This window comes from Zalophus californianus, chromosome 2 (assembly GCF_009762305.2).
Source record: "Zalophus californianus isolate mZalCal1 chromosome 2, mZalCal1.pri.v2, whole genome shotgun sequence".
NCBI classification, from domain to species: domain Eukaryota; kingdom Metazoa; phylum Chordata; class Mammalia; order Carnivora; family Otariidae; genus Zalophus; species Zalophus californianus.
The window spans coordinates 127,987,647-128,045,873 of record NC_045596.1 but is presented as its reverse complement, the minus strand read 5'-3'; the positions used below and the strand labels follow the sequence as shown (position 1 = coordinate 128,045,873).

Genomic DNA, 58,227 nt, shown 5'->3' with positions numbered 1-58,227 from the left:
TTTAAAACTGAAGAAACCAAGGCTGACACCCCGCCCTGGCCAAATGAGTGCCTGCAGCCCGGCGTCCAACACTAGTCCTACTAGGGTGTGAACGGCCGAATGGAGGAAACACCCACCCCTGGGCGTCCCCTCCAGCTCGTGGGTGTTACAGCGAGGGATGTGCGTGCTGGGACGGGGCACCGGCAGCCAGACTCAGCGCCAGACCTGGCGCCCGCACGTCCGAGCCCGTGGTCTGCGCACGTGCTCGGCGAGAGTTCTCGCCGTTTTTAAATCCATCATCCAGTGTTGAACTTGCCTGTTTTCTCCAGCTGTGTGCTCTGCATCGTCACCTACGCTGCAGAGCATCTTGTATCAGTTGACTTAAGCCAGTTTAAAACAGTGAAATGCATCCTGTGGATCCATGAACAAACTGAACATTTCATGAATCACCAACACGTTTCTTGTGACTAAGAACGGAGATAAACAGTGACTAATGTCGCTGAAAAGCAACTATGCACTAAATCCCAAAACGGATGGCTGTGTCAGGGGCTGAGGAATTCCAGTTGCCTGGAGTGTTCACAGCAACCGGAGCACCAGAGATAAACTGACTGGAAGGGGGTGACTCATGGTACCTGCAGGCAGGGGGGTTAGAGACCAGATGGGTTTCTGATGCCTCTTTTTCTCTCTCGGCCCTTCTTGGCACTACCGCAAACCTGATTATGAAATTTCATTCTGTGCTGCCTAGGCCCTAAACCTAAACAGAGGGAAGGACTTCAATTAGAACACAAAAACCTAACACACTCTAATCTCCCCTGCTTGCCGGTCTAAACAGACACCTCCTTCCTGCATTGTTTCCACTGGGCAGGATTTCCACCCCCATTCTAATCCAACTCGGTCCTATTTTGTTTGCTAACCACCTCTGAGAAATTTATTGTTATGTAAGAAGGAAGAAAAGTGAAATGAAGATTTTTTTTTTTCCCCTGAGAACATATTCTGCTTCAGAAATGGGCCCTTTAAAAGATCATTTCTCTTTACCATAGATCCAGCAATCAAGCCCTTTGGTATTTCCCCAAAGGAGTTGAACACTTATATCTGCACAAATGCACCCAGATGTTTCTGGCAGCTTTATTTATAATTGCCAAAACTTGGAAGCAACGAAGATGTCCTCAGTAGGTGAATGAATTAATAACTGTGGTACATTCAGACAATGGACTGTTATTTAGCGCCAATAAGAAATAAGCTATCATGCCATGAAAAGACATGGAGGAAAATTTTCTTAAAGATTTTATTTATTTAGTTATTTATTTGAGAGAGAGAGAGGGATGAGGAGCATGAGGAGAGGGAGAAGCAGACTTCCCACCCACCGAGCAGGGAGCCTGATGCGGGACTCAATCCCACGACCCTGAGATCATGACCCGAGCCAAAGGCAGATGCTTAACTGAGTGAGCCACCCAGGCGCCATGTAATGGAGGAAACTGAAATACACATTACTAAGTGAAGGAAACCAATCTGAAAGCCTACATGTCGCATGATTCCAACCATACTCCATTTGGGAAAAGGCAAAACTATGGAGGCAGTAAAAAGATCAGCGGGTGCCTGGGGTTAGGGTGGAAGGAGGGATGAATGGGTGGAGCATGGAGGATTTTTAGGGCAGAGAAACTATTCTGGAGGATACTATCATGGTGGATTTGTGTCATTATACATTTGCCAAGCCCATAGAATGTGCGACACGTGAGAGAACCCTAATGTCAACTGTGAACTTTGGGTGATTATGATGTATCAGTGTGCGTTCATCCACTGTAACAATTATACCACTTTTGGAAGGTGTTGATAATGGGACGCTGTGTGTGTGGGGGGGGGCAGTTAGGGAGTGTATGGGACATCTCTGCACCCTCCTCTGAATTATGCTGTGAACCTAAAACTGCTCTAAAAACACAAAGGCTTTATAAAGAAAAAAATAAATAAAAATAATAGAAATCATTTCTCTCCGGGGAAGCAGAGCACATTTGGGCATGTGTATAGCATTGTCCTTTACCTCCCTATGAGGGAGGTGGCATTCAGGGCCCAGGGATGGTGATGTGCCTGGCTGGAGAGAAGTGTCCTGGCCATTTTCTGTTGGTACACATGCCCCTGCTTGCTAGGCCTAAGCTGTCCAACACAGCAGCTGCTAGCCATGTGGAGTTCTTTTAATTTAAATTAATAAAAATAAAACTACAAATTCATTTTGCACTGGTCTCATCTGAAGTGCCCTATAGCCTATGTAGCTAATGGCTACTGCATTGGACAGATTTGGGACCTTTCCATCATCTCAGAAAGTTCTACTGGATAGCACTGCTCTAGACTCTGCGCAGCCCCAGAGACTCCCCTGGGGGGGAGTAAAATCACCAATGGAGAATGCTTGTGGTCCAGGATCCTCAGTCCCAGATCCCAAAGGACAGCTGAGCTATGGACACTGTTTCTGAGAGACAGTTTCAAAAGATGGGGGCTGGCAACAGGGCCAGGACTGAAAAAGGCTCAGGAGACCTTGTTAACTGAATCAGTGCTTGTAGAACAACTTCTCTTTTGCAATCCTTGCTGGTCTGACAGGCTCCTGCAGAATTACATCACTTCCTAAAAAACAGGCAAACACCTCTCCTTCGAGTTAGCACCGACCCAAATGAGCAGGAAACAGGAAATGTTCAGGTTTCAGGGAGGCTGAAGCCCAGCGCAGCATCATGCCCGGGCGGCGAGCTGACAGGAAGGCTCCCCGGGCTGCCCTCGCCTTTGCCCTGGTGATCACGCTCCTTCCCACCAGCCAGGCTCGGGGTAAGCTACCTCCCCGTTCTCCACCCCAGGGAAGGATAGCCAGGCTTGTTCAGTGCCCGAGGCTACAGAACTCTGCGGGGGTGGGGGGGGGTGACACTCAGAAAACCTAGTCCTTTCTGCGAAAGAAGGAGACGAAATTAGAATTGTAGTTTTGTGGGGGGGGGGTCGGGGGGGGCTGGGCAGGCTTTCCCTGCAGCTGGCCAATCCCGCTCCAGCTCCCTCACTCCATTTAACTTTCCCGCAATTTCTGTCTTCTAACAAGTGCAGGGTCCCTGTAATGTACCGGCTTTGACAGGCATATTAAGGAAACCATAAACTTTTTTGGCAGTTTGTGTAAAAGAATGTTTCAATCAGAAGTCATGAACTTACTTTTATAAAAATGTGGGCTGGGAAATCTGCTAGTACCAAAATCTCCTAGAAAAACTAGGGTATGGAAATGTACTACTGGAAAGTATACTAAAGAAAACCAGTAAGTTAAAAAAAGAAAAGTAAACAGGAAATTATCGGAGGAGTTACCAGGCATCCATTCTAACTTTTCAAGAGAAGTCTTTCATCTGTTTTTCTTTGATCTTTTTACTTTGGGGGGATATTTTCTTTGCATTGATTGTTACTAATGAACTTTTATTTTAGAAAGTAATGTGATTGTAGCAAATCAAAGGTATTGGAAAGACAAAATATTAAATCTCCTTATTTGGAGCTAAGAGCCGCCAATTGATTTATACCCTTGACAGTTGCTACAAGCACAGTCACCCTCGATTGCCTCATATTGTTTTGTTGACTTGCCCTTGGGTAAATAAACTCATTGCCCATGATTTCTGTCAACAGATACTACCTGTTTCTAGTAGTGTAGATCAGTATTTCAAGCAAAAGGAAAGTTCTCAAGTTTAAATAGGATAGGGGGCAGGGGGCAGGCACAAGGCACTGACCTAGCATGTGGCAATTTCCTGGAGATTCACAGTCAGCACCCAACCACACTGCCCCTCCAATTTCTCTTGCCCTGGGTGCTCTCCATGTGGTCTTGCCAGGCATCTGAGGTGGAAAATGAAAAGTGAAAGGCAAACCATTCTGACTGGAAAGATGTCTGGTTGAGATGGGAGGTAGTGTTTCAGATGCGCCGAGGGGGACAATGTGCTGTCTTAGGCACAGTTTGGGGGCTGGGAACAAGCATAAAGATGACGAGGTTCAAGCTGCATGGGTGGCACAGAGGAAGGCGCTAAGGCAGCGGAAGATCAGATGTCCAAGCCCCTTGGCTGCTCAGCTCTTCTGACTGGGACTCCGGGGGTCCCTCCTCTGCCCCAGTGGAGAGCCCTGTGGGCCAGACCCCTTTCCCTGCAGGTTGTCCTCAGCAGCCCAGGAAGCAGAACTCAGCCATCCCACTTCCACTTCTTGTGCATCTCAGTGCTACCACAGAGGCCTCAAACATGCCCTGAGAGTAATATTTAAGTTTGCCTGAGTATTTTCTTGAGCTTCTGAGTATTTTCTTGACATTTCTGAGTCGAAGCTTATGCCATCTGGGAGATGCAGAAGGATCACCTGAAGCCTCAGCACAAGTTTTCTTTCTAAGGCTGATATCTGATCAGTGGCTTTTCCACATAAAGACCTTTGGTGGCTCCTTATTTACGCCACTTCGACTCTCGCTTCAACCTCCTTCCCATGGCATCTCCCCCCATGTGCCCTCCCCCAGTCCAGTCATACCGAACGGAGTGTGTGCTCCAGGCCTCTGGGGCTCTTGCCAAAAGTGAATGACAAGTCCTCTTTTTTCTACTTAGTGAACTCCTATATAATCCTAAAGACCCAGACTGGAAGTTGCGTCCTCCTTGATGTCTCCCCTCACTGCACCTTCCCTGGTGACTTTACCTGTGTCACGCCCACATAAAACTTAACTTCCATACACACAGCTAATTGTGTTGAATCGTAAGTGTGTATGTGCCCATATCTCCCACCAGGCTATGAGCGCCACCAGGGAAAATGCTCCGTAGCTCATCTCTTACTTCCCAAAACCTTGTTGGGATCCGCATAAATCAAGAACTGCATCATTGTTGATAAATGCTACAATCATTCTAGAATGGATTTGAGGCTGAGCATTAAAAGCCGATGAGCTCCTGAAAACAGGCAGTGTGAGAATGTCAGGGAAGTCAGGAGAAAAACTACATTTCAGCCGAGAGCAGAGTTTACCTAGATAGTCCAACACACTTACTGGGCCCTGTCTGGATTTCCAATGTCAGAAAATGCAAAAATGCCCACTCACAAAAAGCTAGATAATCAAAGCCAAGGGGAAGTCTCTTATAAATTAAAGACTGATTATCTATTTTTTTAATTAATCAATGTCTACCCTTTTGAGCTAATGGTGCCTAAGACCATTAGTTAGTGTATAGGTGTCACACTCTTATTTCCCTGAATTCTTCAGAAAGTATCTTGGAGATGTTTGGTAGTAGGGGCCAGTCTACTGAACAGCCTGACACCCCTCCTTGCAAGCATATTCCAGTATATAGCTCAAGTCAAGCCAACCACAAACAGGTAACATAATCTAATATCAGCAGTTTCCTGGCCCAGTATCAATACCTCAGAGTCAGTGTCCTTTCTCTTTACATGGAGAGCCTGCTGCCGTCTTGATTACTATCCCAAGTGAAATAATCTACTTAGGAGTCACCAGGAGAGAAATGAGAAAACAGCTTTTCTGGGATTTTGACCAAACAGATGAGCCCAGTTAAAGAAAGCCTGTGGCTTTGGGTATCTTGGCCAGTGTTGGACGCTAAGGAAATTCAGACTCAATGTCAGGGCGACATTCTGTCCAGGGAGTGAGGGAGTCATTTTCACCTGGCTTCTTGCCCTGTGCCCTATCAATGTTAGCCTAACACTATCAGAGAACTAAAAGCAACTTCCCAGACACCGAAATCATGGGATTTATTAGCTGAGATGGGCAGGATGGTTTGTAAAAGAAGAGCTAAGGGCATGAGGCAGAAACAAGGAGGCTGTAACTGTTTTGGTGGCCAGGACTAAACACCAGGTTTGACCGGAAAGACTGGGAGATTTTCTGCACCGTTTCAGAAGAGTAAGAACCATGTAAGTAGTAGATACACCTTGAGAAGAAAAGAAAGAATTAAAGAAAACACTAATTGCATACATGGAGCTGCGCTTTCTGACACTGATCTCATTTCACTGAATGTGACTGGTATCTGCTATTGCCTCGGACAGTTCCAATTTCAAATAGTAATAATGATGAGAGCAAACACATATAGTCCTCATGGTATGCCAGGTGCCCTTCTAAATAATTTACATACGCTCACTCATTTAGTTCTCCTAACGACCTTATATAGTGGGTTCTAGTACTAGCAGGGGTTTTACATATGAGAAAATGGAAGCACAGAGAGGCTAGGTGACTTGCCTCAGGTCACACAGCTAAATAGTGGCTCTAAGTAAGATTCAGTCTCAGGAATCCGAGCTCTAACATATGCCATAACACCTCTGGGTGTTTTAGGCTCTGCCAGGATATGTGTCTAGCTTCAGGTTTAGAAAAATATGTCTATGGTATCCTTCCAACTGTCGATGTATCACATACCTCTTAGACCCCCTCAGTTAGGGTCTAAGGTTATTGCATATTGATAAAGGAGCTCTATTTGTTTGGTTGGGTCAGAGACTGGCCTATAGGAAAAGGGATGGAGAGAGTTGGTTTAACTTTGGCCTGTAGAGGGGGAAGGGAAGGGCTGCAAGGTGCAGAGTGAGCAATAGAGCATCTGGGGATTAGCAAAGTGAAGACCAGAAGCAGGAAAAGTGGAATGATGAAGTCACTGGTAAGAGGTGTCAGGGTGTGGGAACCAGGGAGAAAAAGCACAGCTTTGTGGGAGAGCCCTGTGGAAGAGCCCTGCTGAGCGCTGACCCCAGGGACCGAATCAGGGACCCCCCCAAAAAAAAAAAACAGGCAGAAAGGGATTTACTGGGGTTTCAAGTCCCTCTGTGTCTAAAAGCCTGATCCAAGGATCCAGAAGAGGGCTGGATCTTGGCTGGGATGGGCCCAATTCTGCAAAGAAACAATACAACCTGCAATCTGCCTACCTGTGTCGAGTTTGCACCACCCTCAAATGTTGGCAAAGATCTAGAGAAACAGGAACTCCGCACCACTGGTGGGAGGGTTTGTGCAATCCCCTAGCCTATCCTGCTGCTTAACCCATTCATTGGGCTTTTCATTTCAGTAATATTTTTCACTCTAGAAAATTTTGTTCATTTCCAGAAAAAAAGTATACTGTCTTGCTTTTATTTTTTTCTTGTGTTAGTTATTTCTTCTTTTATGTCTTTTTTTTAAAAACATAGTATTTTCTGATAACTTTTATCTGCCGTGTACGTAGACCTAATGTTGTTGCTCATTGTATCTGTCAATTCCCATTCATGATAGAAATCTTGGGGGCACTGAGGACGCACTCTGGCACACAGGAGATGACTTCACCCCATTTGACAGAAACCCAGATTTTCTGATTCCAGCACCAGGTTACTGTAAATACTTTCCCAAAACAACCTAGTCCTGTCACCACAGAATAGTGTTTGGAAGATATGGAGGCAGGGATGCGCCAGGCTTGAGCAGAGCCGGTGGTGCTTGGACCTCAGGCTTAAAGCCCAGCCTCGGGATGGAGAGGGGACCGGCTGAGCCAGCCTCAGGGGTCAGACTCCAGGAGTTGTATGAGGAGGAGCCAAAACCCCATGAAACGTACAAGCCAACAAAGCAGAGTCTGCTGTGGGGGCCGGTCAATTCCAGAAGCAGGTAGACAAGGATGCCAAAGTTATTGCCAAGGAGAAAGAAGTAGACAAAATCAAATTGAAAATCAGAAGGGGGCCAGGGTCCACAGAGTCAGGATAATGGTGAGATCAGCCTGGGCGTGACACACCTGACTCTGATTAGAACTTGGCCAAGATCATTGCTCCTTCCTTTCCTCCCTCCCTCCCTCCCTCCCTCCCTCCCTCCCTCCCTCCCTCCCTCCCTCCCTCCCTCCTTTCTTTCTTTCTTTCTTTCTTTCTTTCTTTCTTTCTTTCTTTCTTTCTTTCTTTCTTTCTTTCTTTCTTTCTTTCTTTCTTTCTTTCTTTCTTTCTTTCTTTCTTTCTTCTTTCTTTCCTTCTTTTTTCTTTTTCTTTCTTTCTTTCTTTCCATGGCCTGATGTTTTAGCTTTAACTTTTAACCCAAGAGATGGACAAGAGCCCCTGAAAGCATTATATAGCCTCTTATGTTCCTATGGGCCCAAACCTTTGTTCTAGGAAATCCCCATAGGTAAATTTGTCTCTGAATTTAAATTTCCTGTATCATCTTTTTCTTTTCTTCTTCTTCTTTTTAAAACATTTTCTGGGGCCTGGGGATTTCCTTGCTTTTTTGAGACTTCTTTATACAAGTAAAAAGTTGCCTCATATTTCATTCAGGATCTCTAGATGTTGCATATTGGGAGAATTTTTCAGGTTACCAACTATATCAGATTACTGAAAAAGGAAATTTTTCTATAGAGTCAGCCTGGAGAACAATTTGGAAATATTTAGTCAGCTGAATATGTTCATACCCTACAACCCCAACAATTCAATCTTAGGTATATACCCCAGATCAAAAACAAATGTGCAGCAAAGAGTCATGGCCAAGAATGTTGACTGTAGCATTGTTTGTAAAGATGGAAAAAATAGAAACAACTTAAATGTGCATGTACAGAAGAAGAATACATGAAACTTAATATAGTCACAAAATGAGATAGCATACAACAGATAAAATTAACGAACTAGTCCAAATGTAGGAAGATGACTTAATCGCAAATGTAGTGTTGGCCAAAAGAGCCAACTGAAGACTATTATGCACAGAATGATTACATTTATTTAAAGTTTTTAAAAACACCCCAAATTATGCTTATATTGCTTAGGGATATAGGCATATCTGAAAAGTTGGGACTGATAACGTGAACTTTAGGAGAGCGGTTACCTTTGGAGAGGTGGGGGGGGGAATGAGATTGGGAAGAGTACAAGGAGGGCTTCACCTGCATTTCTGATGTGTTTCAGAAAAAAACATGACAGTTCTGAAGACAGCAAATGAAGACCCATTGGCCAATCCCTGTGAGTGTCCTGTTTTTTTTTTTTTTTCAGATCCATGAGCTAGGAATAGTTTCTATATATTTAAATGGTTAAATGAAAACTGCATTTTGCTTTCTGGACCAAAAGATCTAAAATATTTATTCTCTGCTCTTTAAGAACCACCCTTTGGTCAATATGGAAAAGTGTAAGAAAATTTGTGGTGGGTACTCGGTTATCTGTTACATTGTTCTCTAAAAAAAATGTTAAAAAAAGTATAACCTCAATACAATTATTGCTTTAAAAATTAATATCATCATATATCCAATCAATGTCTAATTAGCTCTGATAATTACCTTGTAAATGTTTTTTAATAGTTGTTCTGTTCAAATTAGGATCTAAACAATATCAACACCTTTTAAAAAAAAGGTAGGTATACATTCATAATAAAAAATAACTAGAGCACCTCTGAGTTCTTCTCGAGCTTTCCTCTATCTTTCCTTTCCATAATTCCCAATCTCTTTGAAAGACAGTCAACATGTCTTTATCTCAACCCACTGCAAGCTGGCTACTGTATCAAGCACAGCCACTCAAATTGCTCTCTCTGGATCACCAGTGCTTTCTTTCTTTTTTTTTTTTTTAAGATATTTGTTTGTTTGTTTGTTTATTTATTTATTTATTTATTTATTTATTTATTTATTTATTTATTTATCAGAGAGAGAGAGCACAAGCAGGGGGAGCAGTAGAGGGAGAGGGAGAAGCAGGCTCCCCGCTGAGGAAGGAGCCCGATGTGGAACTCGATCCCAGGACCCCGGGATCATGACCCGAGCCGAAGGCAGACGCTTAACGACTGAGCCACCCAGGCGTCTCCACCAGTGCTTTCTAATCGCTAAACCAAAGGGACCCATTTCTGTCCATATTACACGTCTTCCTCTGTATCACTTAACATAATTAATCAATTATAGAAATGCTCCTCTTCCTTGGGTCTTATGATGCCATTTTCTCCTTGATCTCCTATGACCTTGATGGCTCCCTTCCAGTTTGGGGTTAGGAGTCTTTCTTTTCCACCTGGTCCTTTCATCGTAATGTCTATCTTTTGTTTCTTATTCCTTATATCCTTCCTGGGCCACGGCATCCATGTTCATGGCTTTCATCTCACTCCTCGGCTGATGATTCCCAAACACACCGCCTCCCACCAGGCCTCGCTGCCCAGCTCTAGACCTGCATTCTCGCCCTCAGTTCTCCTTGGACACGTCATAGGGGCCTTAGGTTCAGCATGTCCAGAGCAGAACTCTTCAGCTCCCTGCTAGTTTAGGCCCTTGTTAGCGCTCACCTCGTCTGCTTCATTAACTTCTTTTTTTTTTTTTTAAAGATTTTATTTATTTATTTGAGAGAGAGAGAATGAGAGACAGAGAGCATGAGAGGGAGGAGGGTCAGAGGGAGAAGCAGACTCCCCGCTGAGCAGGGAGCCTGATGCGGGACTCGATCCCGGGACTCCAGGATCATGACCTGAGCCAAAGGCAGTGGCTTAACCAACTGAGCCACCCAGGCGCCCTGCTTCATTAACTTCTTAACCTATCTCCTTGCCTTTAGTCTCATCTCCGAAACCAATTTCACGTAATGTCCAGAATAGCTCTGTGACAAAAAGTAATCATTTCCTCCTGCACTTACCCTTCAGTGGGATTTCCTTTCCTTAGCTTCCAGACCCCTTGACATCATTTCAAGCCCCTTTGAGTTGTCCTGAGTTCCTTTCCTGCTTAACCCTGACACTCCCCACCGCACGCCTGAGGGTACAACTGCTTGAATGTGCCAAACTCTGAGCCTTTCTATGTGCTTCAACTGTAATGCCTTTCCCTGACATCTTGGCTTGATGAACTCCTGAGATTCATTTTAAGGATCTCCTCCTCTGTGAAGATTTCCTGAATCTTCCACCCCCAGATGAATGAAGACCTTCCTTTCCCATGTCCTCATGGGACTCCATACACAAACAATCATACACAATTGCTTTTATTAAACTGTATTTTAGTTATTGATTAATGTGCTACTGTCCCTACTTACCCGTGTCTGCCCTGGGAGGCTTGGACCTGGTCTCATTCACCTTTATCCCAGGACCTAGAACAGTGTCTGGTACATTATAGGCACATGACTGCCTGAGGAATGACATGAAATTTATCCAAGATTTATACATGTATTCATGACAAAATCATAACCATTTAAGTAATAAAATGAAACTGTGGTAATACCTGGATAAATATGATTTTTTAGTTAACCACATTTTTTTTATTCCAAAATGTTAATGATCCCAAATCTTTTTATGTAGGGTTTACTTCTGTCTTCTCACACCCAAACAGGCAACAGTTACTGCTTCCCTTCCTGTATATTATGTAGCCACATCTACGAGTAGTACTGAGAAAGTATTCTTTTTTTTTTTAAGATTTTTATTTATTTATCTGTCAGAGAGAGAGACAGAGAGAGAGTATGAGCAGCGGGGAGAGGGAGAAGCAGAGCCCGATGTGGGGCTCGATCCCAGGACCCCGGGATCATGACCTGAGCCAAAGACAGACGCTCAACTGACTGAGGACCCAGGTGCCCCCTGAGAAAGTATTCTTATCCGTCTTCCTCTCAAACTAGGGATGGAGTTCAGACCCAGAAAATATACATTGAGCAGCATGACAATTTGCAGAAAGGCCAGGTAGTCACAAACATTTTGGGGAGATTTTGAAAGGAATATAAAAGGAATACAAATTCCATAGATGATAAATTTCAAGCCAGTAGGAGCTGATTTGAAAACTCGAAAAAGAAATAAAATTTCTGTATCAGGAAAAGTGAATAGAAAAATCTGCCTGGGGGTGGAGATGACAGCACAGAAGCATTTCCTGATTAATTGAAGAAGGTGGTTTGAAAGGGAAGTTATCTACCAGAGCAGGGTCCAGTTGGTGGTGGTGTTTTGGTTTCTTTTCCTCGAAACAAAACCACCAAATCTAGTTTGTTTTGGAAATTTGAATTTTTCTTCTGTGTGTCTTTGTTATATATGAATTACAATGTCTTTATTATTTCCCGCTTCCCCGCCCCATTGTAGTTTTCAGAAACACGAGCTCAGTGGTTACGAGGGTTTGCTGACATGTGCTTTTATCTTACATTGACAATATTAATTTAAAAGTTAATGTATTCTTTTTTAAACATAATGCTTGTTTTTTATGGTCAAGATTACTAGATTTAGCAAATAAAACTAGAGGACACCCAGTTAAATGTAAATTTCAAATAGACACTTTTTTTTTTAGTGTAAGTACATCTCGTGCAGTTCAGTGTTAGAGGCCACACAAATATTGCATGGGACATGTTTAGACTAAAACATTATTTGTTGTTTATCTGATATTCAAGTTTAACTGGGCAGCCTGTACTTTAGTAGCTCTCTGACTATGATTATCTTTTGTCAAGCAAAGACCATCCTTACGTTGGTGCATCACTAAGACCACAGGCATATTGGCTGTGTAGCCAGTTAGCAAATATTAGAAGAAAATTTAGGCTGAGTCCTAGATCAATCATTCAACTCATAAGTAGAGGACCTGTGCTGGAAAACGCAAAACAAAACAAAAAACACCCCAGTGATTGCATAGGCTAAAACCAGGAATCCAGGAGTGGATCAACTTTAGAGAATCTACTAATGTAATTCATCCCATTAAAAACTAGAAGAGAAAAAAAATTGCAGGATCATAATAATAAAGGCCGAAAAGGGGTTGACAAGAGAGTGGGGCTGCCCAGCATCAGTAGCTCAAGCGGCAACACTCAATTCTCAGCGCTCAAGTCCTGCTAGATTGCCCCGGGGTGGAGGGGCAGGGCTGAGTCTCAAGGTGAAATAGGATCAGAGGGAAGCAGGGCTTAGAGACCCGGTAGGGGCCTTTGCTGACCCCAGAAAATCCCACCCACAATCTGCTCCCCTCAGACACTGCTCCAGAGACCTCAGGAGATGGCCTCCTTCCTCAGCCTCCCAAACTCTTGCTCTCTGCTCCTCCTTAGGCTGATGATGTGAACTTCTGATTGCACCCTGTCCCCCTTCCTCCTGCAGCTTGTGGTGAAGGTACATTAGCCCCTGAGATACTAGCCCACATCTCCTTTCCCTACCCTCCCGTCCTCTGATGTATCACAAACATACATCTACCACTGAGCTTTTTGGCTTGTCTCTGTCTTTCGGTTGCTTTCTCTGGCAACTCTGAGCCTGTACTGATCTGAGCAAGGAGTGCCATGCCTGGACAGAGGGCGCAAGAGCCCACCTGTCTCCCTCCCCTACTCAGGGGGGCGCTGATCGCAGGCCAGGGGGAGGACAAGGGCATGGCCAAGGACATTTGTTTCCAACTTCCTCTCTAGAATTGTATCCTTGAAACTGGCTATTCAAAAGAAAGACAGAGGGAGGCCTGGGTGGCTCAGTTGGTTAAGTGGCTGTCTAGCAAAGACAGCAGAATAAAGAATCCTAACTGCTTGAGACTATTTGCTGTCTCTATGAGACCCATACTGTTCAGACAAAGTCTAAATAAATTCAGTTTAAAGAGCATGCATCAAATACTATGAGTAGAGCATTGTGATACATGCTAAAAGGGAAACAAATGATATATACGGTCCCTTAGGAAGTTCAAACTCTAGAGCTAAAATCTTAAAACTTAAAAATTGGGGCATCTGAGTGGCTCAGATGGTTAAGTGTCTGCCTTCGGCTCAGGTCATGATCCCAGGGTCCTGGGATCGAGCCCCACATCAGGCTCCCTGCTCAGCGGGGAGCCTGCTTCTCCCTCTCCTTCTGCTGCTCCCTCTGCTTGTACTCTCTTGCTTGCACTCTCTGTCTCTTAAATAAATAAATAAATAAATAAATAAATAAATAAATAAATAAATAAATAAAATCTTTTAAAAAAGAGAGAAATATAATAAAAGTGGAAAATTATTCAGATTAGTAATGATAATAACCATATTTTAATAAAATCCTCTTTTTTCCCCATTTTAAAGCACTTGTGTGTCTATTATCCCACTGATGGTAGAAAGAGTTTTAAATGTGAAAAGTGTGTATGTGGACTCTGTCCCATAAAAATACATGTATTCCTTTTAAACTGCCAGGTACCATAGGCCAGTATAAGTCTCCAGTGTGCAAAAAAGATAGTCAGAAGGTCAAAAATGCAACTTTCCCAGGTGAGTAACTTTAAACCGAGATAGCCTGAGGGTCTGGGCAAGTCTGACTAAATATGAGTAAGTTTTCTCTTAAAAAGACATCAAAATAAACAGTTTAAAACAAAAAAGACATCGGAGCATTGTGGTCCCCCTTCGTGGGGCATGTTTTCATCTGATAATGAATTGCAATTGCAGGTGTGTTTCTCAAGGCAAGGTGGTAAAAATATAACCAAACTTCACAAGTAAATTCCCAGAGCAGACTACCACAGGAAAGCATTTTACCAGATGACCCTCCTCAAAATAAGCAAAGGAAACATTTGTCAACCTTCTTTCAACGTAAGGCATCGTCACCTTCAGTCATCCGGTGGCTGGAGAGAAAGGGTGTGCAAAACACAGGCACAGCTTTCCCTGAACTACCCTGTGAGAGTTAGAACCTGCCCTTACCCCTCTGTGCTTTTGCCTCACATCTGTTCAACCATACTTAGTCTGACCATATCTTCTTCAGGTACATATGTCAGGAAAAATATATTAAGTGAATATTTCCAATTAACCAAAATTATCAAATATGTCGTACAACAGAGCTTACAGTGAAAACAACAATGCTTCCGATGCCCTAGCCCTGTCCCCAGAGAATTAGGTCACCTGAGGGAAACCATGTGGAACACCGGATTCCCCCCACCCCACCAAACAAAAACTAGAGACATGAAAATTTTCATCACTCAGGATTCTTCACTTGGCATTAAATGGTTCCTCCCATTTTCCAGCGTTTTCTTTAAAATTCAGATAACATTTTGAGGAAACCACCTGAGATCCCTAGTTCTCTTTGTGACTAAGAATGCACTGTGTGTATTCTTGGAAGAGGGTGGACAGAGGGAAGGGGACACGATATTCTTGATAAAAAGGTGAGAGATGTCTTAACAGTGTCTCTCCGACTAACCTGGCCTATTTACGTTTCCTGAGCAACTTGTACCCGACGGCTACCTCACAGCAGACAGGGTTCCAGGTGCCGCCAAGCCGCGGTGGCCTCGGGCAATAAACGAGTACCTGAATGAACTACTCTTGGATCATAAACAGTTAGCACTCTTTTTGAAACCAAGCAAACCAGAGAAAGGCCAGAACACTTCAGAAGCCATGCAGGATGGTGTCCCAGGGGCCCAACGTCAAGGAGCCATGGTCCATCCACTTGGTGTGGGCAACTTCCTGCTTCAAACGCGATCACCCTCCCACAGACAGGCTGGGGCCTGATTTTAAGGTGTTTGTTCCCATTTTTCCCTGGCCCATCACAGCCAGATTCCACAGATGCTGAGTAACTGATTTGTAGAGAGATACCAGAACCGGAGAGCTAGACCATTTATTTGATGGCTGCATATATCCGTTCACTTTGCTTTCAGGGGCTTCTTTCTGGGTAGGGTTCTCCAATCATCTTTAAAGCTGGTAAGGACTATCTTCACGAATAACAACAAATTAAAATAAAGTCAATTGAATTACAGTTTAACTCAGTAACTCTCAACCCAGCATACTTACTGTGTACTCACTGCTGAAATCATGGGGGGAGCTCTGAGAACAGATCGTTGCCCACGTGCAGCTGCAGATACCCTCACATAACGGATCTGGGTGGAGCTTAAAATCCACCAGGCGATGCTGGTGCACAGTAAGTGTTGAGAACAAGAGGTGTTACCAATAATTAAGCACAACTAAATGAGGTTGTTTGGGCAACTTAAACCAGTGGCTGTCAAAGTATGGCCTCCAGACCAGCAGCATTTTGTTAGAAATGAAAATTCTTGGGGTGCCTGGCTGGCTCAGTCAGCAGAGTGTGTGATTCTTGATTTGGGGGTTGTGGGTTCAAATCCCACCTTAGGTGGGGAGATTACTTAAAAATAAAGTCTTTAAAAAAAAAAAACCCTTAAAATTCTTGGCCTCATCCCAGACCTACTAAAGCAGAGACTCTGGGAGCAGGGGCCAGCACTCTGTGTTTGAGAAGCCCTCCAGGTGATTCTGATGCTAAAGTTTGAGGACCACTGGTGTAAACCTCCAAGCTGATGTGTCGGCAGTGACCATTAGTGGAAATGAGGGTTTTACACTCCAGCGCATTCTCTCCTGTTCAGACTTACTCGGGAAGGCATGGTCATGACAGTGTTCTCTCAGTCTAGCCTGGCCAGAGTCTCTCAGGAGCTCCAGGCTTCAGTGATGATTCTTAAGCTACTGCATTCTGGTGATTGAGTTGGCAGCTTCTAGGCAAGCCTTGGGCATCCAGCTCCCTGACCTCTGATTCTTCTCCACTTTACCAAGGAGGAGCACAGAGAACAGGAGGGGAGGGTGTTGGGGTGGCCCAGGGGAAGACGGGAAATGGGTAGGGTGGGCAGCAGTGGTTCTCAACCTTGGAGTCACCTGGAGAACTGTAAAAAATACTGAGGCTTGTGTTCACTGCAGATACCATGAGGTAAAGGTTTGGGCATCAAGAGTGTTAAAGGTCCCCAGGCGATTCTTTCGTGCAGCCAAGGCTGAGAACCACTGGAGAGCTTCTTGGTTTGGTTTTGTCTCATCCTTCTCTCACTGACTGGCTCTTTGCTGTGCCCAGACGTACGGGGGTGATAAGAAGTAGGCAGACTTCTTGAGTTTGGTGTCTTGAAAGCTTGAAATTCATATCCTCCAGTTACTCCTCAGAGCAGGGCTGAGTTTGAATGCCTGACACTCAGCTTGTGTTTCCCTTTGTTTCATTATCTGAATTATAAAATTGTTAAAAATCGTAAAAAAAAATGGGCTCTTGGGTGGCTCAGTCGATTAAGCGTCTGCCTTCAGCTCAGGTCATGATCCCGGGGGTCCTGGGCTCCCTGCTTAGCGGGGAGTCTGCTCCTCCCTCTGCCCCTCCCCTCCCCAGCTTGTGCCCTCTCTATTTCTCTTCCAAAAATAAATAAATAAAATCTTAAAAAAAATAAAATGAGATAAAATAGTTGACACAATTTGTGCACGGAGTCTACATAACAGATGAAAGAATGGGTCCTCTGATTGAGGTCCAACATACTTGATGATATCCTGAGTTTATGCCATTCTCTCAGCCTTGTTCTGTTTTCTGCTATAACAGCGTTCTTTCAGTTCCTACGTAATACTTGCTTTTTGTGTTTTTTTTTTCACTTAAAAAACTAGAGCTTGGTTGCATATTTGTTCCACTTTCAAAAAAGGAGAAGTTAGCTAGTTTGCTTCACTGGGAAGCAGAGTCATTTCCACTTAGTGACGGTGTTTGGAGCTGTGATGGGGGGGAGGGGTGTGACCGGCCCGCTCGGAGGGGGCTGGGGCTGCCAGGCTCACCTCCAGCATTTGCCTGTTTCCGACCCACAAGGATTTCCTCAGGGTCCTTGCCAGATGTGTGGAATATGCGTCCCAGATGTGTTTGCATGGATATAGTCAATGATCCTTTGTGAGGGATGCCACAACGGTGCGGTTGATGATCTGGTAATTTTAGGATTTGAGGATTAAAAGCCAAGCGAAGTGCTTTCCTGGTTCCCGTCACTATGCCCATGATCTTGTAGTAATGCGGCAGGATCTGAGCAGAGGGGGAGAGATGGTGAAAGGGAGAGTGCGGGGGACAGGGCGGGGGGCGGGGCGGGGAGTTGGCGTTGGGGCCACTTGAAGACAGGGCTTCCGTGGCCTGGAGCCCTGGCCGCCCCGCGGGCATTCCGTGGGCAGCTCGCGTGCAGGGCCCAGGGTCCCTCCGCGGGCGGCCCTCACACACAGCCCGTCTGCTTGTCACGTCCTGTGCTCGCTCTTTCTTCTTCTCTTCCGTACTTTTGCTGGCTAACGCCTCTCCCTTTTCGCTCTCAAGCTTGATCCTCTCCATTTCTGCAGCTTTCTCAGCTTTAGCCCCCCGGACCATACATCTTTTACCCTGAAATATGTCCAAATTTAGGTAAGAAGACACAACCAAAAACATGAAGACATTGTAGCAGGCAGATAAGTCCCGTGGGGAGCCTCAGAGAAACTGGAGAGTCTAGAGATCGCGGAGGGCGGGTGGGTAGAGCGCGGAGGAAGTAGCAAACCCACCAGCAGGTGGCATGAGCGCGGTGTTCTCTGGGTTATCTTGGGTTGTCAGGGGTGTGATTCCCTTTGCTCTTCAGCCCAATGGTACGCGAGAGGCAGGACAGGGGCCTCCTTTCCTGGCCTTTAAGAAACAGAGGGTTGAAGCCGTGAGGGGCTTTCGCAGGCCCCGTCGGTCTGCGTCTTGCGCACCACCCCATACCACGGAGATGTCCACAAAGCCCGCGCACCATGCAAGACACGGCCCTGCACGCTCTGCTCCACACGGCAAGCTCCAGACTCACTTCCTGAAAGAGAGTTCTGGGTTCTCCCGCAATAGTGCTGGACCCCTTAGGTTGTCAAGTGTCGCTTTTATCCCAGAAGCATAGGATGGTTCCTACGGGAAATCACCACGGACTGCTAGGGGCCTTAGCAAGTGTTGCTTAGAAAAGGCTGGGGTCCAAAGGCATGTCTGGGGACACCCGTGTCCATTGGGTTAAAAGTTGCTGTTACTCCACAGGCCACAGGAGGAACCTCCATAACGTCCCCTGAGTTGCCCCCTGGACTCCCCTGCCTGCTCTTGTGACCCCTGGCTGTGCTGCGGTTCCCACCTTGGGTTTGTCCACCTCTGGTTTTCTTGCTCTTACCTCTCTGTCCCCTTGGTCACCCATGCTCAGTCACTGATTTGATTCAGTGGCCCACCCTGCTTTTCCAGCTCCCCTTCTGACGACACGTAATGCTCCTGGCATGAACTCTTGGGCCTGATCCCCACTGTTTGTCAACTCCTGCCCCCGCCTTTCCCATCCAACACCCCCTGCACCCCCAGCACTTTCCTGATTTAGTTTCTGCCAGTTTTCATCGTGTGAGGCCTGGGCTGGAGCTATTTGGAGAAGCTGTGAGGGCGGACCACAGGCTTGGTGCTGTCCGTTCTCCTCCTGCACCCAACGCCCTCGCCCCTATTCTCACCACACTTGAGACAAAATACAGACAGTACAGGGGTGCCTGAGTGGCTCAGTCAGTTAAGCATCTGCCTTCCGCTCAGGTCATGACCCCAGGGTCCTGGGATCGAGTCCCGCATCCGGCTCCCTGCTCAGCAGGGAGCCTGCTTCTCCCTCTCCCTCTGCCGCTCCCCCTGCTTGTGCTCTCTCTCTCTCTCTCTCTCTCTCTGAGACAAATAAATAAGTAAAATCTTAAAAAAAAAACAAACCAAACAGACTGTATGTGCACATGTGCCAAATGAAGGATGGGCAGGGGTGTTTATTGTGGCATCTCTGAAAACGGAAGAGAAACAACCGAAATCTCTGTCAATAGGAATAGGTTATGATACAGTCAAATAATAGGGGGAAAAAACAACTGTCTGTATATAGACAGGAAATAATCTTGAAAACCAATTTTTAAGTGAAAAAAGCAAGAGACAGAACATATATAGATTTTGCTACCTTTTGTGTTAAAAAAAGAAAACAGGAAATGATATTTATATACGCATGGAGTTTCTCTGGAAGGCAACAGAAACAACGGCTACCTCTGGGGAGGGAACAGTAGTAACTGGGGGATGTGGTGTAGTGACATTTCCTTTCTGACCTTAGTACCATGTGTCTAGTACCAATTCAAAAATTCTAATTAAAAACAAGATAAACACCATATGTGTGGAAATGTGGAAGTAGATGGGGCTTTGGGGATCACCCCTTAGTTGTACAAATTAGGACATTAAGTCACAGGGGTAAATAATCTGTTCAGATTCTCGCTACTATGAAGTGACAGAGCTGTGACTAGAACCTTCGCTGTCATTTGGTGCTTATGCTCTAGGGAATGTGGCTTCCAAATCATATGTAGCAGAACTTATAAATGACAGGGTTGTACCCCAGGACAAGACATTCGAGACTCAGTTTCTTCATCTGTAAAATGTGCACAATAAAGTTGTTGTTGTGAAGATGAAAGTAGGTAGTGCCTGTTATCCTAGCTAGTTCCTAGCATACGAAGCATCTGATAAATGCCAGTTACTGTTATTTCTTATTTTTGGCTATGATGGTGTTGGATGGGGCAGAGAGGGCTGGGAAGAAGGTTATCATAGAAGCATCTGGAGATGAAGGCTTGTAGGGTAAAGAAAAATAAAATAGAGAGGGAGAGAGACCAACCCCTTGGTTCTTATTTATTTAGGTAGTCACTAGAGATTCTGAGAGGGTAAATGATGCTTAATGTGGAAAATGTATGTTAGGGTGTATGTGAGAGGGATATGGGGAGAGAAATTCCAGCCCTTTTCACTGCAAATTGTCACTAAAGGCCACCTGTGACCAGCACTGCCCCTTATGCTAAAAGATGAATGTACAACCCGGGACCATCTGGTGTGCTTCTTTCCATTTCTCTTTCATTCCTGATTATCCAAACGCCCTTGTTATTCCTGCTACCTTATTTCCTTTCCTATTTTCTCTTCTTCTGGGGCCATGGGTCAAATGGTGACCCAAAGCCTTCCTTGGAGGGGTGCCTGGTTGAGCATCTGACTCTTGGTTTTGGCTCAGGTCATGATCTCAGGGTTGTGGGATCAAGCCCTGCAATGGGCTCTGTGCTCAGCGGTGCATCTGCTTGACATTCTCTTTCTTTCCCTCTGCCCCTCCTCCTGCTTGTGATCTCTCTCTCTCTTTTCTTGCTCTCTCTAAAACAAATTAATTTTAAAAATAAAATAAATAAAACTTAAAAAAAAAAAAGCCTTCCTTGGAGAGGCGCCGAACACAACCTGCTCTTCTGGACAGCTTTGCTCACAGCACATCTGGGCTGAGGAGCTTAGCAGGAGACCCGCAAAGCCAAGGCTTCTGGGACCCATCCCCCTGCCCTTCCCTTTCATGCCAGAAAGCCACCTCCTTATAGGCAGAGGGGCAAGGACATGGGGTTCCCTCTCTTGTTCACCACTTGATGACTGGTAATCATATTCTGGTCTAATTGGAAGGAAAATACCGTGTGAGGTTCAAAGCTCAGGTTCAGCGACTGGCCCTCTTGGGTTCAAATCCTCCTCCATGATTGCTCTGTGACTATGGGCAAGTTGTGTAACCTCTTTGCCCCAGTTTCCATCTGGGAAAATGGTAAGGACAAAATGAGATAATCTGGGTAAGAGGCAGAGGCTTAGTCAATTCTCTATAAAGGTTAGCCTGACATAGTGGCGGCAGCCTCAGCTGTAGTAGAAGTAAGCAAAAGAGATAAAAGGCAAGTCTGGGGATTCGAGGAAGGTCTGTAAGCACTGACCTCAAGGAACAGGGTCAGTACCACCAATTGCACCTGCATATGTGCCACTCACCCCCACCCCCTGTAAATGTCTCATCGTCACCAGCTGGATTATCAGTGAAGAATGCTATTTGGTCTCCGTAGTTCTGCAAGCAATGTGACTCTAATGAGGAGATTGTTCTAGTGGACAAATATCTTTTCCCGGTTCAGGGTGATACATGATGCATCAAAGCTTTTAACATATGCTATTATTATTAACTTATTACCTTATTTCCAAGACGTAAATATAAGACAAAGCTGTTTAACCCAGACAGAAGTCAATAAATAGTAGATATTTTTTTTTAAAATCCTGCTTTTGGCATAAACACGTGAGGAATACCAGTTAGTTAGACTCTGCAGTTTATAATTGATTCTGATGGTTTGGGGTGGCATTTACCAATGTGATTATCAAGTGGATTCCCTGGTCTTGGAGGAAACTGAAATGTTCATCTGTATAACCAAAAAAAAAAAAAAATAGACTGTGATCAAATAAATATTTTTATATATTAAATCAGAGGAATCCCTTGTCATTCAGTTGCGCAGATGGATAGGGTGTGGGATGGGCCCTGCAGGGGCCTGCTCTGGCATTCCAAATGGTGACCTAACCTCTGGTTATAGAGCACGGCTTGAAGCAGCTGACTTTTCTGTTTGCACAGCACCTTGCTCTTTAGAAAGAACTTTCCCATACGTCATCTTATGTATTGGGTAAGTTTTCTAAGGCCTAAACTCATATGCTCTCTTCCTCGGTGGGCCCCATTTGAAAGATAGACAATGTTATACTATGGTAGGATGAAAACCTTCGGCTTACCTTACTGTGGTCACTACATAGCTAAGATGAGGAGAGATTTTTCAGATAATCATCAGGCTCATAGTCCTTCCCTGCCCTGGGATGGGCCCCAGGATGGTTTTCCAACACAATCTGAAACTCAAACAGAGTAAACTGGTTTATAGCTTCTTAATAGGGAAAGTTCTAAAGATGCTTTTTATTAAATACATTTAAATATTGGTGCAGTTTCCTTAGTCTCTAAGGGAACTTCCTCTTTGAGAATGTCACCTTACAAATGAAATCCGCACTGTGTTTTTATTTAGAACCCAGGAAGATTTCTGTCAGATAATCTCAGAGAGACTCAGTTCTCTGCAGAATGTGAGAACAGACACTGAAATCTAATCAGTCGCCCCAGTTTCCAAAAATTCTTCCACACCGATAGGTAACCTTTTATTAAAAATTAGGACAGTGCGGGGCGCCTGGGTGGCTCAGTCGGTTAAGCGTCGGACTCTTGGACTCTAGGTTTCGGCTCAGGTCATGATCTCAGGGTCGTGGGATGGAGCCCCATGGTGGGCTCTGCGCTCAGCGGGGAGCCTGCTTCAGATTCTCTCTCTCCCTCTGCCCCTCCCCCTCGGCTCCTGCCCTCACTCACACAAAGGCACACGCAATCTCTCTTTCTCAAATAAATAAATAAATAAAATCTTAAAAAAAATTGGGACAGTGTGCATTCCTTTATACCCAAGTGTTGTGAGGAAAGTAGTTAACTTCTAGTAGATATGAATTTAGATTTATAGCATAAAAATAGCATCATGCCCTATAGGAGATGTTCTGGAATATCACCCTCTTGACACAACAAAGCTTCTCAGTGCCCTTCGCGTAAGTGTGTCTAACGTATCTGGTCAAGGCTAAATTGCCTGCATTTGTGGCAGGTTTCTCTCTGGGCTCTGATTCCATGTTCAATATACTCCCAGCTCGAGCTCCATTTACGCTAAATCAACACTCTGTCACACTGAACTGGAAGACCAAACGCAGTGGATCAAGTTTACCACTGGATGCATGTAGGATATATTTAAAACTCATTGAAAACAACATAGTAGCTTTGTCTCCATGGCACTCTCAATTTTGTGTGTGTCCCTACAGATTTCTCTGAGGAAACAGAACAGTCAGCAGAAATGCCCCTGGAAGAGGAAAACAGAGATGAAGCTTTTCATATTCAAACTGCATTTGTTGCCGTGACCACGGGAGCATTCATGGCAAATTCAAGTTTTGGCGACATTGATGAGGATGAAAATCAGTTGGAGTTTGTATTAATGGTGTTGATCCCACTGGTTTTATTTGCTCTCTTATTTTTATCAGTGATAATCCTTGTAATACGCTATAAAAGAAAAAGGACCAAACAAGGTAAATATTTTGTATGTTCCCATTTCCGGACAATCGCTTCATGTGTTAATGAACAATCAGTAAAACAAAATATTTTTTGCTTCTTCTACACAGAGCCTTCTAGCCAAGGATCTCAGAGTGCCTTACAGACATGTGAGTATGATCCTAATGCCTGTCTGGAGTGGGTGATGGGGGAGGAAAAAGAAGGGAGAGGTTTTAAAGTTGAGCAACCAGGACCACATAAACTAGTAAATGATGAACATCCCCTTATTTTTCAAAAAGAGAATGGCTTCAGCCTAAAATGAGATTTAAAACACACAGCTCCCCTCTCTGTACCTAATTCAGAGGAGGGCCTTGTCTAATATCGGCCAAGAGGTCCATGCAACATTCCCTAAATTGGAGGAAACGTTCAAAAGGGCAAAGCGGTGGGTCAGTTTGGGGTTGGGGATGGGAAGGCTGAGACCTTGGGCTCGTCTCCACTGGAAGAGGATTCTTCTGCCGTATATTCTGTATATTATATAATATATTCTGTATATTGCCGTCGAAGATACCGTTTTCTCTTCCATGCCCAATTCGATTGTGAAAAAGCCTGAGTAAAGCATTGTTCTTATTCTCATTAAAGCTATGCTAACTTTTGTACGAAATTCCTAATTGGCTGAAGATTACCAGCATCAAGCTGAAACCGATCTGATAGAGAATTCCCTAGGTCAGAGATACCTCTGTGGGTATTCAGCTCCAAATCTAGGAGCAACAAATACTAGGTGTCAGGGTGCTTCTAAGTCCAAAACAGACTTGAGGACTTTTGGCTTGTGCTGGTAAAAATGACTCTAATTAGACTTTTTAAAGTTGAAGCCTTTAGTTATTCCAAAAATCACTCAAGGGATGAGACTATCTCTAATGAGCTACATATTGATATGTGCATACAAAAACTCACTGTATATCCCTCACACTCACTAACAGGGCACCCCTGGCTTTGCGATCATGCCCTTGGCCTGCAGGCCTGGCTCACTCTCCTCGTATCAGGAGAGCCTTTAAGCTCTCGGCAGGAGCTATAAATGGTCATTTTCCATTATGCCAGCAGGTATGGTAAAAGTGAGCTAGGGAAGAAGCACTGATGTGCGTTACCTTTCTTGGCAGGAGCCAATATAATAGTTTCCAAGGGAGTCGAAAAAACCACATGTTTTTCTACTGCTTGAAATTTCAGGGTGACCTAGTAACAGTGGTCACATGGGAACTCCTTTGTAAGCTAAAGAAAAAGATAAAGCAAACGGAGATGCCTGGACCCCATTTTTTTAACCTCAGGGACAGTAAGAATTTCCTGCCTAAACCATAGCCCTGCAGCCAGTCTTACCTAATGATATTATGGGATTTGGGGGGGGATGTTGGGGGTGTCTGGTCAAATGTGCCTGCTTTCAAGGCTCTAAATACAGGAAGGGATTTTTCATGGAACTTCATTGTGAGCATCTCCAAAGTCAAAAGCCATTCACCATCAAGAACTGGCCTCCTTCTCAGAGGACTCATGCATCGTGCTGGAGCCACACTCCCAAGTATTTGCTATTCCCGGAGCCTGGCTTATACACACGTTCATGATGCTTACATGCCTGGTTGACACTACTCTTCTGTTTGGGATTTCCTTCTTGTCTGCTTGGCAAACTGCCATTCCATTCTTCCATGCCCAGTTCTGAAGTTTTTATGAAGCCTTGAGTAATCGCTCCTTGGGCAAAATGAATCACCACCTCTTCTGTGTTCTCACTTACTGCGCACAGCATTTACGTTGCGTAAGTTGGTGACTTGTCTTTTTTCTTTTTTTAGTCTCTCTTACTAGGTTATGTTCTCTTTAAGGTCTGAGAGAACCAAGAACTTGTCCTATTTATCTTGTTTAATGGTGTGATGTGGGGGTTAGAGTATGGGCTCCGGAACCGCACTGCCTGGTTGGCTTTTTTCCCTAGCTCTACGACTTCTCTGATTCAGTTTCCTCATCTGTGAAATGGGCAAATCCAACACCTGGCTTACAGAGCCTCGGTGAGAAGGAAATGGATTCATCTATGTAAACCACTTTGGAAAAAGGGTAGCTGGCATATTGTGTTAGCTGCTGCTTCTTATTATTATTGCCCCTTTGACCTGACACGGTATTATATTAGCTGCTCAATACATGTGGTTGAATGAACGAGTTAATGAAACAGCGTTAGTACTTTTTTAAAAGAACACTTACCTATTCTCAGAGATAAAAAACAAATTCGAAACTTATTCTTAATACAAACTGGCACATTCTTTTTGTTTTAAAATATGCCTCACTTTTAAGAGAAACAACACAGAGATCTTAAATTTTCAAAACAATTGCTTATCACTAGTTTTGATAGAGAGAGCTTAATTTGAATATTTCCTTTAATATAGATACAGATGGTTAACTGCTTAACACATGAATATCTCTTCAAGCAAACTAAATGCTGAAAAGTTAAGCACTACTGTCTCCCAAAGTCCACCCATTCATATTTAACATTATAACGCAGATCAATAAAAGGAGAGGGGCGCCTGGGTGGCGCAGCGGGTTAAGCGTTGGACTCTTGATTTTTGACTCAGGTCATGCTCTTAGGGTTGTGAGATTGAGCCCCACATCAGGCTCCATGCTCAGCGGGGAGTCTCCTTAAGATTATCTCTCCCTCTCCGTCTGTGTGCCCTCCCCCCAGCTCTCTAAAAAATAAATAAATCAGTCTTAAAAAAATAAAGGAGACTGTTCAAATTAACAAAATTTGATTTAAGTATTTTTTTCCAGGAAAAATAAAACTGTCACACTGGGTCAGACCAGCGTTTTGCTTGGAAAGCATCCAAAACGATGTTTTGTGGGAGGGCATGGGTGATGTCGCCTCAGAAAGTTAGAAATAGACACATTGGTTCTCCCCCCACGTGAATAGCGCCTGGTGTGTTCTTCTCCAGCAGGAAGTAAACCTGCACATTTGATGACTGGGGAGGACCCGGCCAACACCTTTAGAAAGAGCCCTTCTTCTGACCGGCAATCACGTTTTTTTTCCTTTGGCCTTGTCCATTTTCAAGTCCAGGAGAAGGGAAGTGCTGGGCGGTAATTTGCTGTTCAATTGCCCTTCTTCCTAGATCTCCAGGAGTTACATTTGTAGCTGTTCTTATTTAACATTTATTAAGGGACTCGATGGGCTGTGTCTCTGTGTTAGCTGCAGGCATCCCTTTAAACAGGCTGTGGCGACATGAAGCCTGGCTCGGCTCAGAACATCTCCAGAAAGACTCTCTCTTGCTCAGGGTTCCGCATGGAAAAGAAAAGCTAAGCCAGCTGGTCCCCTGTGGGGCTCCGCGCCGCCCCCCGCCCCCCTCCCCCCCCCCACGCAGCCCAGCGGTCCCACCACCCACCACCCCACCACCAGAGGTGCACAGAGGAGAGTAGCTGACAGCGGGGGTACGGGCGTGCTAAGTGGGTGTAACTGGGGACTGGAGGCAGAGGACAAAGTGGGGAGGAGGGTATGACACGGAAGGGCTGTAGGAGGGAAAATGGAATCAAGTGCAGGTGCGGGGTTGTGTAAGAGGTACATTTGCCCTCCAGTTTCGGAGGGAGTAGATGGCTATTAATAAAGAGATAGAGGCCAGGTGGAGAGGTGCGGGCAGGGCCTGATTGCTGGGGACATGTAATTGGTCTCCCCCCTGGCTTAATGCTCAGCTCTGGTGAGCTCTCCCAGATGTTTTTCTGTTGCCATGGTGGCTGGGCCGGGGGTAATGGTCTCGGAGCAGGAGAGACGAGGCCACAGAAGGCTTTTTGCTCTGTTTGAATACTGATTACAGGAGCTTCGCATTTGGTGCATCTGGAGCACTTTTGTAATGGGTTTTTAAACTTTTCCATCATCTGCATGCAGGGTTAGCTTTTGCTCTCCACAAAGCCTGCGGGCACTCAAATTATAAAGATAAATCCATGCCTTCTACGGTGGGGCTGTGGGGCCACTTGCTCTCTGAGAAATTAGTGTGGGTGTGTGTGTGTGTGGGGGGGGTGTTACTAAGCAGGAAAAGAGGGGGAGGAAAAGGGGGGGAAGTGACAAAATAGGGGGATCTTTATGAGTCACCTGTAGGGGAGGTTCAATGTGCAGGGACTTTATTTATAGTAAAACCCCTTAAGGAAATATCATGTCAATTTGAGATTAAAATTATATAAAAATTATAAAATGAATATACTCCCCTTTCCCCAGTCCAAGTGTCTGCACCTGCAGGGAGGATCAGGCGCCTGCAGGGAGCTTCAGATTCCTACCAGGGGCCAGAAAGACATAACCCAGTGGCCCTGGGAGGTAGGCAGTAATGGCACGAAACTTCCATCTGTGCCTAGCTTTCCTGGATCAGCAAGGCCGTGAAAGCTTGCCAACCCTCAGGAAATGACAACGGCTCCCAGCTTCTAGGAGCTCAGTTCCCGGTGCCTGCTGGCTGTGTTTCCTTGATGGGGACCCGCATTTCTGCAGGCCTGGTGAAAAGAGACTTCTGATTGCCAAGGATCGGGAACATCTGACTATTCGGTGGACCCCTGTAAAGTGGTTTGCTTCCTGATGGTTTTCACATGGTAGAGGGTGCTGGGGGCCTATGCTCTCCACTCACATGACATGACTGCCTCATTTCTCTGGATGCATTGGTTCCCCTGCCAAACAAAACAGAGCTGGAGCTGGGGCAATGCGCCCTGATTCTTGCCACATGTTCATCTGGAGTCTGATGGGCATTTGACAGTCTGTTACCTGGTTCTCACCTCAACCACAGCAACACAGAGCGGGTTTGCTCAGAGCTTCGATTTTACGATATTACGAAGTCCAAAACCGGGTGTGAATTTAATCCGCGTTGGACCATCCAGATTAAGACCTACTCATTTATTCAATACAGATTTACTGGGTGTTTGCCAGGTACTGTGCTAGCTGGATGGGAGGTGAGGGGACATCAGGGCGAACAAAACAGGCATGATGTCTGTCCTTTTGGAACTATGTTTTAGCGGGAGAGACAGACAAAATTAAGCAGATGGGTTGATCAGTGACAAATTGTGGCAAATGCTGTGAAGGACCAAGAAAGGTGCTGGGCTGGGGAACAACTGGAAAGGTGGGCCCTACTTCAGATGTAGAGTGCTCCTTGAGGAGAGACTATAAACTGAGACCAGAAGGAAGTGAGGAGTCCAGCCAAGCAAGCAGCAGGGGTGAGGATAGAGTTCTAAGGGGAGCGCTTGATGGAATATACCACGACCTGTTCCGGGACAAAGAGACAGTCCCAGTGTTGGGCTTGATGTGTCACGGGAGATGCAACAGTGATGTTTTGAACTGGGACATTTTGGGTAGGGGGTCAAGGAACCATCCCTCTTGTCTGGCTCCTCCTTGCCTTCCCTCACCACTGTTTTCTTCCACATATGGATTAAAAGAATAAAAAGGGATAAACTTCTGATTTGAGGTAAACACTCTCAGAGGACCATCTTATCTCTAAAAAAAAAACCAAACAGATTTCATGCGGATTAGGACCTCGTTTCAATATGGCACATGTTTGACTCAGAGGTTAATTATTGCTCCCTTAAAAATGCGATTTGAAGTCATCTCCTGTGTTTGTAAAGGAGATCTCAGCTGTTGTTGAAATAAAAAGTTGTTATGGACAGTGAAAGCTAACATGGCCTTTATTTTTTTTTTTTTCTCTTTAGGTGAACTGGGAAGTGAAAACATCAAAGTGTAAGTCCCCACTACCTCTGACCCAGCTCAGTGAGGACAAGGGTATCAGGGAGAGGAGCAGATTAGAAAGCCATCTGCTTTTTATGAGTTTTTGTTCTGACACCCTTCAGGGACCCTTGAGGGGCCTCTTGCTTCCTGGGCCCTGGGAGAGGGCCCTGAGCAGCCTATGGGGATGCACGCTCATCCCCCAACCTCAATTCAGTGGGGGATCTGGGTAAAGAACAGGGTCCTCTTCAGAAAAAACTAAATCTTTTTGACTACTACCAGTTCCAAATGCATTGTAGTTCAATATTCTGACACTGGGTGTATTTCAAGGACATTGGTTTTTTCATTCTTGTTAACATTTTATCACCGGGAAAGATATGTTCCCTGGTATTAAAGGAGGAGAGCCCTGGTAGAAGCCTAAAGTTCATGTGGCAGAACCATGGTGGGGTGGGAGGGAGAAAAGGAATGGAGGGGGAGAAGAAGGAAGGATGGTGCAGGGAGAGAGAGAGAGGGGGAGGGAGGGGAAAGAGGGGAGAGATGGGGAGAGGGAGGGAGGGAAGTGGGGGGGGAGAGAGAGAGAGAACAAGGTTCCACCAGAAGAGTGTGCTGGGGCCCGGTCACCACCCTCGCCCCCACTTCCCCCTAGCAACCTTGCTTGTTTAAACACTTTGCTCACTTCCTCTCCACGGTGTCACGCCCACACTGTGGTTCAGAGCTGGTGGTCCTCCTCCCCAACCCCATTTACATTGACCGGGGGCTTCTTTCCCGTAACTGTGGGCTCTGCGCCCTGCTAAGTGAGTGCGGTGGGTTTCTGAAAGCAAGGGCTCTATTTCTCCATGACAGAAGAACCTGGGAATTGGAAGGAGAGGTGAGGAAAGCAACCTGTTCACGGGGGCCTCTTGACCTGGGGCCCAGATCAGAAACCTCAAAGAAAGGGAAGTGAAATTAAGCAAGGCTAAAATGCTCAACAGGGCAACTCCCCGGAGGATCCTCACCGTGGAAGCCTATTGGCTCAACGTTGTGCCTTCTGGGGGGCAGGCAGTGTCTCCGGGTCTCCCTTTGAGCTGCGTGCCCTCCATCTTTGGATCAGCGATAGAGGAAGGTTTATTTTCGTTCTAGCCTTTCCTCCATTTAGAGTTTGGTACATGTGAATAGGGCAACCCCCCCCCCCATCTGCCCTGGAGTGTCACACACGACCTCAAGTTCACCTTTCTCCCACTCAGCATTCCAGGCTCTCCCAAAAGGAAACTCTGTCCACCACACTTCTTTTTGTTTTAACGCGGTTTTTGCTCTCTCTCTAGCCCCATTTTTGAGGAAGACACGCCCTCTGTTATGGAAATCGAAATGGAAGAGCTTGACAAGTGGATGAACAGCATGAATAGAAATGGTACGGTCACCTAAAGTTCTTTTTCTGTCTTCTCTAGTATGAGAAGACTGTCAGAGTTTCAGAAATACCCCGTAAATCCTGGAGTGTGTCAGGGTGAGCCCAAGCCACATTAGATTTGGAGCATGCAAATGGTGAACCTGGGTCTGACCATCGTTAAAGACTCCGTTTGATTAGGCCATCACTTGGTGCCCTTGGTTTTTACTGTTGTACAAGCTTTTCAAATGGCCTCTTTAAAGAAGCCGATGGTCTTTTTTCAAACAAGGAACAGGTCCAAATTATCTGGAAAAAGTTAGCATCTGGCATTACCTTATATATGGTAGAATTTAGAGATCTACAATTTTAATCTGTATATGGATATAAAACTTTACCACATATAGTTTACACAGATCTGTGCTGTCCAGTACAACAAATGCTAGCCACATGTGGCTATTTAAATTAAAAATTTAGAAAAATGAAATAAAGTTAAAAATTTTGTTCGTCAGTCACTCTAGCCACATTTTGAGTGCTCTGTAGCCACTTGCGGCTCATAACTACTATATTATACAGCACAAGTTTAGAACATTTCCATCATATAGAAAGTTCTATGGGACAACACTAATACAGTAGTATTATAGATATGCTCATGAACTTGTTGATATCTGGCAGTAATTGTATGTGTTCTTTACTTTTCATTGAATCAATGTTTGGATTTAAAAATGATGGTAGCTGTTTTTTTCCTTTTTAAAGTTCCGTTTAAAAAGTCAATAAATTATTTTCACGCTCGGATTAAATTAATAAGATCCAATATTTATATTATCATATCATTCGTATTTTTCACATTCGTCTTTAAAAAATACTCCGGGGTCTGTCAGATTCAACAATAGTGAAGTCCAAATCCAGAGACCTGTTATTAGAATTATTGTACCAGAGGCTTATCAACATAAGCTTTCCAAAAGATTAGAACCATTCAATGAACTTGTGTAATTTCCAACAGAACAGTTTTTCATAGCCCAATATGGAGGAAAGAATGGCTCTGTAGAGCATTTAAGGATGGGGGCAGGTCACTGAGGTAATCCTGAAGGTAGTTTCATTTTGTTATTTTTAGTTTATAAAATATACCTACATAATAGAATTTGGAAAATGCAAAAAAAAAAAAAAAAGTAGAAAGAAGAAAAGAATATACCACCCAAAGATAACCTCTCTTAATCATTTGCCATATTTCCTTTTGTGCCTGGGACAATTGTAATACAAAATCAGGATCCTGTTACACTCACTAAACCAGAAACCTAGAAAAAGGCCTTTCTTTTTAACACCCACGGCAAAGAGTTATTTTGACACATATGTGATGGAGCCGATGGATTTTGTTTTTCCTTAAAAATAACTGGGGCATAATAGGAGGGAACTCTGACGACTTTAAGAAGGTTAGTTGTTCCTCACTTTACCTGCTGCTTTTTGATTGGGCATCGTGACTGAAATCATTCTGCAGGCACATCAGGACCTCCGGTAAAGCAATTTTATTCCAGTGTCTAACCTGAAACATGCAGATTCTAGCTTTTGGAGCAACGGTGGGGTTCTTCGGGGACTGAATAACCAAGCAGGGAGGCATTGTGCCCTTTCCAACAGGGCCAGGGCCATGCTGAAGTCTTGTATCTGCGCTACTGATGCTTTTTCCATTTCAAGAGCCTTGCCATCATTAATCTTTTAACCTCGGGAACTCCCTAGTGAGGCCATTTCTGCACAAGTAACCATACAGATCAGGGAAATGTGATGCTCAAATGTAAGAGTTTTGCGGATAGAAAATAGAATTTTGGTGACTAAAAATGAGTTTGCTTTTTTTCTGTCCTAGCTGACTGTGAATGTTTACCTACTTTAAAGGAAGAAAAGGAATCAAACCACAACCCAAGGTACTTCTAGTTTCCACTATTGATGATAGGTGTGTGGGGGAGGGGAGAGGAGACCACAGTAGAGCCCTTTTGCTTACCGTCTCTGTGCCTGTAAATTTTATGGGACAATTTACATGGGTGTATGTGTGTGTCATGTGGAGAAAAGAAAGTGTGAGTTATGGCAAAGAGGAAAATGTAAAGTAAATATCCTAGTGACTCCATCTTTAGAAGTAAATTGGTATTGGCATTTTCTTGCCCTTCTAAAGAGACACTGTTGTGTCGGCTTCCGTTTTAGTCATAAAACTGTGATTATAACAAACTAGAGGTTTGTTTAGCTTGGATGGAGAGATGTTTGGTAAGGAAAACAGATGGAAGTGGCCATCTTAAAGGGGATAACTGTAAATAAATGAGCAAAATGAACATATTAAAAAACAAAACAAAACAAAACAAAACCAAACCCCACCTGGATTGGATTGTTATAGGAGAGAAATTAAGTGAGAATTTGATAAACATATTCCATCCTACCACTAGGTGGCTCTGCCTGATAGAAGATTTTGGTGTCTAGGGCTTGGCGTTGTTCAGCACACCGTAATCTTGTTTAAATGTTGTTCTCTTTTGTGAGGATGGAAATGACCATGTTTGGGGTGTTTTTGATCAGAGAATTGTTTGGTCAGGACGCGAGAAGTGTCACAGGAGAAAGGATTGATGATGCAGCAGCTTGGGTACTTGTCCCACATGGCAGCACTGTGATTTGGGGGGTGCCAAGTTGTTGGTAGGGGTGACTCAGAGGGGGTCGGGGAGCAGAGAACGTGACTGAGCCTGTGACCGAGACTTTACACTTCTGTGGGAATAAATAGAAGAAACTTTCAGAGCAGGATAAACATCACCCGTCTTTTCTCCCTCCATGTTAACCAAAGTTCCTGTGCCAGTCATCTTAACTGTTTCCAGAACGCAGTCACTTGTCACTGGGCAGTCCCTGAGGCTGGAGCATCACAGGGGAAGGCTGATAGTCGATAGTGATTGGGCAGTCAGATGTTTGTCTTCTGAACCCTTATTCTGCACCTTTCCCTCAACCTCCTCTGAGAGGTGGTCACCCCACATCTCACACATCAGGCCTCCACAGTCTTACTGAGGCAATCCTCAGCTTTGACGTGGAAATTCACTTCGTATTGAAGGTTTCAGTCATTATTATCTCTCCAGGTATCTTCATGTTAAAAATTCATCACTGGCTCAGAAAAGATTCTATACTATTTAAATGAGATGCCAGATATTAACAAGCAGACGAAAGAAGAAAATGTTAGGGGGAGTATCACAAAGGAAATTACAAAGGAGTATTCTCTCCACATTTTAATCTTACCTAAAATTGAGTCATTGTGTATGTTCAGTGTGGGGCTCACCCACATCACCACCGAAACCCTATAAATGTCTTGTTAGCGTATCTCTGACCGGCACCCTCAACTGATGTGAAACATGGTGGTTTTTATGTACCTGCCTCTTGATCTTTGAAATTATTGGCAACATAGAAGAAACTGAATGTTAGAGGATTGTATGGTTGTGAAAGCGTGTTAGAGATCACATTTCTGAAATATTGGAAGGTTGGTCTTGTTAATAAGCTTGAGCTCACTTCTGCCTGTGAGACAAATACTTAACCTATTTGGAGGGCTGCTTTATGCTAAACTATTGCTTTTAAGGTGCATGTCTACATTCCTCCGTTGGTCCAAAACAATCTGGCTTCAGTTCGCAGGATGACAGTCTGGCTTCACCTCGTTCCCACTCAGTGAAGCCAGCACCAGCGTATGGAACCAACAGTGGCAAGTCCCAAGGCTTTGGTACTAAAGGGACTTTCTGATTACTCAAAGAGCAGTACAAGATTGTAAAGCAAATCTAATTTTTAGTCACTAAAAACTCAGAAAGATACAAAGCACTTGGAACAAAGCCTGCCACAGAATAAACTCTCAAGAAGTATTGGTATTATGATTATTTTTAAAGGTTTTATTTATTTATTTGTCAGAGAGAAAGAGAGAGAGAGAGAGAGAGCACGAGCAGGAGGAATGGCAGAGATGGAAGCAGGCTCCCCGCTGAGCAGGAGCCTGGCATGGGACTCGATCCCAGGACCCTGAGATCATGACCTGAGCCCAAGGCAGACACTTAACCCACTGAGCCACCCAGACATCCCTGGTATTATTATTATTAACTTAAAATTGATATACATAAATTCACTGCCTCTTGGGCTAAGGAACCCATGTCCAAGGACCCAGGCACATCCATATTAGTGGTTGGGGCATTAAAAAAAAAAAAAAGCTTTCTATTTTAGAGCAGTTTCAGGTGTACAGCAAAATGAGCAGAAATTACAGAGAGTTCCCATATACTCCCAACCCCCCCACACGCACAGCCTCCTAGACTTGGTGTCCCACACCAGAGGGGTACATTGGTTACAATCAGCTAACGTACGTTGACACATCATTATCCCCAAAGTTCCCCATTGGCTTTTACGTCTGCGACTCATCCTTCCTCTACCATTCAAGTAGCGTGCAGGGGAACACAATGCTTCAGAAAGTACATAACAGTCACTGGAGAGTGAGCTTAGTAGAAAACACACGTCTCGATCCTCTTGCTACATTAAGACTTCCAGAACCCATTTAAAGGGTTCAATCCTTCTTGATGCTAGAAAGACACCCTGACATGGAACCTCTGTTATATATAAAGTCCATGTGCTTCTGGAAAAAGGACTCACTCTGGTCACCACCCTCCCCTTAATGCACTGCACTGGGTGTGAAGACTTTTCTCATTAGGGTCCATAGTCTCCGGTCTTTCAGGTCTTTTCCCGCATATCCCATTGGCCAGCCATTGTTCATTACTTTGCCCTGTCCTCATGGAATGGACATTTTCCTTTATGCTATGGAATCTAACATTTAGCACAGGACTTTCATAAGGGTCAGAGACATACAAAGCACTCTGGGAAGTTTATACTATGGTTTTCATGTTTTTAGAAAGTCAATAAGGAAATATAACAAAGGAATTGTGGAGGAGGGGGAGCTTTATGTTATTTCCTACCTTAGCATTTTCCCCCTAATTCTTGTCTGCTATGGGTGAGGCATTGTGAGAGTAGTGGTGGAATAGTAGTGTTGGTGGAGTAGTGTCCAGGGGGTATGGCGGGGCAGTGGGAGGTGGGGAGAGGTCTGCCCTGGAGTTGAAGAGAATTTCATCAGTGGCGTTGTTAAGCTTTGCCAGCACTTGGTGATAACAGAAAGCAGATCCGTTGAGTTGGTTTTATTAGTGTTTAAATTCTCGGTAAAGAATGCCTTCCCCTTCTTGTCTACCCCAACCCTTCCAGCACCTTCCTGAAAGCTGCTAGATAGTTGTAACCACATGAAGGATAGAATCCCTTTCATCACTGTGCTTAAGGTCTAGCCAGCCTGTCCCTTCTTCCCGAGGCCTTTATATTTCGACAATTTCCTGCAAGTGCGGTGTTTCTGTCTTTGCAAGTTTAGGTGAATAATCACAGAAAAGGAATCGCAAATATTAGCCAAGTGTCCATCTTCTTTCCCGTTATGCCAATTGGCCACAGTGATGAGTTTATATTGAGAAATAGCATTGGGGAAGACTAGGGGGAAAATCGATTTGGTTCCATCCAAGTGGATTTAGAATTTTGAAAACACATTTATAACAAAAAATAATAAGACATTTATACAGAATTTTATACATACCAGAAGCCTAGGTACTATCACCTTGGAAGTTAGCTAGTCAGGGTAAATAACAGCATACCTGTTCCGGTTTTGTAATAATTCAATTGTTTATGATTCATGTCTGAGCTCAATGACGTAAAAATGGATCACTTCAATATTTCTCAGGAAAATCCAGGTTAGTTTAATAAAGAATTTTGTGAATTTCTTCCTGTTTCTGCTCCTCTCTGTCTTTTTTTTTTTTTTGAAAAGTATGATTGTTGATGTCGTTTTACAAAATATATTTACTGAACACCCAGTATGTGCCTGGCATGGTCTACATCATGCTGGTTCAACCAGTTAAAATGAAATAATCTGTATGAGTAAACCTGGAATCAGAGAGGTTAAGTGACTTGTCCAATTTCCACAACAAGTTTATGATAAAACTCAATGTATCTTTTAAAACTACATTTTCATTTACTTTTATTAATTGGTTAAGATAAGAGATATTCTACAAATTAGGAGACAAATTAGAGATTAAAAAATAGAAGGGACACTCAGCAGCAAGGAAGGCAGCCACCGTGAGGCGAATACATGACAGTATCTGGTGGATGACGTATCCATCACCTCATGTAGTCATTGACAAGACTGAACCATTAATTGTGAGAAAACAGCAGGTTCGGTGAACTGTTTTGGCCTCTCCACTCAAGTAAATCTCTGTGGCCACTTTCCTTCTTTCCTTCCTAATGTCTCAAAAGTCCTTTAAAACTCAACAGGTATTCAATAGGAAGTACGTTGAGTGGCAACTGATTTCCCTCAAATCTGAGCTCTGTTTTATGAGGGATACAAAGTAACATATGAGGGGCACAAAGTAACCGCTTATAATCCTGCAGGATGATAACCTCAAATAACATTGTTGAAAAGCAGGTGTGGGTGCGCGCGTGCACGCGTGCGTGCGTGTGCATGTGATGGTGAGGGACAATGTATTCAATTGAATAAACCACAGCATTGCTTGAAGAGTGGCCAGGATTATGTCTGCCGTGGGCATGATCTATGTGTGTTGGATGAATTTTAGATCTGGCTGTGGTTAGCCAGATGTGTGACCTCTATAATTCCCCCCGCGCGGGCCAGGCCCGTTTCGGGAAGGAGAAGGGAGGTTATACTGATGAAGAGAAAGGGAGCATGATCGAATTGTTACGTGACTTTGTGTTATACTGAGCTCTGCACTGCTCCAAGCTTTGGAGCATCATGACACCAGAAAGGTTTGATGCAGGTTTATTGCCATCTTCGGAGCTAGGAAACATTAGCCGTGGTCAGACGGAGGGAGCGCTAGAAGATAAACTGGTCAGGAGACCAAAGAAGGCTGATCTGCTCCCGCCTGCGACCCAGGGGCAGTTAGGAAACGAGGTGTTCAGAGCAGCCTCTGGCCTCGTTTCGCTGCTGGCGTTCCAATGAAACGCTTTCTTAAAAATCGTAAGATGATGCTTTGTCATCAGTTCAATTTGTTTTTACAGTTTGTAGGCCTGTTACTATAAAGGCTTTTGGGGAAGCTGTCCCACATGCTTAAAATATCTCTATAACACTCTGAGAAAAATTGCTGGCTAATGCCACTGTCGCCGGCCAGACGCCAGAGCCGCCAGAATTAACATGGAGGCAGGCACAGAGGTTTCAGGCAGGATCCCTGAGTTTATTTGCAATCGTGGGGCAGTTTGCCAAGGTATTTTTCACAGGGAACTCTAGGATTTGCCAGCGTTAAACACAGCCGGGCTTCCTTGATCAGTTCGCACGGATGACAGCAGGGAACACGTCTAACTAAACGAAGGGACGAGCGAGCGAGAGAGAATGCCTCCAGGCTCATGTGGGGGCCAGATCCCAGGGCGTGGACTTCCTCCCGGGCCCAACGGCCACTGCTCCACCATCCCGGGGAAAATGGGCATGTGAGAGTTGTGACACTAGGCATGACCCAGTGCCCCACAGCTGCAGCAACTGGGGTCCGCTTTGGGAGCGTCTTGGGTGGCAGGCCCCCTGCCCTGCTCACCGACTCCAGAGCTGAGCTAAGCAGTGAGTGCGGCGTGTGCGCTCCCGGGCTCTTTGGTGCTCGCAGTGAACAGTTGGGGTTGGTGGACGGTCGCACACACTAAGCCTTCCAAATGCTTGTAGGGTGTTCTTACCCCCTGTAAGTACTTTCTCCTCAGAAATGGAAAGTGTGTTTTTGGAAGATGGTTTCTGAAAGCCTTTGGATGTTTGAAGCTGTGTTGAAGCTTGTGTTGAACCAATAAACATTTGCTTGCATAGAATCTGCAAAATAAGAAGAATCTACGTTCATGGGTTTGTATGTCAGGCCGGTAGCGTGGCTTCCTTAGATTTGCTCACTTCTTCTTCTTTTTTTTTTAAGATTTTATTTATTTATTTGACAGAGAGAGAGAGAGCACAAGGAGGGGGAGCGGCAGGGAGAGGGAGAGGCAGAAGCAGGCTTCCCGCTGAGCAGGGAGCCCGATGTGGGGCTCGATTCCAGGACCCTGGGATCATGACCTGAGCTGAAGGCAGACGCTTAACCGACTGAGCCACCCAGGCACGCCTCACTTATTCTTTACAACAACCCTATAAAGTCCATGGCATTATTATGTATGTTTTGCGGATGAGAGGAAATCAGAAAACTTAGGCCAAGAAGGGTGCCCTTGCCCAAGGTCACCCAGCAAGGAAGTGGCTGAGCCCTGATTCCAGCTCTGGCCATCTGACCCTGTGCTCTTACCTACTGTGTAGAAGAGCTTCTGTTAGCACATACTAGCATGTGCACAACCCTAAACGCAACACGAGCTGCGAAATACCGAGGCATAAACTTAACCAAAAAAATGCATGGTGTAACATAAAAAGAAATTGTTCAGTTTTATGGAGGGACATAAAAGATTCTTAAAAATAGACAGAGACATACTGTACTCCTGAAAGACTCCACATTGTAATGATTAAAATTTAGAGCTGCCTCATGCTTTAGATTAGACTCCAAATGAGTTTAAATGTTGAAAAAAGAAAAAAAGTCCAGAAAAAATATAGATAAATATTATTATAACTTTAAGGTGGGGATGGGTCGAAAGCATGCCACACAAGTTAAAAACCATATCAGGAAAGCACAGATGTACGGGTGCCAGGGTGGCTCAGTCAGTTAAGCATCCAACTCTTGATTTTGGCTCAGGTCTTGAACTCATGGTTGTGGGATGAAGCCCCTCGTGGGACTCCACACTCAGCAGGGAGTCTGCTAGAGAGTCTCTCTCTCTCTCCCTTTCCATCTCCCCCTCCCCCCGCACTCGCACACGCTCTCACTCTCTAAAATAAATAAATAAATCTTTTTTAAAAAAGCATAGATTTGAGCTACATTAAAATCTCAAAATTTCTGTACTTCAAAAAACACAATAAATAGAATGAGAAGGAAGAGGAAAACTGGGGGAAAGTATTTGCAAAATATATATATGATGAACAAAAATTATCATTCTTAATACATGAACCAATAAAAAGGTAATAGTCCCATTTTAAATATGAGTAAAAACTATCAATAAGGAATTTAGCAAAAGAAGTCAAAATTACCAACAGAGCTTTAAAAAAATGTTTACTTTTCTTAGAAATCATTAAAAAGTAAAATCACTAAAAAGTAAAAGCTTTAAAAAAATGTTTACTTTTCTTAGAAATCATTAAAAAATCATTAAAAAGTAAATCATTTACCCAAAAGTAAAGGTAAATATGATACTATTTTCACCTATTGGATCAATAAAAAATGAGAATAATAATATCCAGTATTGGAAAGAATGTGGGGAAAGGAAATCTCCCTAAAGAAAGTGTGGGGAGGAAGGTAAACTGTGCAAAAATGTCTAGGGAAGGGGGTAATTTGACAATGGGCTGTTCAAGCTTTAAAATGGCATACATTTTAACCTGGCAATTCCTCTTCTAGGTATGTTTAGGCAAAGGTAACAATTGGAAGTGTGCAAAGATCTTTTTATACTAAATAAAAACTAAAAATCAGAAATAGAGTCTACATGTTTAACCATAAGGATATAGTTTGAAAAATGGTTTTTGGTCTGGTGACACAATGGAAGTCTCCGTAGCCACTAAAAAGATATGGTATATTTATTAGCAAGGAATGATGTCTGTATGTGAAGGAAGGTGAGAAAAGCAGATTACAGCACGAAATGCATAATATGATCCCATTTTTGTACAAAAAAAATGTATATCATCATCAAAAGAAGGAAGTTTGGAAGAGTACACACCAAGATGTTAACTGTGGTAAGATTGTTAGTATTTTTGTTTTGCTTATTTGTATTTATTTTTTCAACAAAGGCTACGGATTGCTTTTACAATACTTTAAAAAAATCACTCCCATTAGGACAGCTGGAGGCAGATCGGTGCTGTAGACAAAAGAGGGTTTGCGCCCATAGCTATCCAGCTTTGTGTTACACTCTGCTTAGGGTGGCTGAAATTTCCAGGTAAGGCCGCAGAAGGAAAGAGACTTATGTGCTATAGAGATGAACTCCTAGATCTTGGAAATAATATCCTGCTACCCACCCAATTTCCAGGAAATGGAAACTCCTTGCCCAGTTTAAGAGTAGTTCAGGGCCACTGAAGTGAAGGGGTGGTTACATCTGCTCTTCGGCGAAAAAAATGTCTTAATTTTCCTTCCATCAGCTTTCCAGTTCAAATAAGTTTTGCCACGGAAGTTGTCTTTTATTCACAACTGTCTGCCTCCTCCTTTCTCATCGATGGCCCGTCCTCAATCACAGCTTCTTCCCTCGCCTTCACAACACAAACACAAACACAAACACATAACCGTACACACAATGTCTCCCCTCTCCTTCCATGGATAGATCTATTTATCTATCAAATTGCTTCAGTCTTTTTGGAAACACATGCTGTTTCCCTGAGCAGGAGAGCTCTGAAATAGGAGTCAGAAGAATCTAGTCGGTGGCAGACGGTCCATGCCTGTGAGCGAAGGAGATCCGAGGTTCTGTTGGCTATTATCATTCAGGCCCTTTCTTGGAGACAAAGGTCACTTCAAGTAGGGGTATTCTGGAATTTGAGCGATGGGGCACACGACTGAAAAAAGAAGGGGAGGAGAGGTAGAGTGGCCTGCTTCCCGGGAGACGTGGGGGGGGGGGAGGGCATGGCCTCACTGGGGAAAAGCTGCAGAGCCAGATAGGTGGCCAAGATAGCCAAGTTAGAAACAAAAGCACAAATTAGCCAGCCAGCACAGTCATGTCCGAATACCATGTCCATAATTTATGTCTCCTCACACCCCAAGATGCCTAATGATTGAATTCTAAATGACACCAAGAAGGCACCTCCAGATCCTTTGTGGATATGAGCGAAATGGGCTTTTGAAAACACGCCAGGACCACAAACTCCTGAGAACAAAACAAGACAATTTTTTTAAAAAGAAAAAAAAAAAAGCAATTTGGCATTGATTCATAGAGAATGGGATTAGATTTAATTAAAGAGGGGAACCCCCAACTCCATCTGGTTCTCTCCACATCAGCACTAGGGAGGGATATTAGAGCAAGAGCTTGGGATTATTTCTCGGCTCTCATGGATTTCCTCCTCAGGGATGAAATATAAATTCTAAACCAACCTTTGTTTCAGAAATCACAAGCTGGACACCCTGGGCTTCCTGATTGTTTACGTTTTCTTGAGTCACCTCCATAGTGGAGTGACCCGCTCTCAGGAGCTCCTTGGAAATATACGATTGTTCTGTTTTCTGCAGTGACAATGAATCCTGAAACTGAATGGTGCTAATGTTTTCCAAGAGAAGCAGCCCCGGAGGGAGCCCGCCGAGCCTGCCAACAGAGGGTGAAGAGGATGCGAATTTAATTAATTTCAAATCGACGTAGACACGAGAACCTTTTGCTGTTTCTTCCAACGCCCACTCTTCCTAATGATGGCATCACCTGTCCTTGGAAGAATGCACGATTGAGAAGCACTGGGAAGAGGCTTGGCTGCCGTCCAGGGTGGCCTCTGAGGAAAGGAGGAGCCACGTGGTCTTCACCTCTCATCAGGGCCACTTCCCTCCTCTGGGCCAGCCTTCACGCTGCCTGTATTCATTCTGGCCAGCTCTCTCGGTCTTTGTTATCTTTCTGCTTCGTTCCTTGGAGTTTAAATCAGGAAGCTGTTTCATATATGGCTTCCTTCTGGGTCACCTTATTACCTAATTAGCTCTGGATAATTTCCTCTGATTAGTCAAGTCCTCTGATAGGTCATCTGCGTTCGGCAGGAACTTTCCTCCAGGCGAGTTACATCACGGAAAAGACAGAAAACAAAGCGAGTGTTTCACTGTACACATCATCCCAGGGGCTCGGTAAGCTCATCTACCTGCCCAGAAGGTGTACTGAGAGAGTCCACCGTCCAAAGGAGATGCTGTTTGGTGCCTTGTGGACTCTGAGCTGACCAGACCCCTTGGGACCTTCTCAGAGGAACAGGAATCTTCAGTGAGAGAGCAAAGTGATTTCCTTCTCAGCTAAAATCACCTGCTTGTTCACATTTCCCAAAGCGCATTCTTGCTCTCACCACACCTCCCTTGCCCGTGGTATGTGAATAGGACACGTGCACAGGGGGATCGGCTGTCAGCCTTCTATGTTTTTGAGATCTTTACGGTCATTTGAAACAAACAGAATAGGAATAGGAAACACCTGCATGTGTGGCTGATTTCACTCAGTGCACTTTCCGGTCAAGCTGGGACAAGCCCCGCATCCTTCTCGATGCAGCTGTCCAGGAGGCCACTATCAGTCCATCAGAGAGGACATTCTCCACCGTATTTGGTGACACCCTTTACAAGAAGCAATGGTGCAGAGGGCAGAAGGGCCTGCTTATCATTCCCATTCACGTACAATCAATCCTCATTTCATCCTGAATTTTCTACTCCTGACCTTTAAAGCAATCTAGCACATTGGGAGTCCTCAGGTCTTCTACAACAGCTATTTTATTCCAGGAAAGAAGTAAAGAATGAAAACTTTATTTATTTTCCTCTCTACATATAAACTGAGGAGAGATGAGGTTCACCAAACATTTGATGCTGATTTTGGGGTCTTGAAAGGCTGCCTTAATGTGTAACAAAAACTGCCCCTCTCCTCCCTTTTGGATCCTTCTGGCATACACGCCTTCTGAACTGTGCCCATAGTTTTAAAGGCAGAGTTCCAAAGCCAGGGAGATCTTTCCACACAATGAAAGAAAACTATCTGGTTGTGTTTAACCACTGCTATTCTGCTATCTTGAGACTTCACAGAGCTTTGGTAAAAGAGTCTTCGTGGTATATAATTTCAACAGATTTTTCTGTCATAGTCTCCTTAGCACATCCTAATATGGCATTTTTGAAGAACTTCTGTTCTGCACATTCATATTCCACTGTGGTCCACAATGACTCCCAGATATTTATGCCAAAATTGCCATTTTTCTGAATCATCGTTTCTGCCTATTTTGTTACTTTGTTTCTTCTCAACATTTTGGCTCTCAGAAGAGTCTCAGATTGCTTCTTTCTCTCTCCAGTTATCCAAGATTTTTGGTGAACACTGAGGCTTGTAAATTTTATCCAAGACTATCAAATACTGTGACTTTAGAAGTTTAGAGATCCAGAAGGGGTCTTGGAATCTCATGTTGATGAAACAATATTTTATGATACGATAAAAATATTCTCATTCGGTATTTAAAATCATGTCAAATTCCAGAAGAAGCAAGTTTCAGCAGCATGTCATTCAATTTATGTCTGAAAAATGTACCAACCTCTATAACTGCACAGTATAGAAACCATTTTTTTAAAGGTAGTTTTTTCTGGCAAGATGTATGAACCAAAGCAGTGAAGAGTCAATCCTAGCACCCTATATCTTGTGTTACTGTTCAATCAATAGGTATCATATATTTATGATAATTTTAAGACTTGCTTTTAAACTCAAAGTTAATTTTATGTTTCAGATTATTGTTTGTAAACATCTAACAAATTTTCTCTTAATTGGCTAGCCAATCAGAACAAAATCTGACTTCAGAATATTTTAAAGATATGTTAAGTGTCACTGCATGTTTTGGACATTTTAAGCAAACCAGGTTAACAATATTGTCGAGCCAAACTTCTCAGGAAACTTGTTTTAATAAATATGTAAGAATATCAACCTGTTACTCTTAACTCAGTAATGTGACGACTCTTTCTGGGGAGCTCACTGGTATCCAAACACAGGAGTACAGAATGGATCAAACTTCATATCCACGGTGGGGGGGGGGGGGGGCGGAGGCAAATGCCTCTAGCAATGTAAATGGATGCTTTAAAAATGCTTTTGTCTATTTTTTTTTTTATTTTGGTTTTTTAAAATATCAATTTGCACCATCTCTGGAAGGAGGCCCCTATCATGAGTAAACAGAAAATATAGACTTTAGTTTCAATTTCTGTCAGAATTCATACAAATTCTGAACGTACTGGAGTGATAAGGCGCAGTTACATACTAGGAAGACACGGCTGAAATTCCCATTGTGGGGAAAACATTGAAACTTTATGCTAAATTAAATTTACACATGCTATGTTTTTACACTCAGAAGATACTCAGGATGAATCCTGGGGTTCCATTTAATAGGTACGACAGGAAGGCCAGAGTAGTTTCACTCATAGATTACGTTTCTCCAATCTTAAAGTAACCAGGAGAGTCACTATATAGTAGTGTGGACTGGAATTAGTCAAAGTGTTTATTAATTATTATAATCCAAACAATAAATTGCCTAAATTTGTTTGTTTGTCTGAGCAGCTCTTTGGTATTACCTTGGAACTCTCCCATCTGATACCAAAATTTTATTTTCCTCCCAGTCCTTTTGGGGGGTGGCTATTTTTAGATACACAGTAGGTTTTTTTGGTTTCTTTTGGGTTTTGCCCTATTACCTTTTCTAAAAAACATGTCATATTCACAGAATAGTGATCCATACAGTTATATAAAATAAATTTTTTTTTAAAATCGATTCTATAGATACTCTAAGCTCTTTTTGAAATATTTTAAGAAGTTAAATTCCTAAACCAAAGTACATCCAGGAATATGAAGACTTTAATTTCAGTGCTGTACAAGTTGAGAAATTCAGCACTGAACTGTTTAAGACAACCAAAGGTGAGTGGATTCTCTTCAATTGGACTTCAGGCGTGGAGGGCTCAGGTAATCATGTTCCTCACTTCCCATCACAGTATCATCTCTGGCCTTTGGTATTTTATAAATAAGTAATTGGACCTTTTACAAAAAGCATATTCTTCACATTTTTCACTTCTTTGGTCTGCATGGCAAGAATTAAATAAATGACACATAGAAACTACAAATAGTGAGCAACATTTTTTTCAGTGTAATTATCAGTGGTGAGTAATCACCATATTTCTCTGACTTAGGTGAAACCCCTGAAATTATAAATAACATCAAGAACCTAGGGAAACCCTGTGTGTTTAATAAATGTCAGCTTTCAGAAAGAGCGGATAATGTGATTTGCCAACAAGTTAAAAAATAATCTGGTAGGTCGTTAGTAATTTAGCATGTATGCATCTTGTTTTTAAAGTTAAGTGAAAATAATGTAAAAAACTACTTTATTAGATGCTCTCATTTTTCAAGCAGTATCAAGTATTTCCTCAGAAATACCTTCCTCAGAAGGTCAGTAAGATCATCAGATGTTGTATTTACCACTTGGCTTCAATGTAGAAATTCTACCTGGGAAGCCTCATGTGAGAAAGGGCCCCGTCACTACTGATTAAGAACTGATTTGCAGGGCGCCTGGGTGGCTTAGTTGGTTAAGCGACTGCCTTCGGCTCCGGTCATGATCCCGGAGTCCTGGGATCGAGTCCCACATCGAGTCCCGCATCGAGTCCCGCATCGAGTCCCACATCGAGTCCCGCATCGAGTCCTGCATCGGGCTCCCGGCTCGGCGGGGAGCCTGCTTCTCCCTCTGACCTTCTCCCCTCTCATGCTGTCTCTCTCTCTCTCTCTCTCAAATAAATAAATAAAATCTTTAAAATAAAAAAAATCTTTAAATAAAAGAACTGATTTGCAAAACTACTCAAGTTTTGTTTTTGTTTTTTTTCTGTTTGTTCGTTTTCAGAGAGGAAGGGGAGAGGGGAGGGGCAGAGGCAGAGGGAGAGAGAGAATCCCAAGCAGGCTCCACGCCCAGCACCGAGCGCAGCATGGGGTTTGACCCCACAACCCTGAGATCACGACCTGAACTGAAATCAAAAGTTGGTGGCTCAACCAACTGAGCCATCCAGGCGCCCCACAACTACTAAAGTTTTAAGACTGATTAAAGGTTTTAGGGTTTTTTCTCTTGCCTTGTATGCTGAGAATCATATATATAAAATATTTTTCCTTTACAGCTTATGGCTTTAGAAATATCAGATATACATGTGTATATGTATAAATTGCCCTATTCTCAGCTGCATGATTTTTTATAAAAAAAAAAGAGTAAGTCCATACCAGTTTGTATGCTAAATTGTTCAATCAGCAGTGATCAACTTAAAAGCATTTCTAAATTTAATTGAAAAATGAAGCACTATAAGATAGGAGTAAAGAATATCTTTGACTTTAGTTTCTATGTAATTAATGTATATTAACATTTAAAATAAATGTTTATTTGAAGGTAAGGTATTTGTTTACTAAAATGTTGTAAAGGGGTGAATTAAACATCTTTTAAAGGAAAATTCTTTTAACTTCTGTGACTATGAAAAAGAAGGATTGTTACCTTCGATAATTATGCTCTTTTGATCCATATACTTTTTAAATAAATGAAGCAATGTCAATTTTAAAAGTTCTTATAGAATTGAAACTGCTTTATACAAAATTATCTACCCTAAAAATTAATTGGATTTTCTACATATCTAAAAGATATTATAACACATTCTTGTCTTTTTTTCCTTTGCAAAATATTTTTAAATTGAGAAATGAAATTTTAATTGTCTATGGAATGTAATTTTTAAAAGTATTTTTAGTAAAAATAGAAAAATCTCAGAGCTGAAGCCTTCTCTTTGTCCTGATTACTCACTTTTCTTCGTGCCTTTAATTCTAATTTCATTTTCTACACATTGACATTGTAAAAGTTAGAACAAGGCTGACAGGCAGGTTCACCACACACAGATCATATGAAGACATCTTTGAATAAGAATGCGTTCTTGCAGGTCACAAAAACTAGTCAGCACATTGACAAACAATGAGCAGAAAGATCCCCCCCTCCAGGCCACAGTTAAGGTACAACCTGGTCACTTACGGCAGTGTTTTACCCCTAGAGTCTGTGGCAGCGGGTATTTCCTTCCTATTTCAACCAGAATGACTAAGGGACTGAAGTGATGAGACAGATCAGCCTCGAGACGGCTTGAACCCAAAAAGCAGACAGTCTCACAGCATTAGGGAAACGAGACTAAGAGAGAAAAATAATACTAACTGTAACTAGCATCTATTGTGTGTATCAGTTAGGAATTAAGTTCAGCTTCTAATAGTAGACACACAAAACACAATTGTTTTAAGCAAGATCTTTTCTTCTCACACATGAAAGAGTACAGAGGTAAGCTGGTGTGGTAACTCCACGGTCACCTGGGACCTGGGTTCCTTCTGACCCTCCCCCCTCCATGGGGCGGAGCTCCCGTCCTCCAGGTGGCCATATGAAGGAAATGCTCTAGCATCACGTTCACAAGGAGGAGAGAAAGGGAACCAGAGCAGGGGGGAGCCACTTGAAAGAGCTTTCCTGCCAGTGCATTGAAACAACTAGGCCTACATCTCATTAGCCAGCCTATCTGCCAGGCAGCAGGGAACAGTGGTCTCCGGGGTTGGCACATTAGCCCATCCAACAATAAGGTTCTGCTTCCCAAAGCACTGAGACAATATTAGGTATCCGAAGAGGTAGCAATCCAGGCCATAGGGGGTTAAGCACTTATCATGTATCATCTCATTTTAATCCTCACCATATACTTTTAAGACTGGGTTAGAGAACTCATGAACTTGTCCCATGTCTTCCCAACTCCAGAGCACGTGCTTTAAACTACTATACTAAACCACCTGCCCAGTAATAAACAGTAGGAGAATGATTAAGAAGGAGTTAGTCATTGTCAAGGAGGCCCATCGGTGGGCACGATCAGATGAGAAGTAACGGAAGCTGCGGGCTGGCGGGGAAGGAAGGACCGTACACAGTGCCAGGGGGAATGGTTTATCATGCTGAGAAAAAGAAGCCAGGCCTTGGAATCGGGGGGATAAGGGAAAAAACCTAGTCTTTGGACCTAGGTACTGGTAAGGATTTGCTCACTGAGTGAAAAAATAAAATCCCACTTACTGGAGCTGAAGTCAACAGGATAGTGGTTGTCCTCTTTAAGGCTGCAATAGAGAGGCATGCCCAGGTACTCTCAAATACAGGTGGTTAGGGCGCCTGGGTGGCTCAGTCGGTTAGGCGACTGCCTTCGGCTCAGGTCATGATCCCGGAGTCCTGGGATCGAGTCCCGCATTGGGCTCCCTGCTCGGCGGGGAGTCTGCTTCTCCCTCTGACCCTCTCCCCTCTCATGCGCTCTCTCGATCTCATTCTCTCTCTCAAATAAATAAATAAAACCTTAAAAAAAAATACAGGTGGTTAGCGCGAGCATGTGAGAATGTAGAGTTGCTTGAAAGATCACCTCTTTAACAGCCATAATCATTGTGGCTTTCAGAACAGCCAAACCTGGCAGGTACATAGCACTTGCGTGGAAGAGCGAAAGCAGCATTGTTTGAGATTCTCCCTGAGCTCAAGAGTCCCACCTTTGGAAGCATTCATACTTCACAAGAGAGAAAAATCTGATTGAATTGGCATTTTGTCCATGTATTGCCGGCTAACTACTTAAAACTTGGTAGCTGAAACCAAAAACAAAATAAAACAAAACAACAACAAAAACAAAACCAAAAAAAAAAAAAAATAGTAGCTTAAACCAGCAACAATCATTTATTTTGCCCATGAGTCTGCAATTTGGGTGGGACTCATTGGGAATAGCTCATCCCTGTTCCACATGGCATCAGCTGGGCGACTGAATTGGGGCTGGGGGATCCGCCTTCACCTGGCTCACCCCCATGGCCGGCAAGCTGGTACTGCTGTTTGATTGGAACCCAGCCAGGTCTGTGGGCCAGGGGCCTTGGTTCCTACTACATAGTCCTCTCCACTGCAGCCACACAGTAGGATAGCTGGGTTTCAAGAGCAAATATCCCAAGAGAACGAAATGGAAAGACATGGCATTTTTATAAGCTAGACTCAGAAGTCACATATCATCACTTCTGCCATCCTCTGTCATTTGAAGCAGTCAGAAAGTTCAAGGGGGAGAGGACATAAATGCTACCATCAGTGTCAAGAGCAAGTGGGGTAAGAGATATGTTACAGGCATTTTGGAAAACATCATCTGCCAAAATTGGTGTGGCCCCATGCTAACCAGAGGAAATACAACAGGCAAGCTCACACCACGTGTCCTCCGGAATATTTGACCTCCCTTGAGTCTAGTGCCTGTATGGCTGTCTTTGGCTTAGACATATATCCCTGGTCCAGTAATTTTTGGTAGGTTTCACCACCTCCATGAGGCCTGAGACACAGCATAGAACAAGCTGTGGGGGGAGCAGACACATAGAAACTTATGCCTATTCTCAGTACCTAAGGTTCTAATGGGAACAGATTCGACTGTGAGCACCTTGAGGATGAGGATTAAAAACCATTAGGCATCTCTGTGTCCTGAACAGAGCTTGGCACTAGGAAATGTTCAATTATCATGGGAAAACCAATCACCTACTGAGCTAAGAGTCACTGTACTGCCCTTACTCAGTATCAAGTCAGTCTTTATCATCAGTGACAACAGGACCCAAATAGAGAATTGCTTATTGTCCATTATCATTTTCTTCCCAAGTTTCCAGTTCCATTGTGTTTCCCTCACCTTCCAGCTAATAGTTTCTGATGCTGTTTTTAATCTCTTTTTTGAAATTGTGCTATTGTGTGTGCTTTTTGTTTTTAGCTGTCTTAAATCCAATCTGGAAGGTGGCAGAGAACCACCATAATTGAACTAGCAAGAAAGTGGAAGTGGAGGAGAAAAGGTGGCCCTGATTTGGAGGGGAGGGAACATGAGGGGGGAGCCCAGCAGATCACTGAAATCCTCTCAGCCGCTTCTTTCTGCTCAGCTCTGGGCTCCCCTTCTTTGCTCTCTAGACTGTGCATGGGGAAAGGAAATGCGAGTTTTATTAATAAAAAGAGTCAATGATCTATTTTAGGTGATGATACAAGCAAGATATGAACTGTTTCTTCCCTGGATGGGAAGACAGATGAACAAAACGAGAGGTGCTGTAAATTCTTCCTCAAAGTTCTCCAGCCAGCACTAAATATAGATGAAGCCAGCCAAGCCAGCTAATGGGGCAAGATGGTAAACTATGGGACCCATTTATTTCTCACCTCCATGAATCTGTACAGAAATCCCTCCGTCTTGTTACATGTGGTGACTGATGACTTTTCATCTCATGTGAATTTGCCTTTCTGTCCGTAACCCACCCCTGTTCCTTTCAAGACGAACCTCCATCCTTCCTCTCTGCTTAGAGTGCCCAACATTCTACCTTCAGGGACTGGGGATAGATATATCTGGGGAAGCAGACAAATGAATTAATGTCAGGATTTGTGTTCTGAGTGGGGCTGGAGCATGAACAAGGGGAACACAGTGGTCTGGGGAAGGAGGTGGGACGTATGTGAGGAAAAACTCTTAGGGAGTTCTTTGGTTCAACAGATGAAACCAAGATAAGTTGTGAAGACCAAGGGGCAGGATAGGAATCAAAATCTGGAACACAAATCTGAGGCAGGAGTTAGACAGAAGAAGACTGGAAAGTGTTGGGAGTGAGGAGGGTGAGGAAGGTTCTGGGTGATTTCCACAATGGAGCTGAGCTGTGCAGAGTCTGCTTTCATTGGCCACGGGATGCACAGGGAATGGCAGTCAGCCTGGCTTTATGGTGGAAGGGCAGAAAGGACACACAGTAATACCTTCTCTATGGCAGAGTTGCATCTCTTCCCTGTTAAGTTGAGAAACTCAGTTCTAGAGAGACAGCATGAATATTAAACCCTGGGCTAGGATTCATGCTCCCACAGCATTGGGACACACACCCTGACTCCTATCAGATTTGTGGGAGCTAACTGGATTGTCTGAGAAGGGGCAGACCATCTGCCTATCTGGTCAGATCCAGAGCAGGCCGCTCGAGGTGCGGCCTGGGCAAGGCCCAACACTTTCTTCTGAATAAACGTTACAAATTTATCCTAAATAAATACACTTCTAATTTTCTGCCCTCACATGTAATGTTGGTGTGTTTGTTTAAACAAGACTCAATTCCATGAGAAAATTTCCAACTCAGAATACCTCAGACCAAAAGAAACTTCCAGGCTCAGGTAACCAAACCGGGAAGAGGCAGGAAGTTGCTGCTCTCAGAGACAAGCAGAAGCAGGTTCAGCTACAGCAAGGGGCGGCCAGACCAGGTACTCAAACACAATAAAGATTCTTCAGTGTTTTTGTCTTTCCTTCATTGTCTGAAACAACTTTCTCCACAAGACTATAACTATTGCAGCTAGTAGCTCCAGGGAGCTCATCTTTCTGTCTTTCCCACCAAAGTAGAAGGCAATCTCTTTCCATTACCCAATGAAGAAAAGTCCCCCAGCAGGACTTTTATGCCTAACCCTGTGAAAATGGTATTGGGACCAACTAGGGTTGACATTTCCCTTACTACCACAGGTTGAAGTGTGTGTGTATGTGTGTACGTGTGTGTATGTGTCTGGTACACACATTAGTTGCTTGGTAGGGTGGGTGGTTGATTAGTTCATTAGTTGGTTGGTTGGTTGGTTGGAGAGGATTCATGAGGAAGCAGCTTCTATAGGGAATCAGAGCGCTATGACCAGATGCAGGGCATTTGGGACCAACCAAGCACACAGGTATCCATCACTACCCGTGCTCTTCTTTCCCATTCCCCTTACTATCCACATTCAGAGTCAGAAGTCCAGAGTGGGCCAGGTTCTCAAGATGGGGGATCTACCGATGCTTTTCATTTCCTCCTTTGTACATTTTTAGTGTTTTCTAAATGTTCTACAATAAACATGTATTACCTTTGTAATTTATGTTACAAAAAATAGCGTGGGTAAGTTTCCATTAACCAAAGCAGAAATATTAAGAGCTCAAACAGGAAAATTCAATATTTTTACAGCATAAGAACGTCTTGTGAAACTTTGTTGCAAAGCTAATGAATACATTTAGGTGTATATGACCAGGACCACTTTTTGTAGGAAAGAGAAGGGGTTCTGGATGGGGGTTGGTGAGAAGCCCTGATAGCCTCGCTCTGCAGCGTGGAATGTATTGGGTTTTTTTTCTACCTGCATTCCTGTATCCCGGGCTGAACAAGGACACATTTTGCGCATTTCTCGTCAGGGCTTATGAGAGAATCAGGGCAGCCTTTGAGACCCTGCATTTACCTTGTGGATTGTGTCACCATTGAGGACAGGAGCAGAAGGTATCAAAGCAGTCGTCAAGATCCTAAGAAGCTGAATGAGAGCAAGCCAGCATTAGAAAGACTTCTCTCCCCACAATGCATAATGTCTAATCACTTGGATTCTTCTCTTTTCTTTTCTTTTCTTTTTTACCATAAGAATCATTAAATATTAAAGAATATTTTGAATAAAGAGCAAAAATATCCTCCATTTAAAATCGTCTCCCTTGTATACTTCTACAGTTGTCACAGTTTCTATAATTAACACAGACACTTTTCATAGAGCAAAAAAGTATCGAAAATAAAGTCCAATTAAAATTCCCCACCCCCCAATATCATTCATAATTCCACCAGCTTAGCAAGGAGATTTGTATTTTTAGGAGTGATGTGGAATCTCCACCAACCCTTTCTAAGAAAGGGAACATGAGAAGAAGGCTGAGAGTGAACCCTGTTGAGGGTCACGGGTGGGGGGGGCACTTCCTCATGCAGCCTGAGGGAGCACGCTTTCCTGAGGAGAGCAGGAACACTCACTGGCTGCTGTTGGGGGCTTTAGAGGGGTCCATAGGAAAGGGAGCCACTCAGAAATCCCGGAGAGAGAAAGTACTAAAAGCCTTCCCTCAAGATGCCATTGGGATCCATTCATTCTGCAAACATCTATTGTTTATACCTACTTTGCGCCAGGTAATAGAGAGACAGAGGGGAGGTGGGGTAGCGTGGGGAAGCCCGCAGCCTCTGGAGCCAGACTGGCTGGGTTTAAATGCTGGCTCCATGCTTCTGGGTAGGTTACCTAACTTCTCTGGGCCCTACTTGCCTCATAAGGTTTTCTGAAAAAAACCACATGAGTCAATCCATGTGAACGCTCTGAACAGTGAGTACGCAGTGTGTGGTAAGGATTGTGTAGCGCTGGCTGTTACTATTGTCATCTCTGTCCTTAAGGAGATCACAGTCCAGAGGCTGCAATGGCATCGACTGTAAGTTTGTGCAACAAGAAGAAGGATCTGCCAGGCCCAGGTGGTAAGATGCAGAGTTGTCGGGAGGCTCCCCTGCCAAACAGCTTTTAGGAAATTACGCTGCCCAGGACTCTGGCCTCGGCACCATTTTGTAGGTCATGGGGTCATGGAAGGCAGTCACCTAGCGAGAGCCAGTCCAACTGGGAATGACAGTATGATGATGAAGACTTTTATTGAGCATTTACTCGGTGACAGACACTCTTCTACTTGTTCCCTGGGAACTAACTCGCTTAACTCCCCAGGTAAGTATATTATTACCCCCATTTTATTTTTAATATTTATTTATTTATTTATTTTTAGGGGGGTGAGGGGCACAGGGAGAGAGAGAATCTCAAGTAGACTCTGTACTGAGTGGGGAGCCCGACATGGGGCTTGATCTCACGACCCTGAGATCATGACCCGAGCTGAAACCAAGAATCAGATGCCTAACCAATTGAGCCACCCGGGTGCCCCTATCACCCCCATTTACAGAGAGATGAGGTAACTTGCTCAGGACACACAGGTAGTGTGTGGTAGAGCTGGGATTTCAACCCAGCTAGTCTGTTTCCAAAAGCCATCTGCTTGTTACCAGGCTCACTGTGCAGATGGGCCGTTTTCATTGACTATGAAGGAATTGTGCGAAGGGTGACCCTGGATGGCATCTTGCCCACTTATTTGAGTATCATTCATTTGTTCCTTCAGCTGACGTTTACTGAGCCCCTTGCTCTAAGTAGGGCACAGAGGGACCTGTTAGGTGCAGAAAAGAAGCCAGGATCCTCCCATCGAGCTGTTTCAGGAGATAAGGCTTGTGCCCAAATGCAGAGTGACAAGTTCCTGGGGAGGAGCAGATATAGGGCTCAGAGGTACAGAGGAGGAAGGATGACAGGGCTGGGGACAGCAGACAAAACCCCGGGCGAGAAAGTTGAATTGGAGCGAGGTCTTAAAGGACAGAGGGTTGTGACAAATGGTCATTCAAGAAAATGGCATTGCAGTTCCTAGAGAAGAGCATGAGGAAAGGCACAGAGTTGGGGAACAGAGTCCAGCACAATTTGGCTGAAGCACACAGGGCGTGCGAGAGACAGTGGCAGGTGAGGTAGGAGGCACAGGGAAGCCAGGGCCTTGAACTCTGGTTTAGGAAGTTGGATTTCATTTAGTGGGAATGAGGAGCTCTTGAAGACCTTTGGGAATGAGAGCACGACGCTCAGCCCTGGGATTTGGAAGAATGATCCTCACATGTGGAGGGTCAGTTTCAGGGAGAGAAGCGAGTAATAGGAAATGAGTGTAGCAGCAGAGGGAATTAAGAAAAGAGGAGAAAAGAAATAGGAAGGACACAGCAGATATGATCAGGTCACTGCCCACCCTCCTTTAGCTGCTTAAAAACCTTCAAATGGCTTCCCATTGATTTTCAAATGAGCTCAAAGTCCTTAATATGGTCTGAACACGACCTTTGCCTCTTGGATTCCTCATGGCTCCTAGTGCTTTAGCCAACAGCCTTCTCTTAACTCATGGAGTACACTGTGCCCCTTCCCTCCTTAGACTTAACTCATGGAGTACGCTGTGCCCCTTCCCTCCTTAGACTTTCTCACGAGCTCTTTCCTCTGCCTGACATGCACCCCTACCACCCCCACACCCGTCCCTACTCTGCCACAGTAGGTCCAACCATCCTTCAGATTTTGGCTTAGTCAAAGCCTTCTTTGGCCCCCACTGTGTGTTCTCACTACCTTTTCTTTGTAGCATGCGCCGCCATTGCAATTTTACATTTGTTTTCGTGATTCTTCAAAGAATGCCTGTCTTCGTTATAAGTTTCATGAGAACAGATAAATCCCTGTCCTTGACTGCAAGCATCATGAGAAGCAAGAGATTTCTGTTTGGCTTGCTCTTGTAGCCCCAGCACCAATCACCTCTTGAGCTAACACGCCCTCAAAATGTTAGATCAATGAATGCAGCATCTACACGATTTGGTAACTGACTGAATAACAGGAATGAAAACTAACACCAGGCTTTGGACACTAGTGGCAGGAAATGTGGTGTTGCCATTTGCTGCAAGGGGGAACACAAGAGGAACCTTTTTTCAGGTTACATTTTCCAGATTATGAATCTGGCGTCACACAAATTGATTTGGAGTTTCCCACAGGTCGTCAGTTTGTCCGGCAGGCCGTAGCAAATTACCACTACAATTTAAGGGGGATATTACAGCTAGAGAAAGAACGTGTGACCAGTTTGTGGGTACATTAATGAGAATTAGTTGCCTGTGTGTAGCAGAAAATCCAAAAGAAGAGAGGCTTGAATTTGCAAGGGTTTTTTGTTGTCTCACCTAAAAGAAGTTTGGAGGTAGGAAGTCCAGGACTGATACTGTGGCTCCAAGGTCGCCTGAGACCATGCTCTCTATCTTTCTATGCCACTGTTCTTAGTATGTGGATTCTATCCTCAAGGCCACCTTTGGCATCTGATGGCTGCTGGAGCTCTGGTCATCAAGCCTGTCCTGCTGGCAGGAAGGAAGAAGAGGGAAGGTAACAGGCACTCCCCTGAAAGCCTGATGCACTTATGTCTCATTGGCCCAAACCACTAGAAAAGCAGTGCATCTCGCCTTAAGTAAAGCTGGAAGACGTAGTCCTTTAGGGGTGGGTGCATTGCTATCTTGAAGAAAGTCAGGTGTTCTCCTAAGAATAATGTAATGTCGGACGGGCAATGGCTGATTCTACCACAGGAAGCTAGAGCCTGGATGAGATGGTTGAGTCATGAGAGAAGTTGTGCAGTTTCGTAAGTGTTCATCCAGCCGAGGGGAATGAGTGTCCAGTGATGGGTACGTGGAATTTTAGAGAAGCAAGGAATTTCAGTAATCACCTAGTACAATCCCTGAATTTTGCTGAGGAAGAGACTCGACCCATAGAAATAGAGAGCTTTGGCCAACGTCATACCGCAGGTGGGTGGCAGACCTGGGGCCAGAACCAGATTCCCCAGATGAAGTGAGGAAACAGACTGTGCGGAGAGTTTGTAGCAGCCCCAGATGAACATACTTGAGTAAGGACTCACTGCACACAACATTACAGTGATTCAGAAGAGAGGCTGGTATGGAAGAGTCTTGGGTTCGAATCCCAGCTGTGTGAGCTTGGGCAGGTTACCCAGCTTCTCTGAACCTCAGCTCCTCTTCAGTGTAATGGGGTGATGGCACGGAGTCGGCTCTTTATCACTGGTGGCCATTCTTACCATTATTCTTAGAAAGAAACAGATGTCTTTAGAATAACTGAATGAATCCGTGAACAAACAAAACATGAATGGATGAAATGACAACAGATAGTTATCCGTCTAGATGCTTTCACTGTTTGTTCGCTGAGAGCTTTTGAGCTGGAAGCTCATTTCTTCTATGCCCTCGAATTCAATTCTATCTCTATAGCAATGTGCTCTACTAAGCATCTGCGCTTCCTCGGACTCCCACTGGTCTTCCTGCCAGACCCTGCCATTCTCCTCTGTGACACCTGCACCCCATCTATATATATGCCAATTCTGTAAAAGATGAACCAGAGACTAGATGAACTAGACACGGACTTCCTTCACTCCTTGATATCAGTTTCCTTTTCCCACCCTCACATATCCTCTCTCACTACCTCACCTGCTCCCCAACTTCCTCTCCCATCCACCTGGGAGCACATTTGGAGTGTTGACACAAGACTGAGCTTAGTGCTGTGGGACAGTGCAAAGAAGACAAGAGTCAGAGACGCTGGCCTTGAATTGTTTTCTATATGATGACAAATGCGTGAGCCATATGACATTTCCTAAGACGTCATGACGTCGAGGTATGATGGACTGTAGTTTTCCCACCTTCCCCCTTTATGGCTGACATTTCCCCAACTCTGTCATTATCTACTCTTTGCTACTTTATATAGTTTTTGTGTTATTAATTCTTGTGGAATTATAAAGGTTGGGAAATAGTTATATTTATGGTCTCTTCTTTCCTATCTTAAAAAAAAAAAAAAACACAACTCATCAATTCAGTACCAACACCGAAGGTAAAATAGCATTAAATTGCCAAATGAAACATGAAAATCTGTAAATACTACGTGAGATCCTCATTAAAACTAATTTATTCTTTTTGGGCAGATACCGGGTTCTAGTTTGATTTGGAAATGCAGAATTTATGTCTGTTGTAAAATATCGCAACAAGTCCCGTATTGCTGTGGCCAGGACGAGATGCCAGCTGGAGAGGAAACAGGGCTCAGTATTTGCCTGTCTGGGAGGGTTTCACATCCACAGAGCCCAAGGCCCTCTCTGCAGTCAGAACACTCCCGTATTTCCTCTCCTACAGCATTCTGCTTCTACCACTAACCAGCGGGGGACTTTGGGAAGGTTGCCTGACTCCCCTGGGCCTCAGTTTCCCATCTGCAAAACAAAGCAGCTAGACTAAATCATTTCCAAATCAACAGTTGTCCCACCAAAGTGCGCACAAAAAGCATCTCTCTGAGCAGCTTCTTAAAAATTCAAAGTCTTGGGTCGCCATGCCAAAGGGAGATTGGCCCACGAATCAGCAGTTTTAATGAGCAAGTCAGATCATTCTGAAGCAAGGAACTTGGGGACCCCACAGAAATCTGCCAGAAGCTCTTATTCAGCCTCGGTATGCTGTATCTTCCTCTGAAACCGATTGCAAATAAATTCTCAAAGAAGTAGAAGATGGAGGAAGAGGAGGAAGAAAAGGAAAAAGAATAAGCAAGAACCCTGTTATCCTTGGGAGCAAAGGTTTGAAGGGCAAGCCCCGTGGTTCCCGGGGCTGAGCTGCTGGCACTCTCTGCCCTGAGCCCCCGGAGCCCTCACAGC

At 44.1% G+C, this 58,227-nt stretch overlaps 1 protein-coding gene across 2 annotated transcripts; it reads left to right on the top strand.

The window, feature by feature from the left end:
• Positions 1 to 2,615: 2,615 nt before the first annotated feature.
• On the top strand, positions 2,616 to 45,821 carry TMEM154 (transmembrane protein 154). Of its 2 annotated transcripts, XM_027598689.2 has the most exons (8): positions 2,619 to 2,784; positions 8,803 to 8,856; positions 23,132 to 23,392; positions 23,486 to 23,524; positions 29,040 to 29,067; positions 30,354 to 30,439; positions 32,265 to 32,322; positions 41,707 to 45,821. In XM_027598689.2, exons 1-8 carry the CDS (start codon positions 2,694 to 2,696, stop codon positions 41,720 to 41,722), a joined length of 633 nt encoding a protein of 210 aa, XP_027454490.1. In that variant the 5' UTR covers positions 2,619 to 2,693; the 3' UTR covers positions 41,723 to 45,821. The 2 variants fall into 2 exon arrangements, with proteins under 2 accessions (XP_027454491.1, XP_027454490.1); XM_027598690.1 differs by lacking the exon at positions 8,803 to 8,856 and having other exon boundaries at positions 2,616 to 2,784; positions 41,707 to 41,790.
• The last annotated feature ends 12,406 nt before the right edge of the window (positions 45,822 to 58,227 follow it).

Coding starts and splice junctions, on each gene's coding strand:
- TMEM154 (XM_027598689.2), top strand. CDS start 2,694: ATGCCCGGGCGGCGAGCTGACAGGAAGGCTCCCCGGGCTGCCCTCGCC. Junction 8,857..23,131: donor AGACCCATTGGCCAATCCCT/GTGAGTGTCCTG, acceptor GTGTCCCTACAG/ATTTCTCTGAGGAAACAGAA. Junction 23,525..29,039: donor TCAGAGTGCCTTACAGACAT/GTGAGTATGATC, acceptor TTTTCTCTTTAG/GTGAACTGGGAAGTGAAAAC.